Genomic DNA, 71,818 nt, shown 5'->3' on the forward strand with positions numbered 1-71,818 from the left:
TTACTGAATGTAAGCATGGAGGTGGTAAAGAAGCCAAATGATAATTTTCATAGCGAGGATTTGAGTACAGGAGCAGGGATGTCTTGCTGCAATTATAAAGAGACTTATGAGGCCACACCTGGAATATTGTGGGCAGTTTTGGTCTCCTTATCGGAGGAAGATGTTCTTGCTATAGAGGGAGTGCAGAGAAGATTTACCAGACTGATACCTGCGATAGTGAGATTGACATATGAGGAGAGATTGAGTCGGTTAGGAGTATATTTATTTGCTGGAGTTTAGAAGAATGAAGGGCAATCTCTGAAATCTATAAAATTCTAACAGGACTAGACTGGGTAGATGGAGGAAGGATGTTTCCAATGGTGGAAGTGTCCAGAACCAGGGATCATAGTCTAAGGATATGGTGTAAATCTTGTAGATGAGGAGAAATGTCTTCACCCAGAAAGTGGTAAGCCTGTGGAATTCGCTACCACAGAAAGCAGTTGATGCCAAAACATTATGTTAAGAAGTTAGAAACAGCTCTTGTGGCAAAGGGAATGAAAGGATATGTGTGGGGGGGGGGGGGGGGGGGGGGAAGGGAAGGTGGAATCAAGCTATTGAGTTCATAGAATCCCTACAGAACAAGGCCATGCGGCCCCTCGAGTCTGCACCGACTACAATCCCACCCAGGGCCTACTCCCGCAATCCCACTTAATTACCCTGCTAATCCCTGACACTAGGATCAATTTAGCATGGTCAATCAACCTAACCCGCACATCTTTGGACTGTGGGAGGAAAGCGGAGCACCCGGAGGAAACCCACGCAGACATGGGGACAATTTGCAAACTCCACACAGTGACCTTAGGCCAGAATTGAACTCGGGTCCCTAACCACTAACCACAGTGCTAACCACTGTGCCACCGTGTCGCCCACGGAGTGGGATGTTCAACCGTGATCATAATGAACGGCGGAGCAGGCCCAAAGGCAAAATGCCTCCTCAGACTGCTATTTTCCAAGTTTCTATCAGAAGAAATAAGACAAATGCAAGAGGAATTAGGCTGGTCACCACTTCACCAATGGAAGACCAAGACTCTACAGACCCTAGGCGGGAAACGATCTAAATTTTGTACATTGAAGTTTTACTCAATAGAGCATTAAGATTTGCAACCAAAATTTACTGTTGGCATCTCATCTTGTATTCTAGTGTTTTAAGAACTATAAAGGGCATGAGATAGAGAAGATACTGCCATGTGCCAGGGATGTGTAATCCGGGGGATACAGTCACTGGTCAGGTACGCATAATCCATGGGGATACAGACATATGCCTGTGATGTGTAATCCAGGAGATACGGCTGTATGCCAGCGACATGTAATCCAGGAGATATGGACACACATCAGGTACATGTAATCCAAGAGGTATAGCCATGCATCTGGTACGTGTACATTTAACAGGGATGTATAATCCATGAGATATAATCACATGTTAAGAGATGTGCAATCCAGGAAAATACAGACACATGTCCGTGATATGTAATCCAGGGGATACGGACACACATCAGGTGCGTGTAATCTAGGGCAATACGGACACACGTCGGGTGTGTAATCTAGGAGATACAGCCACGTCAGAGACATGCAATCCAGCGGGATACAGCCATATAACAGGTACATGTAATCCAGGGGATACAGTCACAAATCAGAGACGTGCAATCCGGGAGGTGGAGCCACATGTCAGGGATGTGTAATCTGGAGGGTACAGCCGCTGCTCAGGGATGTGTAACCCAGGGGAGTACAGGAATCCTCCCCACAAAGCAAAGGAGCAAGGTGACTGTAATAACAGTATTGGGAGTGATATGACAAAATGGTGGCCAGGAATCTTCAGGGAATCGGTAAGCAACTCAAAATTAACACCAGGTAGAGACTGAGCAAAGGTGAAACTGTATAGGGTCACTGGAACAAAGCTTCAACCTCTAACTAAAGGACAATTAGGCAACGTAATTCTCAACTTTATTCTGCAAACTACTGGTTAAATACTGTATTAATTCTTGTGTCAAATTAAGTCATAATTACTACCAATATGGTGTCAGCATTGAACAGATAATCCAAAAGGAGTTACACACTATTACCAAATGTCTATAAAATATGAAAATAAATAAACATATGCATGAATTGATATATATTCCTTTAGGATATTTCATCTTTTATAGTGATAAGTGACAGGACACAATGTATGGTAGATTGGAATGTATATGGAACACATTGTTTAGTAACAGACATAAACCATGGAAATAATGATAGCATCAGATATTAACAACTTTTACTCCATAAAAAAGCAGTACTACAGAACTCAAGTTGAAATTACAAGACTAAAGAATATTTACTTTCGCTTTAAATAAAAAGAGTATAGGTGGCTAACATCTCGAAACTGGATAACGTAGAAATTTCATGGACCTAATTTTCTGAGTTATAATTATCTATCATTTAAGGTAACATAAGAGAAACAAAAAAATGTAATGCTGTGAGTGGTCATTAAGACCAGTTTGGTCATTGGATTATTCTTTGCTGCTAACGAGTTTAAACACCACATATATATATGAAAAAGTTTTAAATATGACTAAACTAACTGAAGAAATAAAACAATAATAATTCATTCAAAAAGGTATAGATGAGGTATTGAGTCAGTCATCTTATGCAGTTTACTGAGTATTCAATTCAAAGCACCACTGCATTTGTAAGAGATTGCTACTTGCCACGTCATTAACACTATTAATATAGCTGTGTAACAAATCACTCCTAAACATAGTTAAGGAGGAATATCTAGACTCAATTCATTGGACATTTGAGGTAAGCTAGAGTTGGCAAATACATGGGGTGCAAGAGGAGTAACAAAGTGTTGCATGCATTACGTAGAAAATAATTAACTCAATAACTTCATTGCTTGAGATATGAGGAGAATCATGCATTTGAACATACAATATAATTCATGCCTTCTATAGGCAGCAAAAATCCTTCCACACCTCAGTATAACAGAATAAAGATCACAAAATGTATATGAAAAAATATATTTTAGGACAGGAAAGAAACAATGTTGTGGCTTAATCCTTGTTGGTGTTTCAGGAACAATAATATACAACTGTTACCAACAAGATGTAACCTTAGCACATGGGGCTGCTGAACTATCATGGGCTGGCATCACTTTTTTCAGGGTTGCAGTGAATGATTTGTGGATGGAGTTTGTTTGGCAAATAATGAGTCAATGCCCAAAGACTTATTTTATACTATACTAGGGCAGGCCCTGTCCTCAAGGTTTGATTGAGTCTTAAAGAATTTCAAGAGTGGCTAGAAATCTTGAGATCTTTAATCAGTCCCTGTGACAAGGTTAAAAATGTAATCCTATTGTAATATTTTTCATTCAAATGTACCCCTGATGATATGTTAAAACCAAATTTCTAAGATGACATTGCAATGTTAATGGGTCACTTTCTACTACATCACACCCCTTTAATTTTCTCTATAAATTTAGTCAAATCATCTTTACGTACATTAAATACAGCACGATCAAATGACAGCTACATACGATCTTAAAAAAAGATTTACAATTTGCACCTTGTATTTTCTAGATACAAGCGGCTATTAGCCTCTTTAGTGACAGTTTGCAAGTGACCACAAACTACATATATATTCCTATTAAAACTGACATCACGGTGTCAATTATATACAAGTTTGATGTGGGTTGGATATAATTGCTGCTTGGTCCATTTATAAATTCTTAAAAACTGTTTTGCTGCATTTTAAGTTTGTCTTTTCTCACTGATTAATTCCCTCATAGTTTCAATCCAAATCAAAGATAGCTTACAGAATTTATATATGACTTTCATACACTATGCCATCTGCTTTATTTATCTGTATCTTGGGCAGATTCTCTTCACTTTGTTCAAGTTGACTGCTTCCTTGGGATAGTGTGTCAATGCTCTGTTTTTCTGATTGAGAGTGTACTGAAACTTGAACGGCAATCTCTTGGCACTCCGCATGCACATACGAGTCATCCGATTCTCCTGCGGGTGAACTGCTGCGTTGTATTTCAGTATCAATAATGTAAATCTCCTCAGTGCCCCCAACTGCCTGACCATCTTTATTTTCTTCATTTGTGGCCTGCTCTGCATCCTCCATCCACACAGCCTCAATGATATCCTCCACAAAGGCTCTGCAGTTCAAGATAAGAGGTGGCAGAGGAATGCTACGAGCAAGTTCTTCAATGTACCTGGCAAACTCCATCGTCTTAAACTGAGTTACTTTTGCCAATTCAAGAGTCTTTGCAGAGGTGATGATAGGAATGCGTTTTGCAATTTCAAATGCCTTCTGTAATTTTTCTGCTCCTTCCATCTTGAAGAAGTCGTTGATTGCTTTTTCAGTTTTCCTGAGGTGACTGCTCATCATACAGAGGCGAGTGATGTTCAATATCATAACAATCGTAAAAGCAATGAGGCAAACTATCATGTAATAAACACCCATGTCGCCTGTGGTGAAGACAACACGTAGGGTGACTGTGTAATTCAAGGTGCCATGAGAGCTTCTTGCGACGCATGTGTAACGACCTCGATCAGCAAACGTAATACTGGTGATGTTTAGTTCTCCACTGTCTAAAATAAGCCATTTTCCATCTGTATAATAAAGAAGGGGAAATCAGATTTTGTAAAGGTACATCATAGAAGGTATGGGGCAAAAAACAGAAGTATTTTCATTCTACATTTTGCAGACCTGGCAACAAGATTTTGCCTTTCTATGATTTTAATTACCAAGGGTAAAAGGGTGATTATAGACAAATTTGTGAAGAAATGGGTAGGGACTTGGCTGAGGACACCAGTGAAGTTTCTGACTGATAGTGATAGGGAATTTGCCAATGATGAGTTCAAAGACATGCGTGAAAACATGGGACATTATGGTCATTAATATCACAGTTGAAAATCCTTTCAGGAACAGACATTGTGAAAGATATCATGCAGTGATTGATGAAATGCAACATAAAGTTTTCTCTAATCAACTATACTGCAAGTTGGTAACAATGAGTGGTGCATGCAAAGAATTCACTCTACATGGTCGAAGGTCCCTGTCCATGGGTGAAATTCCAGTTTGCCTTCTATTGATCCACTGGAGCAAGCTGAGAGCGGTGATTGAAAGCAGCAGTGCTGGTAAGAGGTTAATTGGATTAATTGAATTGTTTATTTATTTAATTAGTCAGCTAGTGTGTGTATTTTTTTGGCCTTTACTTTAACAGCAGTTTTTCAAGTTTAAAGTGAAAACTAGAAGTGGGCAGCAAAGGAGTCTGGGAAGGGTTTTTATTTTAACTTTAAAAGTCAGTTACCTGGGAGGTTCCCCCTCATTGATCCACTGGAGCAAGCTGAGAGGGGTGATTGAAAGCAGCAGTGCTGGTAAGAGATTAATTGGATTAATTGAATTGTTTATTTATTTAATTAGTCAGCTAGTGTGTGTATTTTTTTGGCCTTTACTTTAACAGCAGTTTTTCAAGTTTAAAGTGAAAACTAGAAGTGGGCAGCAAAGGAGTCTGGGAAGGGTTTTTTAAGCGCGTGAAGTATAAAAGGTAGGCTGCAGTATACAGCTGGCAGCGTCGGGAGCGGGCAGTGGAGTGTGTGGGAAGCAGAGTGTGAGCTATAAGACTTTGGCTCACAGGGCTTGAGTGTGTGGGAAGCAGAGTGTGAGCTATAAGACTTTGGCTCACAGGGCTTGAGTGTGTGGGAAGCAGAGTGTGAGCTATAAGACTTTGGCTCACAGGGCTTGAGTGTGTGGGAAGCAGAGTGTGAGCTATAAGACTTTGGCTCACAGGGCTTAGGCTGAAAGGGCGAGCAGGGGTGAGTTGAATTCATTTTTGCACTTTCTACCTGGTACTGGCAAGGTATCTAGAGGTGATGGGTGTGCAGGCAGTGCAATGTTCCTCTTGCACTATGTTTGAGGTGAGGGACGACGACAGTGTCCCTGCTGATTACACCTGTGGGAAGTGCACCCATCTGCAGCTCCTCCAAAACCGTGTTAGGGAACTGGAGCTGGAGTTGGATGAACTTAGGATCATCAGGGACGCAGAGATGGCCATAGACACAAGCTTTAGGAATACAGGATTGAAAACAGATGGGTGACGGTGAGAGGGGCTGGGAGGAAGCAGTCCGTGCAGGGATCCCCGGTGGTCGTTCCCCTTAGCAACAAGTATTCCGCTTTGGATACGGTTGAGGGGGATGACATACCAGTGGGGAGCCGCAGTGAGAGGATCTCCAGCACTGTGTCCGTCTCTGTGGCTCGGGAGGGAAAGGGGGAGAGCGGGAGGGCGATAGTTATTGGGGACTCGTTAGTTAGAGGGATAGATAGGAGGTTCTGTGGCAGCAAAAGAGACTCACGGATGGTATGTTGCCTACCGGATGCCAAGGTCCGTGATGTCTCAGACCGTGTTTTCCAGATTCTGAAGGGGGAGGGGAAACAGTCACAAGTCGTGGTGCACATTGGTACCAATGACATAGGTAAGAGAAGGGACGGGGATTTAAAGCAGGAATTTCTGGAGCTGGGCTGGAAGCTGAGAGCCAAGACAAAACATGTGGTCATCTCTGGTACGTTGCCGGTACCACGTGATAGCGAGTTGAGGAACAGGGAGAGAGTGCAGTTAAATATGTGGTTGCAGGGATGGTGTAGGAGGGAGGGTTTCAGATACGTGGATAATTGGAACACGTTCTGGGGAAGGTGGGACCTGTACAAACAGGACGGGGTGCACCTGAACCAGAGGGGCAAAAATATCCTCGGAGGGAAATTTGTTACGGCTCTTCAGGGGGGTTTAAACTAATTTGTCAGGGGAGTGGGAAAGGGAGTTGTAGTCCAGAAGTCAGTGAGGGTGGTGAGGTATTGGGGAAGGTATCAGGGTCAAGGGTGGGTACTGGTAGACAGGAAGGTGGGTTGAAGTGTGTCTACTTCAATGCAAGGAGCATCCGGAACAAGGTAGATGAACTTGGGGCGTGGATTGGTACTTGGGACTACGATGTTGTGGCCATTACGGAGACGTGGGTAGAACAAGGACAGGAATGGTTGTTGGACGTTCCGGGGTATAGATGTTTCACTAAGTGTAGGGAAGCTGGTAAAAGAGGTGGAGGAGTGGCATTGTTAATCAAGGATAGTTTAACGGCTGCAGAAAGGCACTTCGTGGGGGATCTGCACACTGAGGTAATATGGGCTGAAGTTAGAAATAGGAAAGGAGCGGTCACGTTGCTAGGAGTTTACTATAGGCCCCCAAATAGTAATAGAGATGTGGAGGAAGAAATTGCTAAGCAGATTATGGATATGTGTGGGGGTCACAGGGTAGTTGTCATGGGGGACTTTAACTTTCCAAATATTGATTGGAACCTTTGTAGGTCAAATAGTTTGGATGGGGCACTTTTTGTGCAGTGTGTGCGGGAGGGTTTCCTGACACAATATGTGGATGGGCCGACTAGAGGTGAGGCCACATTGGATTTGGTACTGGGAAATGAACCGGGCCAAGTGTTAGATTTGGTTGTGGGAGAGCAATTTGGAGATAGTGACCACAATTCGGTGTCTTTTGTTATTGCAATGGAGAGGGATAGGGCCGTACGGCAGGGCAAGGTTTACAATTGGGGGAGTGGTAATTATGATGCGATTAGGCAAGAATTAGGGGGCATAAGTTGGGAACAGAAACTGTCAGAGAAAGGAACTAATGAAAAGTGGAATTTTTTCAAGGAACAAATACTGGATGTCCTTGATAGGTATGTTCCTGTCAGGCAGGGAGGAAATGGCCGAGTGAGGGAACCATGGTTCACAAAAGAGGTGGAATGTCTTGTGAAAAGGAAGAGGGAAGCTTATGTAGGGATGAGGAAACAAGGTTCAGATGGCTCGATTGAGGGTTACAAGTTAGCAAGGAATGAGCTGAAAAAGGGGCTTAGGAGAGCTAGGAGGGGACATGAGAAGTCCTTGGCGGGTCGGATCAAGGAAAACCCCAAGGCTTTTTACTCTTATGTGAGGAATAAAAGAATGACCAGGGTGAGGTTAGGGCCGGTCAAGGACAGTAGTGGGAACTTGTGTATGGAGTCAGTAGAGATAGGCGAGGTGATGAATGAATACTTTTCTTCAGTGTTCACCAAGGAGAGGGGCCATGTTTTTGAGGAAGAGAAGGTGTTACAGGCTAATAGGCTGGAGGAAATAGATGTTCGGAGGGAGGATGTCTTGGCAGTTTTGAATAAACTGAAGGTCGATAAGTCCCCTGGGCCTGATGAAATGTATCCTAGGATTCTTTGGGAGGCAAGGGATGAGATTGCAGAGCCTTTGGCGTTGATCTTTGGGTCCTCGCTGTCCACGGGGATGGTGCCAGAGGACTGGAGAATGGCGAATGTTGTTCCTCTGTTTAAGAAAGGGAATAGAAATGACCCTGGTAATTATAGACCGGTTAGTCTTACTTCGGTGGTTGGTAAATTGATGGAAAGGGTCCTTAGGGATGGGATTTACGACCATTTAGAAAGATGCGGATTAATACGAGATAGTCAGCACGGATTCGTGAAGGGCAAGTCGTGCCTCACAAATTTGATAGAATTTTTTGAGGAGGTAACTAAGTGTGTTGATGAAGGTAGGGCAGTTGATGTCATATCCATGGTCGGCTTATGATGAAAGTGAGGAGGTGTGGGATAGAGGGAAAGTTGGCCGATTGGATAGGCAACTGGCTGTCTGACCGAAGACAGAGGGTGGTGGTCGATGGAAAATTTTCGGATTGGAGGCAGGTTGCTAGCGGTGTGCCGCAGGGATCAGTGCTTGGTCCTCTGCTCTTTGTGATTTTTATTAATGACTTAGAGGAGGGGGCTGAAGGGTGGATCAGTAAATTTGCTGATGACACCAAGATTGGTGGAGTAGTGGATGAGGTGGAGGGCTGTTGTAGGCTGCAAAGAGACATAGATAGGATGCAAAGCTGGGCTGAAAAATGGCAAATGGAGATAAATGTGAGGTGATTCATTTTGGTAGGACAAATTTAAATGTGGATTACAGGGTCAAAGGTAGGGTTCTGAAGACTGTGGAGGAACAGAGAGATCTTGGGGTCCATATCCACAGATCTCTAAAGGTTGCCAGTCAAGTGGATAGAGCTGTGAAGAAGGCCTATGGTGTGTTAGCTTTTATTAACAGGGGGTTGGAGTTTAAGAGCCGTGGGGTTATGCTGCAACTGTACAGGACCTTGGTGAGACCACATTTGGAATATTGTGTGCAGTTCTGGTTGCCTCACTATAGGAAGGATGTGGAAGCGCTGGAGGGAGTGCAGAGGAGATTTACCAGGATGCTGCCTGGTTTGGAGGGTAGGTCATATGAGGAAAGGTTGAGGGAGCTGGGGCTGTTCTCTCTGGAGCGGAGGAGGCTGAGGGGAGACTTAATAGAGGTGTATAAAATGGTGAAGGGGATAGATAGAGTGAACGTTCAAAGACTATTTCCTCGGGTGGATGGAGCTATTACAAGGGGGCATAACTATAGGGTTCGTGGTGGGAGATACAGGACGGATATCAGAGGTAGGTTCTTTACGCAGAGAGTGGTTGGGGTGTGGAATGGGCTGCCTGCAGTGATGGTGGAGTCAGACACTTTAGAAACATTTAAGCGGTTATTGGATAGGCACATGGAGCACACCAGGATGATAGGGAGTGGGATAGCTTGATCTTGGTTTCAGATAAAGCTCGGCACAACATCGTGGGCCGAAGGGCCTGTTCTGTGCTGTACTGTTCTATGTTCTATGTTGTGCAATAATCCCCCAGCTTTAAAATTAAGTGTCATTTCAAGCACATTTAAATGCTTTACATGGAGGGAGATAGGCTTTATCAAGGCTGAGGTCTCAGAAAATTTGGAGAGTACTGATGTATCAAACACATATGAAAGCAAAGTACTCATTTAGTACCTCTGCCATGCCCTATGCCTCCATCAGAGAGAGGATCTCCTTTCTGGTCCCTAATCGGCTTCACGTTTCCTTTGACTATCCATTTACTGTTTATAAATGGCATTATGAATTCACTTTTATGTTATCCGCTAAAAGAAAAGAAGACTTTTATTTATATTGTGCCCTTCTTAACCATTGGACACCCCAAAGCACTTCATAGCCAATAAAGCAATTCTGAAGGGTAATCACTGCTGTAATGTATGAAGCGAGGCAGCCAACCTTAGCATAGCAAGCACCCACAAACGGAAACTTCATAGTGACCAGATAACCATTCTTGCGATGCTGTTTGAGCTAAAAATATTGCCCACAATACTGGGGATAACTCCACTGCTCTTCTCTGAAATAGTGACTCCTGATAGGGTAGATAAGCCCTTGATTTAACATTTCATCTGAAGGACGGCACCTCAGCATGCAGCACTCCCTCTGTTGCTAATCTATTCTCATACTCTCTCCTTTTCCCCATTATTCCCTTGTTCATTCTTTTCCCTGAATTTTTTGATAACACACTAATGCAGGGTCTATCTGAAAATCATGGAATCCATACAGTGCAGAAGCAGGCCATTTGACCCATCGAATCTGCACCGAATCTCTGATGGAACATCTCACCTTATCCCTGTAACCCCACACATTTATCTCACGAATCCCCTTAACCTACATATCTAGGGACACCAAGGGACAATTTAGCATGGCCAATCCACCTAACCCGCACATCTTTGGACTGTGGGAGGAAACCAGAGCACCCGGAGGAAACCCACGCAGACACGGGGAGAATGTGCAAAATCCACACAGTCACCCAAGGCCGGAATTGAACCTGGGTCCCTAGCAGCAGTGCTAACCACTGTGACACACCATGCCACCCATATTCCAAGTTCTCAGGCATTTTCCAAAGATTAATCGACTAGTGTAATTCTGTAGTATTATGCAATAACTTGCCCATTTTTAAAGGATTGTGCCACTGGATGTGCTTTGCAAAATATGAAAGGATTTTTAAATTCTCCAACAGCAGAAAATGATGCTGTTGCACTATAGCTTGTGAATCATAGAATCATAGAAACCCTACAGTGCAGAAGGAGGCCATTCGGCCCATCGAGTCTGCACCGACCACAATCCCACCCAGGCCCTACCCCCACTTATTTACCCGCTAATACCTCTAACCTACGCATCTCAGGACTCTAAGGGGCAATTTTTAACCTGGCCAATCAACCTAACCCGCACATCTTTGGACTGTGGGAGGAAACCGGAGCACCCGGAGGAAACCCACGCAGACACGAGGAGAATGTGCAAACTCCACACAGACAGTGACCCGAGCCGGGAATCGAACCTGGGACCCTGGAGCTGTGAAGCAGCAGTGCTAACCACTGTGCTACCGTGCCGCCCTGTGCTGTCCATTCTACAAACTTTAGCTCAACCCAAATTTAAAACATTTCCAGAACATGCTCTACCTAAATTAGGAGGTACAATTTTACTCCACAGTAGTGCTGACTTGCAAAAGCCAATACCAGCATTGCATGCCGGCAATTGAAATATGTTGCCGTCCCCAAAACTAACAACTCTCACTTTTACATTTTTAAGTACATCTTCTAATAACATAATTCTTGATATTATTTTGTGTTTTTAAAGTAATAGATCACATATTATGCATTTGTTCAAAAAGAGTGTTCAGTAATTTGTAGTTGAATGATCTAAACTTCACTCTACCTGTTTCTCCGGTTTCTTCCAACAGATCTCCCTTTGAGTTGTACCACAGAACGTTATGCAAATAGCTGCTGTTCACATTGCATTCAATTAACACACTGGTCCCTTCCTTCACAATTAGGTCACGGTGTGCTGGTAGGCTTGACAGAGATCCTGCATTTGCCACAGAACTGACCTTTCCTGTACTGACATAACTGTGATTTGCACCATGATATAATGTGCCAACAAATGTGCAGCAGTTGAAAAACAACGCTAGTGTTAAACCTGAGTACTTCATCGGAAAAGAATGAGACAAGCAAGTCTAAGCACTTGTGTAAATCTACTGTTAATCCAATGCAATATGATACAAGTTTCATGTGGACCTATGACTTTCCAACAGTCAGTTCATAATGCTCGCCGGTTTTGTGGCATCCACATGGAGCCCAGACCAGATTCTCGCATGTTCTTCCACGCTCAATTAAAAACCTGCAACAATAAAAACAGAAATCCATGAAGACATACGTATAACAAAGCGGCTTTTCATCAGGTAATTGCATGGTAACTTACCCCAGCTCATTCACATTACATTCCTTTTCTAATTACAACAAAATGATAAAGCACGTTCACTGAAAAACTGGTTTTCCCTTACAAACGAGGCTGGATGAATAGTTCACAAAGTGAGCTAAGAGAAGTGAAATGGAAATCTAACTTTTAAAGACATTTGCTATCACGCTTGTGTTTGCTTCACGTCTTTTCCCTTATTAAAAAAATGGGAGGACCATGACATGATTCTACAGTGACAGTGTGATTTTGAACCTGCATTCATATTGAAATAAACCATGAAGAAAAAAATTTAAATTCTGTAAAGTGAGATACTTGTGGTGTTAATACTACATGTTTCAACAAAACACACAGGTTAGCATTTAACTGATAATATCATCCATACAATTTCTTACACGAGGATAGGAATGATACCAAAGGAAGATGGTTGCAGTTGTTGGAGGCTGCAGGAGTTCCTCAGAGCAATGTCCTGGGCCCAACCATCTTTAACTGCTTCCATGATCTTCCCTCCATCATTGGTTAGAACTGGGAATGTTCGCTGATGACTCAATTTCATTCACAACACCTAAGACTAAAGAGCTCTCCAGGCCTATACAACATTCAGGCTGGGCTGATAAGTGGTCCAAAACAGCTGTTAATAAATGATCTTTCCAACAAAAGAGAATCTAAAAATCTCCCCATGACCTTCAACAGCGATATTATTACTTAATCTTCCACCATCTATATTCTGGGGGGGCTATTGTTGCCAGAAATTAACTGGACCAACCTAACAATTACTGGGTATTCTATGGTGAATGATGTACCACCTCTCCTTCTCAAAGCCTTCCCACCATCTACAAGGCACAAGTCCCTGATGAATGCAGCTCCTACAATCGAAAAGTTTGACAGCTTCCAAGTCAAAGCAACCTGTTTGATAGGCATTCCACCCACAACCTGAAGCATTCACTCCCTCCATCACCAGTGCACCATGGCTCATTGTGTACCATTTAGAAGATGCAGTGCAGTAACGTGCCAAGTTTTCTTCGATAGCGGCACCCAAATCCGTGACCTTTACCATCTAGAATGACAAGGGTAGGAGCGGCACGTTTGTCTTCAAGTCAGACTTGGAATTGTGCTTCATTCATCATTGCCGGCTCAAAATTCTGGAAATTGTCTTAAGAGCAATGTGGAACTACTTTCACCACACAGAATGCAGGAGGTTCAAGAAGGTAGCTCACCACCACATTTTCAAGGATAATAAATGCTGCCCTTGCCAATGACACCCATATGAATGAATATAAAAGAGAATTTCCTTTGGAGCTGTTGAGTAATTTTCAGAGGACCGATAAAGCAGTGGTTGGGTTCACACATCAACTTTAGTGTTACAGCAAAACTTCAGGGCAATGTTAAAAGTTGGTGTACAAGCAGGGAAATAGATCAGCTGGCTAACTTCACATCCAACTACATATAGCAAACAAACTCCTTGAATTACATTATACTCCTGTTGATTAATAGCTGTTAGAAGTCTCACAACACCAGGTTAAAGTCCAACAGGTTTATTTGGTAGCAAAAGCCACTAGCTTTTGGAGCGCTGCCCCTTCGTCAGGTGAGTGGGAGTTCTGTTCACAAACAGGGCATATAAAGACACAAACTCAATTTACAAAATAATGATTGGAATGCGAGTCTTTACAGGTAATCAAGTCTTAAAGGTACAGACAATGTGATTGGAGAGAGCGTTAAGCACAGGTTAAAGAGATGTGCATTGCCTCCAGTCAGGACAGTCAGTGAGATTTTGCAAGTCCAGGCAAGTCGTGGGGGTCACAGATAGTGTGACACACTATCAAGGCATGATAGTCAGGACACACTAGTGACACACTGTCAAGGCATCTCTTTAACCTGTGCTTAATGCTCTCTCCACTCATATTGTCTGTACCTTTAAGACTTGATTGCCTGTAAAGACTCGCATTCCAACCATTATTTTGTAAATTGAGTTTGTGGCTTTATATGCCCTGTTTGTGAACAGAACTCCCATTCACCTGACGAAAGGGCAGCGCTCCGAAAGCTAGTGGCTTTTGCTACCAAATAAACCTGTTGGACTTTAACCTGGTGTTGTGAGACCTCTTACTGTGTTTACCCCAGTCCAACGCCGGCATCTCCACATCATGATTAATTAGCCGTGACAGTTTAAGTCTCAATTAATTCAGGACAACTTCAGTGTTTTTTTTAATGCATCTAGGTATGATGCAGCTGAAAAAGAAAGTTGGTACATTAAATCAGCACAGGAATTTTTCTCCACGTCTGCTGTCACCTTGTCTAATCTCACTTTCCTCAAGTCCCTTGCTAGCTAATTTTCTGCTTTTCCTAGTTACAAAGTGGCAAAGAATTTTAAAGTGCCTTTCACATTCTCAGGATATTCCAAAATGCTGCACCGTAAATAGTAGTCACTGATGTTTATAGGTAAGCATGGGAAATAACTTATACAAAGCAAGGTCAGCGATGAATGTCAGCACCCTAAAAGAATTTCCTACTCTAACGTCCATAGCTAAATGAGGCCTTGGTTTAATGTCTCATCTTAACGATGTTCTACATTTTTCTTCAAACTTCCCCTTTTGTTTAGCATTGCCTTAGCTGTGTGCATTTTCATTATGTGGAGATGCCGGCATTGGACTGGGGTAAACACAGTAAAGAGTTTTAACAACACCAGGTTAAAGTCCAACAGGTTTATTTGGTAGCAAATACCATTAGCTTTCAGAGCGCTGCTCCTTAGTCAGATGGAGTGGAAATCTGCAGATTTCCACTCCATCTGACAAAGGAGCAGCGCTCCGAAAGCTAATGGTATTTGCTACCAAATAAACCTGTTGGACTTTAACCTGGTGTTGTTAAAACTCTTACTGCATTTTCATTACCAGTGGAAATGGTTATCACCATTTATCTCCTCACAATCTTAAAGATCTCTATCAGATCATCCTCAAACTCTGTTTCGGAAAAAACACCAACTCAACTCCTTCTTTCCAACAATCCCCATTCCTGTACTGGCAACATTATAATGAATTGATGTGACACCATGACTATTTATTTCACATCCTTCCCAATTCTGTCCACAATGTGCAAACCACTGCCTAAGGTTTTGAACAAGTTAAAGATTAACTTCTTAGTTTTGTATTCATATCTTTAGGTACAAAAGCAAGAATGACATTTCTATTTTTTGGTGCTGTCCCTGTGTTGCCACCAGAAGTCATGCTCTGTGAATCTGCACTTTGAAGTACTTCTGCCCTTCTCATCTATTTTGAGTATTTCTATGTATTTCCTTCCAATCTTTCTTCACATTTTCTACATTGGTCACTTATCTGCCTACCCTCAATAGGAACTGCAATGAGATAATTGTTACTCTGTTGGTTTTATTTCAAACATGGTTCAGTTTGTAGAACTCTTGCCCGAGTAAGAAGGTCCATAGTTCAATTTCCACTCCAGAAACTTAGGCACATAATCCAGTCCTACTCTTCTGAGTACTACTACTCAAACTGAGGGACCATTGCGTTGTTGAAGATGTTGGGTGGGATTTTCCAGCCCTTCCCGCTGATAGGATTTTTCGGTCCCATCGAAGGCAACCCGCAGCAGGTTCCCCGGTTGTGGGACAGACGAGCCATGCAAGACACCGTAGACAGCGGCAGGACTGGAAGATCCTGCTGGCGGCCAATGGTGAGCCACCTCTGATGTCAGAAAACACACCACAGAGGGACCAGAAAAATTCCATCTGTTATTTTTGAGAGATTAAAGCAAGGATTACTTCTGCCCGTCAGGTGGGCATAATGACACTAATCTGAACAGGAGCTGGGGAATTCTCACCAATGTCCTGGTCAATATTTATTCCCCAACTGCTATCACTAAAACAGGTTACCTCCTAGCTGGTAGGACCATGTTGTGCATAAACTAGCTGCCACATTTCCTAGATTGCAACAGTTTAAATAGCTGTAGAGCACTTTGTGGCGCCCTGAGACTGTGAAAGACATTAACTAAAATTATGTCTTCTTCTCTCACCCTCCTGTGCGAATACATGGTTTTAAAACAGTAATTTGGTTAAACTTTATTACTTGGTTTATCATCCCTTTTTTAACCTTGATGATATTGTCCTATGGTTTCTGGATACACAAAAGTAACAATATTGATTTCTTAAATGAATGATAGACAGAAAGACACACAATACAGATTTATAGTGTCTTCCACACCCTCAATCACTTTTTAGAAGTCAGTTTTTCTATCTGCCAATATTATTTTTGAAAACATATCTTTGCACATTTCTATTCCCATTCTATTAGCACAGATTAGCTTGTGTGCGATGACTAACACTTGAAAATCATTGTCTAGCTCTTAGGGTAAGGAATTTGTTAACAATTCTAATTAGGTGTATGGTATGTCAAAAACATACCCTTGTTTCCGTCAATATGAACACAAAAATCATGGAGACACCCACCTGCCACATCAATTGGCAGATTTTTATTTGTGGTCCAGTTGTTTTAACTCCCTGGGCTAATAAGCATTATCCCTAAAAATAAATATTTGGAAACTCGGAATCAATCTGATCTCCAAACCGCCATTTTAATGCGAAATAGGAAAGACTTAAAAAGAAAATGTCAAAAAGCTGTGATAATTATCGCTGCAGCTTTACAAACCTTTGAAGTAATAAACGTCCCTTGTAAAGGAAACTTAACATCCATTCCATCAAATTTACTTAGCTGCAAATGACAAACCAGCTGAACCTAAATTATTGGATCTGGAAACCCTAATTAAATAAGAACAGTTTAATGAGTCCATCGACAATTTCCTACGTTGCTCTGAGAACGGCAGTGAAACTAATAGAGGAAGAGCAATTGTACAGCTCCGGCTGTAGACCACATTTACTCTACCTCACCTCACCGCGATAAATTACATTACTATATATCCAAACAACCCAAAATAACTCGAATCCGTCATTCAGCACAGCTCCCAACCAACTCACCTCCAATTCCATTGTTTTTCTCTTCACTGGAGCCAACAGCTGGCACATGCGCACTGAGCCGTGTTTACGGTCCGCCCCGACACAGAGGGCGCTGTGCGCGGAGGATACTGTTGAGCATGCGCACTGAGCCATGTTTACCGTCCGCCCCGACACAGAGGGCGCTGTGCGGGGAGGATACTGTGGAGCATGCGCACTGAGCCGTGTTTACGGTCCGCCCCGCCATAAAGGGCGCTGTGCGGGGAGGATACTGTGGAGCATGCGCACTGAGCCGTGTTTACCGTCCGCCCCGCCAGAGGACTCTGTGCGGGGAGGATACTGTAGAGCATGCGCACTGAGCCGCGTTTACGATCCGCCCCGCCATAAAGGGCGCTGTGCGGGGAGAATACTGTGGAGCATGCGCACTGAGCCGTGTTTACAGTCCGCCCATACAGGGGGAGGTACCGTAGAGCATGCGCACTGAACACCGATTACCCTCCTATGTCTTTGCCCCTCCATAGGAGGCACTAAAACAACATTCTACCCTTTAACGATAAAAACATAGCTATCGCCTTAAAATGTGAACGGGGACATATTTGTTGTATATGCCTACTGTCAGTCCTATGACCTCAAAATCTACATGTTGAATTTATTATCCCCTCGATTGAACATTTAACATGACAGATGTGAAGGTGTGTTCCCGTACGTCGGCCAAGACCACACTCAGAGCTGTCAACTGAGCCCCGCCTCGGCGCAGGCGCAGTCGGCTGAAGACCACCTACAACTTCCTGGGTCAAAGGTGAGTGACGTGGCCGCGGAGTTTGATGTTGGGAAGTTGCAGGTGAGAGGGGGCCGGCAGTGGCGCTGGTTCTGTGAGGCACTGGGTGTGCAGCTGGTTGAAGTGCGGCTAATGGTCCGTCTGACTGTTGGTCATTATTGACTGTCAGAGGGACTTGGGGTGGCACAGTGGTTAGCACTGCTGCCTCACAGCGCCAGGGACCCGGGTTCAATTCCCGGCTTGGATCATTGTCTGTGTGGAGTCTGCACATCCTCCCCGTGTCTCTGGTTGTGCTGGTTGGGTGCATTGATCATGCTAAATTCTCCCTCCCGTGTACCCGAACAGGCGCTGGAGTGTGGCGACTAGGGGATTTTCACAGTGACTTCATTGCAGTGTTCACAGAAATCACAGATTCCCTACAGTGCAGAAAGAGGCCATTTGGCCCATCGTGCCTGCACCGACCACAATCCCACCCAGGTCATACCCCCATATCCCTACATATTTACCCACTAATCCCTCTAACCTACACATCTCAGGACACTAAGGGGCAATTTTAGCATAGCCAATCAACCTAACCCTCACATCTTTGGAGTGTGGGAGGAAACCGGAGCACCCGGAGGAAACCCACACAGACACGAGGAGAATGTGCAAAGTCCACACAGACAGTGACCCAAGCCGGGAATCGAACCCAGGTCCCTGGAGCTGTGAAGCAGCAGTGCTATCGTGCTGCCCTGTAAGCAAGCCTACTTGTGACACTAGTAAATAAACTTTAAACTCTGGGTCCATTCTGACAGTGTGCATCCCATTATTGGGCCAATGTTATATTTCAATGTGCAACTTATCTGCTTTATCTTGGTTGTTGGTTTAATTTGATCACGTGCTCTGTGAAATGACTTCATTAAGTTGGGTGACGTGGCTTTGCGCTTTATTGCATCTTTTTTAATGTGTGGACTTTGCCTAATGAATGCACTGCACTACTGAAGTTCCTCCCTTCCTCCAGAGTAAACCTACTTGCTTTGGTAATTATCCAGTTCCAGCTAGAGGAATTGTAAAATAAAGACTGGCCTTTCATGACCTCAGAATGTCCCAAAGCACTTTTCAAAAGGCTTTTATTTGGCTGCAGTGCTGACACTGTGGTAATATAGGAAATGCAACAGCCAATTTGCACAACTAAGTCCAATAAAATGCATTGTTATAATGACTGGATAAATGTGTTTCAGTGATGTTGAAAGATAAAAATAGGCCAGTTGTCAGAGCCAATATTCCCTCTTAAAAATGTGCATGTGTGATCACGTAGCAATCTGAAATGTGCTGTATTAAAACAATTTTCAGTCTGAAAGGAATCTTTAGCATAATCTAAGTCATGACTTTTAAAAAGCAAACTGCCCATGGACAAATAGTAGTACTCAGAACTATGGGGTAGCACGGTGCTGTCTCACGGCTCCAAGGACCTGGGTTCGATTCCCGGCTTGGGTCACTGTCTGTGTGGAGTTTGCACTTTCTCCCCGTGTCTGTGTAGGTTTCCTCCGGGTGCCCCAGTTTCCTCCCACAGTCCAAAGATGTGTGGGTTAGGCTGATTGGCCATGCTAAATTGCCCCTTACTGTCCCAGGATGCATAGGTTAGTGGGATTAGCAGGGTAAATATGTGGGGTTACAGGAATAGTGCCTGGGTGGGATTGTTGTCGGTGCAGGCTCGATAGGCTAAATGGTGGCCTCCTGCACTGGAGGGATTCCATGAGGTTTGTAGCCTGCCCAGTAACATAGAAAATTTAGAGGAAGTGTTGACTAGGACCATAGAAATAACTCTCCTGCTCTTACAGATACTTTCATAATAACTAGGAGCAGGCAATTAATTCCCTCAAGTCTGCTCTGTCATTCAGTACACGGGGCATGGTAGCACAGTGGTTAGCACTGCTGCTTCACAGCTCCAGGGACCTGGGTTTGATTCCTGGCTTGAGTCACTGACTGTGTGGAGTTTGCACGTTCTTCCTGTGTCTGCGAGGGTTTCCTCCGGGTGCTCCGGTTTCCTCCCACAGTCCAAAGATGTGCGGATAGGTTAATCGGCCATGCTAAATTGCCCCTCTGTCCCAGGATGTGTAGGTTAGAGGGATTAGCGGGTAAATATGTGGGGATATGGGGATAGGGCCTGGGTGGGTTTGTGGTCGATGCAGACTCAATGGGCCGAATGGACTCTTTCTGCACTGTAGGGTTTTTATGATTCTATGAATCATGGTTGATCTTGTCTTGTCCTCAACTCCACTTTCCTGCCCATTCTCCATAACCCTTCAATCATTACTAATTAAAACCCGTGGGCTCCTCAAATTTATTCAATATCTTGGCATCCACCACATCCTGGGATAGTGAATTCCACACATTCTCAATCCTTGGAATGAAATAGTTTCTCCTCATGTCTCTTTTGTCCTAAAACTATGACCTTTTGTTCTAGATTTCCCCACAGGATGGAGCATTCACTCTGTCTACTTTGCCAATACCATTTATCATCTTATATACCTTAATTAGATCTCCCCTCATTCTTCTAAACGCCAAAGAGTATAGACCTAAACTGCTCAATCTTTCTTCCCTCATCTCTGGAATCAATCTAGTGAACCTCCTCCAAACTGCCTCTAATACCACTACATCCTTCCTCAAATAAGGGCACCAAAACTGTACACAATACCCCAGGTGTGGTTTCACCAAGGCTTGAATAATTGCAGCAACACTTCCTTACTTTTATACTCTATTTCTTTAGCTATAAATGCTAAAATTCCATTTGCTTTCCTTGTTACCTGCTGTATCTCCATACCGGTTTTCTGCAACTTTTGCACCAGGACACCCAGATGCCTCTGCACCAAAGCACCCTGAAGTCTTTCTCCATTTAGATAATAAGTTGCCGTTCCATTTTTTTTACCAAGATGGATAACCTCACACTTATCCATATTAAATTTCATCTCCGAAGACTGCCCTTTCTGTGGCCTTGTGGCAACCGTGGACCATGTCTATGTTTTGTGTCTTAGGCTGCACTCCCTTTTTGTTTTCCTAAAGAACCTTTTATTGATGTTTTGTTTGCACTTCAGTCCCACGCTCCTGATCTACGGACACCTGGTGCGGAGAGGGGAGGGTCGGGATGGCGACCTCCTCGTGAACCTGCTCCTGGGTCTGACGAAACGCGCCGTTTATAGGTCCAGGCAGCGGGCGATCGACGGGGCCGTCCATCCTGACTGCCCCTCTACCGCGGCTACGTTCGCGGCCAGGTGTCCCTGGAGAGGAAGCATGCGGTGTCCACGGGCACGGTTGACGCCTTCCGTGCCCGTTGGGCACCGCAGGGGTTGGGGTGCATTATCGACCCTAATAATATTTTAATTTGATGTTTTCAAGTTTCCTTTGTACTTTGATTTTTGTTCGGGCTGTTCCCCCTCCTTTTGGGGAGCTGCCCCTTTTACTTTGTCCTGACTTAATTTGAGTTTGTTTATTTGGTTTGACCTTAAAAGAGGCCAAGTCATTAATATAGATTGTAAATATTGGGGCCCAAGGACTGAACCCGGTGGCTTCCCACTAGTTACTTTTTGCCAACCAGAAAAAAGGCCCTTTTATACCAACTCTCTGCCTTCTGTCAGTTAGCCAGTCTTATATCCAAACGAATACATTACCCCTAACCCTTGTGATCTTACCTTGTGTATTAACCTTCTGTGCAGCATCTCCTCAAACATCTCCCTGAAGTTCAGATATTCCACATCTACAGGATTCCCATTTGTTACATCTTCGAAGAACTCTAGCAAATTAGTCAAACATGATTTACCCTTCATAAAACCATGCTGACTCTGATGATTGCGTTTTGACTTTCCAAATATCCTGTATTACTTTCTTAATAATGGATTCTAACAATTTCCCTACACCAGATGTTAAACTAACTGATCATTAGTTTCCTACTTTTTGCCTCCCTCCCTTTTTGAATAAGGGTGTTACATTAGCATTTTTCCAATCCACTGGAACCTTTCCTTCATCCAGGGAATTTTGTGGTAGTAAAACCAATAGATCCACTATCTCCGCTGCCACTTTCTTTAATGCCATCAGGCCCTGGGAACTTGTCTACCTTCAATCCCAATAGTTTGTTGAGTACTATTTCCCTATCTATTGGTTGAAATTAATTATTTCTGTCCATGTAAGAGGGCTGATGTGCCTTGGTTTAATTTCTCATCCTGAAAGATGGCGCCTTCAACATTGCAGCACTTCTTTGGTACATTGGTAGCATAGCCTAGGTTTGGGGTCATGTTTTGGTGTTGAACTTGAACCCACAACTTTCTGATTCTGAGACAAGAGTGCTACCTACTGAGCCATGTCTGATGCCTCAGTAGAACCATTATGTAAGTACCTTAAGAGACCTAAGTAAGTAGGGAAGCCCAAGTGGACTGTGGAAAGCCCTATCAAGTAGCACACTGAGACTTCCACAAGCTTTTGAAGTTGAAACAAAAGGCTACTATTTAATATTAGTGTTATTGGGATTCAGGTTAAGTTTTGGGCATGGGTAACAAATTCTCCAAAAGTAAATGAGTACTTGTTGTAGAAATGAACTTTAATGCTCAACGTGTCAAACCATGCGGCAATCAGCAAATTCTATTAGAATGTTGAACGACAGACTTTCACCCTGAACTTTTTCATGTGAAAAATTGCCATGGTTATGCAACCCACAGAATTAAAATGTTTTTGGAAGTCCTTGAATGCGGTGTTGCTTCCGAAATCCATTCCCATCTTTCCCAGAACTCCAGATGAGATTCTGTAGCCTCCCCTCAGTGTTTTTCTTGGCGGTGGAAGGCAGGGCACTGTTCGCTGGTGCTGTCAATGGGAATTCCCATTTGAAGCCACTCCATGCTGCCAGGAAACCCATGGCAGGGGGGTGCGCTGCCAGCTGGACCAAAGAATCCCACCAGCATGAGCAGCTTGAAAATTCTAGCCTCCATGTTTGAATCTCTCCAATCAGGTTTCTGTTCCTGCCACAGTGCTGAAATGGCTCTTACCAAATTCATAAATTGCATCCTAAATGACGGTGACAAAGCTAAACTTTCTCTTCCCGTCCTTGAACTGTCTGCAGCCTTTGAAACTTGACCACGTTATCCTTCTCCAACTCCTGTTTACTGTAAAGACGGAAGCCATTGTTTTCAGTGCTTACTACAAACTCCTTTTCCTAGCTACTGACTCCATCCCTCTCCGTGGCAACAGCCCGAGATTGAGCCAGTTTGTTCGCAACCTTGGTGCGAGGAGGAGAAACTTCTTCCCTCGAGAGGGTTGTGAATCTTGAATTTTCTACATCGGGAGTTGTAGATGCTTAGTTGATGAATATATTCAAAATCGAGAGTGATAGATTTTTAGATACTCTGGGAATCTAGAGATATCTGATGGATGGGGGCAGAGGAAAGTGAGTTGAGGTAGAAGTTCAGCCATGATCCTGTTTAATAGTGGAGCTGGCTTGCTGGGCCAAATAAACTATTTCTGTTCTTGTGCGTGCCCTTATGAGTGATTATTCATTTATTTATAGGTATTTCAAAAGTGGAGGATACAGGAATGACTGAGGTGGATGACCGACCTGTGGCTCCGGAAGGAAGTTCTATTAATGTTACAGCAGTTGGGGAAAAAGAGTGCAAAGAAGGTGTTGAATTAGAACAGCATTCTGAGACCGAAATTGGCAAGCACGCTACAGACAATACCCAAAATGAGGGCTGTGGGCCCGCTGATGGCATTCATGAAAGCAGTACAAGTAAAGGGAGGGAGCCAGTCAGCATGACAAGAAAGAGACCAGAGTCAAAAGGCTCCAGCCAGCCTGGTTTGACTGAACAACAACCCTTGGGAGTTGCTGACAAGGTAAGCAATGTTAAAGGTTGAATGTTCATGATGATTTTCAGGAACTATTAATTTACCTTACAAATCTTGATGATTCTTGTGTTCGATGGTGTTTCAGTATTCAAGCTCTACTTGAATGTGAACACTTAGCCATATGCATCAGTGACTAAAACTTAAAAATATAGTTCACCATGTAATTCCCACAATAACCTTTACTGATACTTTTGCAGACACAAGAGCTCTCTAGCCAAGAGACAGGAAGTTGGGGCTACTGGGGAAATTGGGGAAAGTCACTGCTTACTACTGCAACAGCCACAGTTGCATCTGTTGGTGAGTTTACTGCTGCTCTTAAACATATTAGTGAATAGTTTATTGCTGAATAGTTTATCTTACGAAGCAGGTTTGATAAATGAAATGAAGCAGTTGCATCAGGATACTGAGTGTAAAATGTCAGCCTGGTAAGAGACTATTAGAAATTTGTTGTTCATGCGATGCAGAGCTAAGGCAGGTAACTCGAGTTGAGGTACAGATCAACCTTAATCTGTTTGCAGGAAGCAGGAGACTGGGTTGGATAGACGACTCCTGCTCTTATGTTCCAAGTTATAACTATTAGAATATTATAATACATGATATGTGTGATTCATTGCATAAACCTGCAATTATTGTGAAATATGTGTTATAGCTTGTATTCTTGTCAATTACACATTGGCTGGATGATTTTTCCTCCTGCAGAAAGAAGAAAAGAAATCTACAACCTATAACAAAACATTGCTGTATTTATTCCTAAACCTTTCAGAGCTTCCAAACTTTTGTCAAAATAAGGGCGGACCAAAAATTAGAGTGCTGGGATTTTCTAAAATGAGAACAGATGAATGTTTTTCTTTCTGACTGGTTTGTATTTTCATTGCCTTAATTTTGGAACTATTTTGCTTCAAAATCAACAGCATACATGGCGGCACAGGGGCACAATGGTTAAAACTGCTGTCTCATAGCACCGGGGACCCAGGTTCGATTCCGGCCTTGGATGACTGTGTGGAGTTTACACAATTTCCTCATGTCTGTGTGGGTTTCCTCTGGGTGCTGCAGGTTCCTTCCACAGTCCAAAAGATGTGCAGGTTAGGTGGATTGGCCATGTTCAAATTGCCCCTTAGGATCCAAATATGTGTAAATTAGGTGGATCAGCCATGGTAAATGCGCAGGGTTCCAGGGATGGGGCAGGGGGGGTGAGCCTGGGTATGATGCTCTTTCAGAGTCAATGCAGACTTGATGAGCTGCTTGGCTTCCTGCACTGTAGGGATTCTATGGCTCTAATATGCGGAAGCTAGTTTTCATTCACAATGGTCTATCATAGACACTTCACAATTTTAGGCATTAGGTGACTGTGTCATGTTCCTACTAGACATGTATGGCATACCCAGCTATAGTTATATATAATTTATATATAAGCAAATTTCTGTCTACACTCTGTCTGAACCACCTTTGTTCTCACCAGTGTGACATGTTCCACTGCTCGTACCCTGTGGTCTCCAAGCAAGAGTTCTAAATCTTACTAAATTACCTCATGCCTACAGGTACTGGTTAAGACTGCCCTCGCATTTTTCCACACACAACCCTCGCAACAGCAGGTAGATGTTTGATCCTATCAGTGTGAGTTGGATTCAAATATTGAGTCACACACGTGGCAGGCCAGTGCATTAACCAATCCTCAACACCTCCTTTTAAAAAGTTAGTATTTGATTTATTAAGTTTAGTCGAGAAATAGTGTCTTGCATCTTTCGCAAATAATTTGAAATTGATCAAAAATGCTTAGACTGTCAGGGAAATTATGAAGCACTTTGGAATTGCTTTTCTGTGTGTAATAATAAATACAAATTGTTGTACAGTCAGTTAGAAGACAGTGGTGCGGAGGTCGAGATGCATTGACAACAGGCTGGCCTTATTTATGCTGTTGTCGAACAGAATAGAACAAAACTGGGCTGGTTGTTTACCCTCAATTTCATTTGAAAAATTATATACAAACAATTTTGAACACTGTTCTTGGCTCTGAATGCAATCCATTTGAATGACTGGGTATTTTGAAAAAGCTATTGAATATGCAGGTTCCTAAATAATCCACGTTCGTGCCTTCTATTTCTACCTCCCATTATAACCTCATTAATTCAACCGATGGACCAGGGTGCCATCCAGAATATGAAATGATATTATAGAAGACATTTCAATGATAAAGTTAATCACTCGTGAAGGCACTGTATTTTCAATCTGTTTATAGCATAAAAGATGCATTTTTTTTAACCTATCATGTGCCTGGAAATCAGTGCAATATTGAGCAGGGCCTGGGGTAAATTATTGTCTAGTGTTATGTTTGTGGAAAGCTCTTTTGATGAAGAAGATTTTTAGTGTATATTTTCTCGGCCTTAAACTATCTGAAATTATGGAAATGGTGAATGAAACTTTTTCTACACGTCTAACAACAAACTTTGCAAAAGTGAGATAGAAGAATAGGTTGAAGCTGACAAGTAAGCTTTAGTGATAGAGAAATTATGGTGAGTTTAGTGGTCCTGAAGAGCCGAAGGAGACTGAAAAAGGCTCTAAAGAGGAGAAAATAACTGAAGCTAATGCTGCTTCAGCTTTTGATACATCGATTTACGTTTGCTGAAAGGCAGGCTTGTTACGCTGCACAAGAGGTTATGCAAATGCACGTTCAGCACCAGAAGAGAAAATGCTGGAAAAACTCAGGTCTGGCAGCATCTGTAAGGAGAGAACAGAGCTGATGTTTCGAGTCCAGATGACCCTTTGTCAAAGCTGGAAGTAAGGGTACAAAGCTGAGTCCTTTGCTGAGAACAGCATGCTCAGCTTCTGAGAAGGGAAGGTCTGAGGGGCTATGGTGAAGACACGGCAAGGGCTGGGGCTCGAAGAGATGGAGTTCGAGGGATTGGGACTGGTGGAGGGCCTGGGATAGGCAGTGGTGTTAAGTTGTTGAAGCTTGCATTCCTTTACATCTGCAAGAAACAGGAAAAGTTTTTTTGTTGAGACATCAAATGATGCAGAGGGTGAAATGAAACTGGGGACAGGGACAGCTTTGAGAGAGAGTAAGACGGTGTTGCTGGAGAGAGATGTCGAGTGTCTTCACGTGGCGGCGCATGGCACTGAGTGTGGCTTTCAGGATGCGGCGAGAACAGCAGTTCAAAGAATGTTGCATGTCCTGGAGGTACCTGTAATCCTAGAGGTTACATGCGGGGTGGAATTTAAGTTGAAATCCACGTGGGGGAATCGGAGACGAAGACAGTCACTGAGGAAGGAAATGTGGCTGTGGAAGCGAGTAAATACCTTGTTCAACACTGAGAGAAATGGAAAGCAGTGAAGGTGGATGGGGCGGGGGGGGGGGGGGGGGGGGGGGAGACATACGAAAATCCTGTCAGAGCAGTACTTCTTCAGGGTAGGCATTCCTGGAAATGAAATGGCAGTGAGTTAAACACTGACTAAAAGCAAATTACTGCAGATGCTGGAATCTGAAACCAAAAGAGAGAATGCTGGAATGCTGGAAAATCTCAGCAGGTCTGGCAGCATCTGTAAGGAGAGAAAAGAGCTGATGTTTTGAGTCCAGATGACCCTTTGTCAAAGCTGGACAAATAGTGCACATGGTCACATTCTGCACTCTGCTTTTTTGCAGAAAAGGCAGAAGGCAAATAGGCAAGTTGATATTCAATAAAGGCTTGTACTAGGGCCCTAATCTCCTAAACCATCTACAGTTTCGGAGACAATTGTAAGAGATGCTGAGGATTAGTTCTCTTGACTATCTGTATACTGTATTATATTATACTTTAATTTATGTTTCTGTACTGTCGAAGATTAGAAGTAAAAGGAATACTGCTCTTTGAGTACTTGCATATCATAAAATTCATGCTAAAAATGTGGTGCTATAATCCATTGGCATAAAATCCCTACAGTGAAGAAGGAGGCCATTCGACCCATCAAGTCTGCACTGGCAACAATCCCACCTAGGTCCTGTCCCCATAACCCCATGTATTTACTCTGCCAGTCCCCCTGACACTAAGGGATAATTTACCATCACCAATCAATCTAACCTTCACATCTTCACATCTTTGGACTGTGGGAGGAAACTGGAGCACCCTGAGGAAACCCACACAGGAACAGGGAGAATGTGCAAACTCCACATAAGCAGTGACCCAAGGCCAGAATTGAACCCGGCGCTGTGAGGCAGTACTGCTAACCATTGTGCCATCATGCTGCTGCTAAAGGAAAAAGGAACTCTCTGTTAACTGGCATTTTTGATTATCCCAATCCCCCCACATGTCAGATAATAAAGATTTTGCCGTATGTGCTTATGAAAATTCTTCTGACTTAAAGATTTCTTCATTTTGGAGTTCGTGTTTCAGGCTATGAGCTTGTACTTTCTCCCAGCTGTAATCTTAAAATTGTTTTGGTCTTCTCAGAATCCGGTAATCCAGTTTGTTGCACAGTCAACTGGTTGCATTGGGTTTGATGATCTGTTTCACATTGGCACCATTTTAATGTGGCAAATAGAAAACAAATGGAAGAGTGATTCATTGCAGAAAGAAGATACATTGATGGCAGCTTTTGATTCATAACCCAAATTCTACAGTAGAACATCCTAATGTCCTAGTATTCAGCTTGTCCAAAATAAACTAAAACCCAGAGAAATTGGAATGTTTATAGTTCCAAAGCAGAATAGATTCCCCCCACCCACTCTGCATCCCTGATAACTTGGTTATTAATACGATACTTACCTCATAATTTGGTGACAGTGAATGGCTTGCTTTGTTAACTTATTCTTCTCATGGCTTCCTGTCTTTTACTTTTATTGCTACAGGTCATGGGATTTCCCACGTGATTGAAAAAGCTGAGTCCTCTCTTGGGATTCCCAGCCCCATAGAAGTTTCAGCAGAAGTGGACGTGTCTAATGGAGGCAAAGGTGATGATAAAAGTTAGCCTCTATCAATGATTACACTTATTTTAGGGTTAAAGATGAAGATGCTTTAAAGAACATTGAGATGCAATCTGCAAATATAGTAAATCTTGAAGGTTTGTCACCTTGATCAGAATGATTTTGCACTCTTCCTTACTTATGGTATGCTCTGATTTTGCAGTACGTCGATAGCAAGCTTTTATGTCTTCCCTCTTGTAGTATAAAATATATTGATTTCTTGTTGCATTGTGGCTCCACGGGCTCCGGTATTTTGCCTAAGCGGCCATTGTTCATGGCTTGAAGTTTGCAATCCCAGTACCAGCGAGCATTGAGACGTTCTATAAAATTTAAGCTCGAAGGGGATTAAGTTAATAAGTGATTTTAGAATAATTTGTTAAGAAGCAATTTGAATATGATCCATGAGCTGTGTAGAGGAAAAGCAGGTGAGGGCTGTTTACCAATTCCAGAGGGCAAATGGATAGACAAAGCCGATTTCTGCAACTGGGGATGGCAGTCTCTTGTCTGTGCTATTCAAAGCCACCTTCTCTTCTGTTCTCTTCCTTCTCAAGCTAATCAAGGTGCTGGGAAGCTCTCTCTCCCAGTCTTCATGCATGTGAAGGAGACTGGGCAGTCAGATCACTTCAAAAGCCTTTTCATGATTTACGTATGGGTCATGAGGTTCAATCTCATCAGGAATGCCTGTAGTAGAAACATGTCCTTTGCAGAGGTAACAGGCCAGTCCTCGCTGTTTAGACAGCAAACTGCAATTGAAACTTTAAGATTCTATAATATTCAATCACTCAAGATTTTAAGAGGTTATGATACAAAATTTTCTTTCCGATTTCACCACCATGAGAGTGTAGGGGTAATGCCACTTGAATCTGATCACTTTTGTGACTCTTGAGGCCAAAAATAATGTGTGCACAAAATTAATATAAAAATGTACTGTTTGGTAACAAACTGACAGGAAAGCTTATTAGAATTATATTTAAATGTATTTGTCTGACTTAGTTCCTGTGAAATACTCTGGGATGTTTCACTACATCAAAAGCAACAATAAGGACAACTTGCATTTATATAGTACCTTTAACATGGTAAAACAGCTCATTCACTGGAGCATTTTCAGAATTGGATGCTTAGCCACAAAAAGAGATATTACAAATAAAAACAGAAAATGCTGGAAGCCCTCCACAGGTCAGGTCGTGTCTGATGAAGAACATTCAATCTTAAATGAGATGCTCCCAGACTTGATATTTGTGGGATTTTACATAACTTACAGCATCTAGACTCTTTTGCTTTTGTTTAAGAAGATTTTAAGACCGATGACTGAAAGTTTGACCAAAGAGGACGGTTTTAAGAAACCTCTTAAAGGAGGAAAGTGAGATTTTTTTTTTTAAAAAGGCAGAAACCTCTCTGTAGAATTGAGTTCTTTACACATCACGTAATGGCATTCATGCAGTTTTTTTGATTTGAATAAATAATTCTAAGATTTGCAGACTTGTTTCTTCTTTGGAAACAGCAGAATTAAAGAACTGTGAAGACAGCCCGAAAGCTGAGAGCGTAACGTCTTCTCCAACCGGTGGAGCATTTGGGATGTTTTCTACCATTACTAGTGCAGTACAGAGCACTGTGAGTATATCTTTTATTCAACTGACGGATGATGCCCTTTATGTGAAAGTCAATGTTTAATATTCAGATGTTAACTTGCTTAGAGAAAACTGTCATACTTAAATCAGTAAAGCATTATCCATTTTTGTCCACGCCACACCATGTGACTAATCTTTTCTCAGAACTCTGGTTTAACTAAACTGCTCCCAAAAAGTACATTGTTGCACAATTATACAAACAAGGAGCAAGAGTAGGCCATTCAGCCCTTTGAGCCTGCTTCACAATTTAATAAGATTGCAACTGCTCCGATAGTAACCTCAGATTTGCATCCTGCCTACTCCTGATAACCTATCACCCCCTTGCTAACCAAGAATCTATCTACCTCAGCCTAAAAAATGAAGACTCAGCGGGCGCCTGATGACTTCTTGCAAGCTGTGCCCAGCATACCCTCTAATTCCATCTTTTACTCTCGTTCTATGCTTCTGAAACTTTATTCTGACTCTTTATCTTTCTCTACACTCTTGCTATGACTGTAACACTAAAATCTGCACTCTCTCCTTTCCTTCTCTATGTACGGTATGCTTTGTCTGTATAGCATGCAAAAAACAATACTTTTCACTGCATACTAATACATGTGACAATAATAAATAATATTGAATGTGCAGCAGATGGACTGCTCATCTGTGATCATCCTGCCCTTCCAACTGTATCGTCAGTTTATCTGTTTGTAATTGTCCAAGTAACAAAACAAAATTTGCCTAAAATGCAACATAAAAAGAGCTGCGTTTTGGATTTTTAAAATATAGTTTTACAATCATTTAACACTGGAACTTTGCACTGGAATAATTATCAAGGATATGTGTTGAAATTTCAGAGTACCATCTTATGTAATTGACTAGATAGGTAAATGAACTTCATATTTAGCAGTATAAAGCTTCCAAAGTTAAAAGCATACTGATGCTTTATGTTCATTGTGTGGTCTATGAAATATTTTATACAGACACTTCAACCAGTTTATTACATTTAGCTCAAATACCTTTACTTTGAGATGGACAAAGAACTGGTTCAAACTTAGTTTTATTAAAATCCTTCATGGATTAAAGAAACAATTCTTACACAATGTCTTAAGTTAACTTTCTCCAACTAGGCTAATTGCCTGAGAAACAGATATTACCCAGTCTGTGAAATCGATTGGGCTGTTGGATTCAATTCACTGAGCTCACAGCGATAGATGAACTCAGGGTCTTCTTAGCACGAAGGTGGATCTCGCACACCTTGCGTCGTCCCAGGTCACAGTAGGTTTGGTGGAGTCTTCGCTGGAGTTTGTCTTGAAATTCTCCTTCCTTTGAATGTTCGCTGGTTTTCAGCCAATGGGGTGATGGGTGCGGGGTCACAACACGCAATGAGGTTAGGCCAGGTCATCCTAGTTGTACATATCTCTTTAGCAAGGAGTCTGGCTGAATACACAGTCATAATGTCTTCTGGCTAATCACCTCTTGATGGGTTTCAGGATATAACGGCTATTCATTGTTAAGTTTGAGCCTCTCTATTCAATACGTAAAAAGGCTGGATTCTGTTTTCAGCTCATGATGACTTCCCTGTTCAATATTTATCCCTGTTGGCTTTTGACCTGTGGTAACCTCATGGAAGCAGTTTTAGCTGTATTAATTTAAAGTGTCCAATTTTATGTTGGGCCTCGTTTCTCAGGCCTTGTCCATTTGACCACTAGTGTTTAATCAGGCTTTTTCTGTATATGTTCTTCAGATATGATATAAATATACATCATTTTATTTCCAGGGGAAAACTGTACTAAGTGGTGGTTTGGATGCGCTTGAGTTTATCGGGAAAAAGACCATGGATGTTATTGCAGAAGGCGATCCTGGGTTCAAAAAGACAAGAGGATTGATGTACAGGACAACTACGTTGTCTCAGGTATTCTCTAAACTTTTGGACGGATGATCTTGAAATATATTTTTGCATTTCTTCCTGATTGGCAGGCAGACTGGTTAGATTACAAAATTCTGAGTTTTGAGTTAAATTGGTTATTGAAGTACTACATTTTTTAAATTCATTCACGGGATGTGGGTGTCACTGGCTGGGCTGGCATTTATTGCCTTTGAACTGAAGGGCATTTAAGAGTCAACCACATTGCTGTGGATCTGGAATCACACGTAGGCCAGACCATGTAAGGGTGGCAGATTTACTTCCCTGAAAGACATTAATGAACCAGATGGGTTTTCACAACAGTCCAAATTCCAAACTTCTACTGAGTACAAATTTCACCATCCGCTGGGGTGGGATTTGAACCCAGGTCTCCAGAGCATTACTTTGGGCCTCTGGATTACTAGTCTGTGACAATGCCATTATGCCACCACCTTCCCTAAACAGGTTTAAAATGGATTTTTACGCCTGTGAGGAACTGGTTAGGAATACCATCAAATTATCATATTTAAAGGTTCCTTGAGTAAATTCCTCTCGTTTGTCTCTTGATCAAAATTAGAACAGGGGTAAGATGGAGAAAATTACAGCTAAACCCTTAAACCACTCTACGACCCACTTTTTACGTCTTGAAGTTGATTATACTTTATTTTTCTCTGTGTAGGTTCTGCGAGAGGCCAAAGAAAGAGAACAGCAACAAACAGCTGATGAGATTTCTGTGGATACAGAAAAGAAGGCTCATTATGGAATGTTATTCGACGAATATCAAGGTCTATCTCATCTGGAAGCTCTGGAGATTTTGTCAAATGAGAGTGAAGTAAAGGTAAATAAGGAACAAGAAAATTCAACTGATACTTTTTGCATGTATCATCAGTGTTATTGCCTGGAATTTGCTTTAATCCTGCATCCAGGTCCCTAATTTAGAGAATTGTATTTTATTAGAAATCTGGATCACCCAGCTTGCAATAATGGTATATACTTTACTCTGTACTTAATAAATACATCTTAGCCTGGTCTGTGCCTTCAATGTCTTTACATTATATACATGGATGTTAATTTTCTAAAATTGACATGAAAATATGGAAATTGGTTTTGGTTATCCAGTGCTGACTTGAATTCTTTGGCAGCAGCCCCATGCACGAGTGACTGTCCATTATATCCTGCAGGTTAAATCGGTACTGAGTGCCCTGTCTGGAGAAGATTTGGAAAAATTGAAGGAAGAGTTGGCAGCCATTAAAGAAGCCTTTTGTTTGGCTGAATTTGATGATGAGGATGAAGAAGAGAACAAAGGTGAAAAGAAAAATAATTTCTATATCAAAAGCAAAATGCTGTAGGGATGCTGGAAATCTGAAATAAAATCGGAAAATGTGGGAATACTCGGTGGGGAGAGGCAGGGTTAAGTTTCAGGTTGATGACCTTTTGTTTCTGCCTGATCTGCTGGGTATTTCCTCCATTTTCTGTTTTTGTTATTATTAATGATTTCTACCTTTTTATTTGGTTGCTGACCATACGTTCCTGATCAACTCCTTTGTAACTTTTTAACATTAGGTTAGAATAACCTCATTAAGAGAATAGAATGGGACGGTTTTCTGTGTTTGTTCTGAGTAACCTTTCACTCTTAAATGTGAGCAGTCATTTTAAGTTTACATTTTGTTGTAAATAAATTGCTTATTACTGGGCTTTAACTTTCTTTTGAAAGTAAATTATAAAAGTATAACCCCCCCCCCCTCCCCCCCTCACACAAATAAACCAATAATAGAGGAATTATAGAAGAAACTGCTTAAATAATTGCAAAAACTGCAGCATGGGAGCCAGTCTTATAGTACAGAAAGTCCATTTATGCCTGATCTGTGAAAGAGCTGCCCAATTTAGGCCCATTCCCCAGCTTTTTACCCCTGAAAATTGGTCCTCTTCAAGTACGTGCTCCTTTTGAAAGTTGCTGCGTAATCTGCTTTCATCACCCTTTCAGGTAATTGTATTTCACATCTCTTCTTTTCATAAAGGGTTGTTTTCCTCCTTCCCTCTAGCATTCTTTTTGAATTATTTTAAACCCATGACTTCTAGTCACTGACCTACTTGTCAGAGATACTTGTCCTATTAAAATCTTTCAATTTTGAATACCTCTATCAAATTCCATAAGACCATAAGACCATAAGACATAGGAGCGGAAGTAAGGCCATTCGGCCCATCGAGTCCACTCCACCATTCAATCATGGTTGATTTCAACTCCATTTACCCGCTCTCTCCCCATAGCCCTTAATTCCTCGAGAAATCAAGAATTTATCAATTTCTGTCTTGAAGACGCTCAACGTCTCGGCCTCCACAGCCCTCTGTGGCAATGAATTCCACAGACCCACCACTCTCTGGCTGAAGAAATTTCTCCTCATCTCTGTTCTAAAGTGACTCCCTTTTATTCTAAGGCTGTGCCCCCGCGTCCTAGTCTCCCCTGTTAATGGAAACAACTTCCCTACGTCCATCCTATCTAAGCCGTTCATTATCTTGTAAGTTTCTATCAGATCTCCCCTCAACCTCCTAAACTCCAATGAATATAATCCCACGATCCTCAGACGTTCATCGTATGTCAGGCCTACCATTCCTGGGATCATCCGTGTGAATCTCCGCTGGACCCGCTCCAGTGCCAGTATGTCCTTCCTGAGGTGTGGGGCCCAAAATTGCTCACAGTACTCCAAATGGGGCCTAACCAGTGCTTTATAAAGCCTCAGAAGTACATCCCTGCTTTTGTATTCCAAGCCTCTTGAGATAAATGACAACATTACATTTGCTTTCTTAATTACGGACTCAACCTGCAAGTTTACCTTTAGAGAATCCTGGACTAGGACTCCCAAGTCCCTTTGCACTTTAGCATTATGAATTTTGTCACCGTTTAGAAAATAGTCCATGCCCCTATTCTTTTTTCCAAAGTGTACGACCTCGCACTTGCCCACGTTGAATTTCATCAGCCACTTCTTGGACCACTCTCCTAAACTGTCTAAATCTTTCTGCAGCCTCCCCACCTCCTCAATACTACCTGCCCCTCCACCTATCTTTGTATCATCGGCAAACTTGGCCAGAATGCTCCCAGTCCCGTCATCTAGATCGTTAATATATAAAGAGAACAGCTGTGGCCCCAACACTGAACCCTGCGGGACACCACTTGTCACCGGTTGCCAATTCCTCCTCCACTTTCTTTTCTCTGAGGGAGACAATCGCAGCTTCACCAATCTTTTCACGTAATTGACATCTCTCGTCCCTAGAATCACACTATTACATCTCCTCTGTACCTTTTCCTAAGGTTTTGACATCTTTGCAAGAGTGTGATGACTGCAGTGCTCCAGTTGCAGCCTAACCAGGGATTTGTAAAAGTTTAGCATAATATTCCTGTGCTTTTCATATTCACTGCTCCTGTACGTTCATCAACTTTCACAGTAACTTCATTGCAGTATTAATGTAAGTCTACTTGTGACAATAAATAAACTTAAACGTTCATTGTTACTTCATCAAATAACTCAAATCAAGTTAGTCAGACACAATTTGCATTTAGCAAATCTGTGCTGGCCGTCATTCATTAACCTATACTTTTCCAAGTGAGAATTAATTTTCTCCTTGACTGTGGTCACTAGTGGTTTTCCTGTTACTGACATTAGACTGGCAACCTGCAGTTACTAGGTTTACTCTTCCCTCCTATTTTGGAAAGGGTGTAATTTCTGTAATTCTCCAGTCCTCTGGTACCACTCCATACCCAAGGAGAAGATTCTGGTCCAAGTTTCTTTTTTTGTCATCTTTGTTGCCCTCAGCAGCCTAGGATGTATTCCATTTGGACCCGGTGGCTTGTTAACGTTGAGTTTTGCTGCATGCAGCCTTAGCAGGCAAATGCCTGGTTTTACAGTGCTTGTGAGTTTATATCGTACCATGGAAACTTGTGAAACTGAATTAATTAAATCAAGTAGTTGTGGGTCAGCAGCAGCAAAAAATGACCTTGAAGATCACTGAAATATTATAAAAACCCAACTAGTTGATTGTCTTTCAAGAAAGGACTTACTGCCCCCATTTGGTCTGGCTAACGTGTGATTTGAGACCTGGTATACACATGTCAGGAAAACTGAGGCAGTTTTAAGTGATCTATATTCGTATTGTTATGTTAGAAATAAGGTATAGTGGGTTTAATTTAATGTTGCTGTGTAAGGAAGGTAAACCTATACTTAGATTCATACTAGACAACGATATTTGTACGAATGGGGCTTTTGATTTTAGTTCAAACTGTGCTTCTACTGTGCTTAGTATTTTGACATGAAAAGAAAATGGGCTGGGAGAAGCATAAAGTAATTGCTTAGCAACCGGGGCACCTTTAGGGTTGGAAGGCTTTTGTGATTGTGTTTTTAACTGAATTTATAGCGGTTGATTTTAGAAAGCTAGAGAGCTTTGTGAGAAGAAAAGCCATACCATGGAATAATGATTAACAAAACAAGTGCAGGAAACTTACTGAACAGCCAGTAAGGAAACTAGAGAAATGAAGAGAAGTTTACAAGAAGTCTGAAGTTAAAGGAACAGAGGGAACTACCTTTGGGAACAAGATACTGTTTATGAAAGTTAAAGTCAGACCTGGGAAAAGAAGAGCTGATGAGGTTGGTTACAAACAAGCCACATATCTGAAGCAGTTGTAAGGTTTGGTATCCATATTTCCAGTGTTTGAAGCAATAATATTCTGTTGGGAACTGAGTATCTGAGTTTGTGTAGAATTTTGTAAAATCAGGAGAGGTGGAAAACTTGGTGCTGGATTCCTTGTTAAAAGTGGAGTGGAGGTTTGTTTGAAAGGATAGTTGGAAAACCTGAAGTGGATTTTTAATGCAAACAGCTAATAGAAAGCATTGTTTGAAATAATATTTTAAAGCATGCTTCTTTTTTGAGTGGAGTTTGGAAATACTTGCGACAATCATCTGGGGGGATTATGAGAAGAAATCCCACAGAAGATCGGTTAAGTGGCATTGGCCATTTGGTTTCAGAGTGGGGTGTTCTCTTTGCAAACTGTGTGCATTTGTGAACCTAAAGGAGTATTCTATCATCAAACTTTTCATGTTTAATAATTTTCTTCTTGTTGTTGAAACTAATTAGCGGTTGTCTGACTCTGTTCCTCCATATTTTCTAAGAAAGTTACAATCTTTTGAACCAGGGTTCCATTCTGGGATCTTCCTGCGCAATAGTGACACCAACTGGGATCATGACAATGTGAGCGGAGTCCCTCAATCTTAGTGCCATTTAATGCATTGATTCTTAATGCCCTTGGAGCAAATAGGAATGCACATTCAACACTGCCTTTCCTGTGTGGCCCTAAAATATTTCTTTTTTTAAAGATAGATTTACCACTTGCAACAATTTCTTTGATTGGCCTTGCAGGGAATGATGGGTCTGGATTTGTGAAAGAACTGACTGAGTTATTATCGGAGCTAAATATCACTGCAACATCTGACAAACTGGGCAAAGTAAGTGTATATTGATATGAGTGCATCATCAAAACCATTTAACTTAATCTGTACTTTTTTATAAGATGTAGTTCTTCAAATACTATGGAGTGATGATTCAACAATGACAATATTGCCAGTGTACACAATGGGGTTTTCAGTTTTTGAGATGGTTCAGTGCAGGTTCTTACACTGTGCTTTGGAGAACAAATGTGCCTTTCTTGCCTCTATTACAGAATTTGTTCATTGCGTGTAACTATTTATGGGATGTACTATTATGTTAGAGCACTTTTTGAAAGCCAGAAGAAATCCTGGGTATGGAAAACTCAAATTTCAACGTGTTCGAAACTAATTATGTTGCCAAGATTAAAATCTGATGGTATAACCAAAACTATAAAGTATTTTGATACGCTAAATATGGGAGAATATTGACGTTGGCTGGGGAGTCAATAAGAATCCCTACAGTGCAGAAGGAGGCCATTCAGCCCATCGAGTCTGCATCAACCACAATCCCACCCAGGCCCTATTCCCGTAACCCCACGTATTTACCCTGCCATTCCCCCTAACACTAGGGTCAATTTAACCTGGCCAATCAACCTAACCCGCACATCTTTGGACTGTGGGAGGAAACCAGAGCACCCGGAGGAAACCCACGCAGACACGGGGAGAATGTACAAACACCACACAGACTGTGACCCAAGGCCAGAATTGAACCCGGGTCCCTGGCGCTGTGAGGCAGCAGTGCTAACCACTGTGCCACCGTGCCGCCATACTGTAACTAGTAGGTATAAATTTATTATCACAAGAATGACAAGAGGTTAGGAACTTTGGATCGTCTATCAAAAACTGTTGGAAGGGAATGGGCAAAATTTGAAAATAAAAGTTTAAAGGGTTGGGTGGAAAGACCTGACACCACACCCAGTGAGATAATTGGCCTATTTCCATATTGCTAAATTCTATGAATATTCTGTGTTTAAACAATATATTTTAAATTGCTAAGAAGATGTTAGTATCTTAAATAGAAACTAAAAGTTACAGAAATAAAACAGAGTAGACTGGAAGCATTCAACAGACCCTTCACCAGAATCAGCTTTGCAATGTCAGATCTGTTTTTGTTTTGAGATGTGTACCTTTAAACATTGAGAAAATAAGCATTTAAAGTGGAGTTATTTTTCTTTAAAAGTCAAGAAACCCTTTTAGCATGTCTTAGTCATTGTTTTATTCCGCCATAGAGATTGTGAAACAAGAAAATACACTGACCCATTGAATGATCCAAGGAATAATCAACACAGTTTTGGTTATATTGGTTTTAGAGGAGGAGAATACTTCCCCATTTTAGGTACCAAGCATTCTTGGGTCAGCTGTAACATAGGTACATTAGACCCCTCTACCCTGTCTCAATGTGTTGCTTCACCTTCAGACTCAAGAATAGTTATTTTCTACTTTTTTTAGTTGTGCTGAATAATTAAGGGCTTGTATCTATTTCAGGCCAGACAGAATGCACATGATCGTTTAACTGAAGTAAACTCTATCTCACCTGTGGAAACAGTAGAGATGTCAGAAGACCCAGAGAAGAAAGAGCAGAATGAGGGATCTGTGCCTGAAGACGCGAGCAAAGATCACAAATTTTCAATTGAGGTAATGAAAGCTGCTTTAAATTCTTTGAGAACTGTGGCGACCAGGGGAATTTCACAGTAACTTCATTGCAGTGTTAATGTAAGCCTTACTTGTGACCAATAAATAAACTTTACTTTTACTTTACTTAACTAGATTTCTGTAAGAAGTTAGTGAGCTTCGAAGTTGCTTCCATAATATTGCAGGAAAATGTTTAACTGGTGAATTCGGTGTGGCTACACCCGCAATTTAAGCTCTGGCCATAGCCTATTTCTTTTAAATAAGTTAAGATCTCGGTTAAAATAGGAGCCAAAGACATGTTTTGCAAATACCGAAACCTACTAGCTATTACTAGACATAATGTGTTATTTGGGTCAATAGCTGGGGCAGCAGGTCACTTGACTCCCAGTTAGAAGACCATGTGGCCGCCTGTTCCAACTCCATCATCTCAGCAAGCAACATTTCTTAAATCTTAGCCAACTGTAACTCCACTTCAAAGGTGATATGGCTTTGAAGCCAAAGGAAGGAAACTTGGAGAAAGCATTCATAACAGAATTGGGATTGCTTCTCTCGGATCATACCACTTGTTGGCATATTGTAGCATGTTACTGATAACGACCACACTAAGACTCCAGCCTAGACTGCCTTAGGGGAATGCAGTAAAAAAAAATAGCCTTTAACAAATTGGCACATAATTTCACAGTAGAATTTTGTTAAAGCATCACATTGTAATGTTTTTACATAAGGAAACAGTTGATGAACAGGGTTCCAAGGAGCTCAATTCTACCTGTCACAGCTTGCTATATGAAGCCAAGTATATTGACTGAGTATTCCTGTTTAAGTAATGGACTGTAGTGATGCTGCATAATCACCTGCAAAATTATTCTTCCTATGAGGTCCATAGTGTCATTAGCTGTACGACCTGTCCAGGTCCCCCATGCCAACACTATAGTTAAGAAAGCCCAACAATGCCTCTACTTTCTCAGAAGACTAAGGAAATTTGGCATGTCCACTACAACTCTCTCCAACTTTTACAGATGCACCATAGAAAGCATTCATTCTGGTTGTATCACAGATTGGTAAGAACATAAGAAATAGGAGCAGGAATAGGCCATCTAGCCCCTCAAGCCTGCTCCGCCATTCAGTAAGATCATGGCTGATCTGATAGTGGGTTCAGTTCCACTTACCCGCCCGCTCCCCATAACCCTTAATTCCCTTAATGGTTAAAAATCTATCTATCTGTGATTTAAACACATTTAACGAGGTAGCCTCTACTGCTTCATTGGGCAGAGAATTCCAAAGATTCACTACCCTCTGAGAGAAGAAGTTCCTCCTCAACTCAGTTCTAAATTGACTCCCCCGTATTTTGAGGCTATGGCTCCTGCTCTGCCCAAGACTGCAAGGAACTACAAAAGGTCGTGAATGTAGCCCAATCCATCACGCAAACCAGCCTCCCATCCATTGACTCTGTCTACACTTCCCGCTGCCTCGGCAAAGCAGCCAGCATAATTAAGGACCCCACGCACCCCGGACATTCTCTCTTCCGTCAGGAAAAAGATACAGAAGTCTGAGGTCATGTACCAACCGACTCAAGAACCGATTCTTCCCTGCTGCTGTCAGACTTTTGAATGGACCTACCTTGCATTAAGTTGATCTTTCTCTACACCCTAGCTATGACTGTAACACTACATTCTGCACTCTCTCATTTCCTTCTCTGTGAATGGTATGTTTTGTTTGTAAAGCGCGCAAGAAACAATACTTTTCACTGTATACTAATACACGTGACAATAATAAATCAAATCAAATGTAATTGACACATCGCAGGAAGTACATATCCATACCAATTGAAAGTTTAAGTTCAAACAATTGGCTACTTAAAGATTGTAATCAAATATTTAACTAAGTGAAGTGGTTAAAATCATGTTTTTTTTTAAAAAGATTTATTTATTTATTGAGTTCAAGATTTTGGCCCAGAACCCGGTTTTTGCACAAGAACAGTCAGTGTTACTAAGGTCTGTTGAATTACGTTTTTTTTTAAAACTTGTGCAGGAGCAATGCCAGAGGATATTAGCTAGTTAACAAATTCTGGCTCATTTTGTACTGTCAAAATAACAGCAAGGGTAAAAGAAATAAATATTCTATCCTTTTAATGAAATAAGCATTAATGTCAGACAGTCAACCTCTCTGGCATTGAAAATTAACTGTTACAAGTGTGATGTCTTTTTCATTTCTTCAGGTTTTGAATTTTTTGAGGAAATTTTTAAAAATATAATTTTAATTTTCTTTTGTTTCCTTTCTGTCTTTTATTTTCCTGTTTTTTAACTTAATCATTGTTTCCCTTTCTTCATTTCTCACTCTGTATCTGCGTTGAGATTGAATTTGCCTCCTTCCAGTTCTTTCCTGTGTTTATTTCTCAGTCCTGAAATTCCCTTGGTTAAGGGGAGGCTGCCCTGCACACTCCGATCCACGATGGTCTGTTTTTCTCACTGTCACTTCGTCAGCTTGGAATTTTCTGCAGCTTTGTGGGGGAAAACACTTTTGAACTGGAGTCTAAGTCCAGCTGATAACAAATTCTGGCTCGATGTAATTGCTGGCTTAGACAGGCTTACTGAATAAATTGGGAGTCAGCAGTTTATTTATGCAGTGGTATTTGAATATCGTAACTTGAAAATGGCTCTGCTAGGTGACTCATTGCTGATGATGTCCACAATGAAGTAAGTCTGTGCATATGTATTGTTTTGATCACACAAGTGCTTAGAAATACATTCAGTAAACATATGCAATATGCATTGCTTATTAAGTAAGCATGGAACCATAGAATCCCTACAGTGCAGAAGGAGGCCATTTGGCCCATTGAGTCTACACCGACCACAATTCCACCCATAACCTCACTTCTTTACCCTGCTAACCCCCTGACACTAAGGGACAATCAACTTAACCCACACATCTTTGGAGTATGGGAGGAAACCAGAGCACCCGGAGGAAACCCATGCAGACACGGGGAGAATGTGCAAACTCCACACAGACAGTGACCCGAGGCTGGAATTAAACCCGGGACCCTGGCGCTGTGAGGCAGCAGTGCTAACCACTGTGCCACCATTTGCTGGACAGAACATGCAGAACAGTTCTTTAATTGTCCACGCAGTCTTGCAACTCATGCACACCAACACATAGTATCCTTGTATTGCAAATAAACAAATTATGCATCTTGAAAACATCCATTGTATTTACATATGTGATTCGGTACTTTTCCCATTTCCTGCTGCATGGTATTCAACAGGGAAAACAATTATTTGTAATCAGAATCTGTGTCAGTAAATCTTGTTACCTAATAAGCAAGCCATATTTTGGTTTAACTACAATTCTTGGTTTTAAATATGTGAATTGATTGCGGGGCAAAAGTCAGGACAGTGCTTGTTCTAACCTCAAAATTTATCATTTGTTTGTGCGATTCACAGAATATCCATACGTATGCTGTCAGAAGCCTGGCGGAACTCACTGCTCAATCCATTGAACAGTTCCATAAAGTGGCAGTACTCATTCTTCATAGTCAGGATAAAGATGTGGGTGCACTGGACTCTGCCAAAACTCTGTCTAAGTATGAGATTTTAACTTTTACAAAAGTAAAATGCTGCAGAAATCTGAAATGTCAACCAAAGATGCAGATCCGGCATCAGCTGTGGAGACGGAGAAGCAGACTTAATATTTCAGTTGGGATTCTCCGACCTCACCCACAGCTGGTATTGGCATTGGTGCAGAGATTTCAATGTAAAGTTGTTGAAATCAATGCTGAGTCCAAAAGACTATAAAGTACTTATCTGAAAAATGAAATGTTGTTATTCAAACTTGCATTGAGTTTCATTGGAATGCTGCAGGAGGCCCAGGACAGCGAAGTCTGTGTGAGAGCAAGGCGGAGAATGAAAATGAAAGACCACTGAAAGCTCGGGGTCAAGAATGCACATTGACCATTAAAGCAGGCACCCAAAGTAGTCTCCACTATGTAGAGCAGACTGCATTGCGAGCAGTGAATGCAGTGTACTAAATTGAACAAAGTATACACAAATCATTGTTTCACCTGGAAGGAGTATTTGGGGCCTTGGACAGTGAGGAGTGAAAAAGTAAAATGAAGTGAAATGCACTTGCGTGGAAAGGTGCGGCTGGGAAGGATTGAGGAGGAAACAGTGCCTTCAAAATGCTGGAAAGGGAGGGAAGGGGAAGATGCGTTAGTGGTAGCATCATGCTGAAGGTGCTGGAAAATGGCAGAGAATGATCTGTTGAATATGGAGCCTGGTGAGGAAGAAAGTGAGGACATGGTTCTGGGAGGGAAGAGAAAGGGTGAGTGCAGAACTGCTGGAAATGGGATGGACACAGTCATGTTGTCAACCATGATGGGGTGGGGGTGATTCCTTAGTTGAGAATATAAAAGGCATATACAGAGTTCTGGTATAGATAATTGTATCGTAGAAAAGGTGTGACAGAGATGGATAAGCTGAAAGAATCGAATAATCCTTACAGGAAGTAAGGTGGGAGGCAGTGTAGTCAAGGAATTGAGTCAGTTGGCCTGTAGTGAATATTGATTGATAACATAACTCCAAAAATCACGACAGAAAAGTCGAGGAAGGAAAGAGAAGTGCTCATAGGTGGACAATGTGGAGGCAAGAAATGTGTCGAAATTAGAAGCATATTAGTTGAAATTTGCCAATTGAAGGCAAGAGCTGGAAATGGCACCAATACTGTCATCGATGTACTGGGAACAGAGGTGAGAGAAGGGGTTCCGAGTAGGACTGGAACGAGGAATGTTCCAGGTATCCTATAAAAAGGATGATTTAACTAGGGGATTCCACATCCTCGCAGCTCACTTCCTATAATGACCCCATTTCAGTCCAGTTCCTTTATCTCCGTCGCATCTTTTCTTGTGCTTCTGATATGTCTTCTGTTTTTGTTCAATCTAGGATTCTCTCCACCATTGTTGATGGGACCCTCAACCATGTCATGCATTTCCCAATTGCCTCTTCCCACCCCTCCCAGAACCATGTCCCCACCAGCCTCCACGTTGAACAGGTCATCCTCCACCGTTTCTGCGACAACAAAACACATCTTTCCCCCTCTTCTCCTTTAAGTGTTCTGAAGAGTCCATGTCCTCCACGAAACTCTGGTCCAGCCCTCAATCACTCTAAACTCTCTGTCCCTTCCCATGTCTCCTTTCCATGCAAGAGCAATGGATGCATCACCTGTCTTATCTACTCTCTCACCACTGATCAAGGCTCCAAACTGTCCTTCCAGGTGGAACTGTGATTTATATGTACTTCTGTCAATTTAGTGTATTGTGTTCATTACTTAAAATGCAGTTGGACTTTACTTTAGGGAGACCACACACAGATTGGGTGACAGTTTTGCAGAACACCCCACTTCAGTTCACAAACATGACCCTGAATTTATGCTCTCATGCCGACCTCTGTCCTCGATCTCCCACAATGTTCAACATATAAGATTGATCATTCAAACTCGATACAAACTTGAGAACTAGCAGCACATCTTTCAATTAGACACTTTACAGCCATCCAGACTCAACATTGAGTTCAACAATTTCAATCTCTGCCCCAATTTGTTTCCTTTTGCTTTGTAGCATTTGGTTTTCATCTCAGTTTTCTCTTGTTTTTGTTTTCGGACAGCAGTTTTTATCATTCTGCCTTTCACGCTTCTTCTAGATACACTTTTTGTTTCTTTACTTGTTCCATTACCACCTCCTTTAGCTTCCGTCACACAACTAGAATCATAGAAACCCTACAGTGCAGAAAGAGGCCATTTGGCCCATCGAGTCTGCACCGACCACAATCCCACCCGGCTCTACCCCCATATCCCTACATATTTTACCCACTAATCCCTCTAATCTATGCATCTCAGGACACTAAGGGGCAATTTTAGCATGGCCAATCAACCTAACCCACACATCTTTGGACTGTGGGAGGAAACCGGAGCACCCGGAGGAAACCCACGCAGACACGAGGAGAATGTGCAAACTCCACACAGACAGTGACCCAAGCCGGGAATCGAACCCAGGTCCCTGGAGCTATGAAGCAGCAGTGCTAACCACTGTGCCATGGTGCCGCCCCTTTCTTTCATTTAACCTCTCCTGTTTTTCACCATATCAGAGATCTTCCCTGTTTTTTTCAGCCTACCCCGCTTCCAGTTTCTTCGAACCTATTACATTTCTAATTATTTCCAATTTTAATAAAAGGTAATTGACCTGAAATGTTGACTCTGTTTCTCTCCCCACAAATACTGCCTGACTGAGTATTTCTAGAATTTTCTGTTATATGAAAGTTGTGATAGAATAGAAGACATGCTTGTATTTTTAAGTTAAAGTGCATGTATTTCAAAGTGGAATATTGTGAGCTTCATTCCCAGATATGTCGCTAGATGCTGTAGTGAATGTAGAGGAACAGAATGAGCTGAGGAAACAAACACATAATTGGTGAAGTTGGCTAGCACAAAACAGTGAATAGTTATTAGTTGACAGCCCATTTTATACTTTGCCTTTAATAGAAAATTTCAGGCTAAGTATGAAATGTGATGTTGATTTGCTGTTGTCTGTTTTGCACTGCTGGTGCAGGGGGCAGGAATTTAGATTTTTGGATCATTGGAATCTTTTGAACAGGTCAGCCCTTCCCCAGAAGAGAGGTGGGTTACACCTGAACTGGAGGGGGACTAACATCCTGGCGGGGAGATTTGCTAGAGCCACTCGGGAAGGTTTAAACTAGTTTGGCAGGGGGGGTGGGATCCAAAGCAGTAGGGAGACAGAAGAGAAGTTTGAGGACAGAACAGAAGGTAAAGAGGGCACATTAAGTAGTAAAGGCAGTGTCAGTAATCCTAGTACCAGACAGATCAGGCAAAAGTAAGACAGAGAGCAAGGGAAGTCCAGATTAAATGGCATTTATTTCAATGCAAGAGACCTGACAGGCAAGGCAGATGAACTCCGGGCATGGATGGGTACGTGGGACTGGGATATTGTAGCAATTACTGAAACAAGGCTAAGGGAGGGACGGGATTGGCAGCTCAATGTTCCAGGGTACAGATGCTATAGGAAAGTAAGAACAGGAGGTAAGAGAGGAAGGGGAGTTGCACTTTTGGTTAGGGAAAACATCTCGGCTGTACTGAGAGGAGATATATCCGAGGGTTCTGCCACTGAGTCTATATGGGTAGAACTGAGAAATAAGAAGGGGAAAATCACTTTGATAGGGTTGTACTATAGGCCCCCAAATAGTCAGCGGGAAATTGAGGAGCAATTATGTAAGGAGATTACAGATAGCTCCAAGAAAAATAGGGTGGTAATAGTCGGAGATTTTAACTTTCCCACCATTGACTGGCACAGCCATAGTTTTAGAGGGTTGGATGGAGAGAAATTTGTTGAGTGTATTCAGGAGAAATTTCTCATTCAGTATGTGGATGGCCCGACCAGAGAGGGGGCAAAACTTGACCTCCTCTTGGGAAATAAGGAAGGGCAGGTGACAGAAGTGTTAGTGAGAGATCACTTTGGGACAAGTGATTATAATTCTATTAGTTTTAAGATAGCTATGGGGAATGATAGGTCTGGCCCAAAAGTTAAAATTCTAAATCGGGCCAAGGCCAATTTTGATGGTATCAGGCAGGAACTTTCAAAAGTTAATTGGGGGAGTCTGTGGGAAGGCAAAGGAACATCTAGTAAGTGGTAGGCTTTCAAAAATGTGTTAACCAGGGTTCAGGGTAAACACATTCCTCTTAGAATGAAGGGCAAGGCTGACAGAAGTAGGGAACCCTGGATGACTCGGGATATTGAGGTCCTGGTCAAGAAGAAGAAAGAGGCACATGACATGCATAGGCAGCTGGGGTCAAGTGAATCCCTTGAAGAGTATAGGGGGTGTAGGAGTAGAATAAAGAGAGAAATCAAGAGGGCAAAAAGGGGTCACGAGATTGTTTTGGCAGATAAGGCAAAGGAGAATCCAAAGAGCTTCTACAAATACATAAAGGGCAAAAGAGTAACAAGGGAGAGAGTAGGGCCTCTTAAGGATCAACAAGGTCATCTGTATGCGGATCCACAAGAGATGGGTGAGATCCTAAATGAATATTTCTCATCAGTATTTACTATTGAAAAAAGCATGGATGTTAGGGAACTTGGGGAAATAAATAGTGATGTCTTGGGGAATGTACATATTACAGAGAAGGAGGTGCTGGAAGTCTTAAAGCATATCAAGGTAGATAAATCCCCGGGACTTGATGAAGCGTATCCCAGGACATTGTGGGAGGCTAGGGAGGAAATTGCGGGTCCCCTTGTCGAGATATTTGAATCATCGATAGTCACGGGTGAGGTGCCTGAAGATTGGCAAATGTTGTGCATTGGTTTAAAAAGGGCTGCAGGGAAAAACCTGTGAACTACAGGCCAGTGAACCTCACATCTATGGTGGGTAAATTGTTGGAAGTTATTTTGAGACAGGATTGCAGGCATTTAGAGATGCAAGGACTGATTAGGGACAGTCAGCATGGCTTTGTGAGTGGAAAATCATGTCTCACAAATTTGATTGAGTTTTTTGAAGGGGTAGCCAAGAAGAAAGATGAGGGCAGTGCAGTTGATGTTGTCTACATGGGCTTTAGCAAGGCCTTTGACAAGGTACTGCATGGTAGGTTGATGCATAAGGTTAAATCTCACAGGATCCAGGGTGAGGTATCTAAATGGATACAAAATTGGCTTCTTGACAGAAGCCAGAGGGTGGTTGTAGAGGGTTGTTTTTCAAACTAGAGGCCTGTGACCAGCGGTGTGCCTCGGGGATCAGTGCTGGGTCCACTGTTATTTGTCATTTATATTAATTATATTAGATTTTATAAAAAGCATAGAAAGTAAAGAAACAATGGAACACTTTTACAAAAGGATGGTTAAGCCGCTTAGTGTTGCGTGCAAGTTTGGACAATCTATTATAGAAAGGGCACTAAAATCAGAAATGGCTTAACACTTGGGGCAGGATTTTCTGACCACACTCGCCCCCAAGTGCGGGATTTTTCCCAAGAAAATCCCACCCGAGGTCAACGGACCTTTTGCATGGTCCATGTCCCACCCACTGCAATTCCCCTGGTGGGCACGACACTAAAATTCCACCCTTAACCTTTAAAAATGTTGTTATTTTGGCATAGTTTTCCATCTCGTGAATGACCAAATGCTTTCTGAGACAATCTGGGACACTAATGTGTCGACCGCATCACGATTTCTGGAATATGCCACAATAGCATTCCATCTTACAATTGGAAGCAAACTGATAATGTCCATCTTTTTTCTTCTAACGCTTCTCATTTATTACCCCATGTTGGATTATCCCTCACTCGCAAAATTTTTAGGGTCAGGAGGAAGAGAGAATGACCTGGGAAAATTTGAAGGGCAGATCTTTTAATATATTTTTTTGAATTGTTGAACATTTTTTTTCTAATTCCATTTTCTGTTCACAGAGTGACTGTCGTCTTGTGTAAGGAAGTGGCTGTTCTTTCCAAACAATTTACCTCCTGCTTGACAAGAATGGGGGTAAGGAATTGAGTTTCTTCCTCTGATGCAGAGCTTAAAATAGAGTTATAAAATCTGTTGGAGTGGTTGGAGATGTGGTACAGAAATGACAACATTGATGTCCCAAGCAGATGGCTGTGGGTTACATCCAGTGAGATTCGGTCAGCTTGTCATATTTTGGGATGTTTTGTTAAGTGAGCTTCATTATTGGAATTTTGTAACTTGGAAAAGGGAGAACAAAATTAAATGTCAATCTGATTCTGCAGCAAGTGCTCATTCACTCCTCAGCAGTGATGATGAAGCCTGTGGTCAGGATTACACTCTCCATTTGGTGAGACGAGTTATATATATATATGTGTCCTGTTTCTTGGTTATGACTTAGTTTTCTTAATACGTTATGACTGTCCTTCCAGTAATTATCTTTGAAGGTTTTCTGTGCAAGTGTACACACACAAAACATCTTGCTCTGTTTTCTTTACAGGCTAAAGAGAAGGTAGAGGTTCTTAATCCATTAATTACTGGAGTATTTTTGGAGGTAAATTTTATCTAAATCAATTTATGCACTGTAACTAGTTAAACTCATCATACGTAAACTAAAGTTTCACTACATATGCATCAGATTGACTGGCAGCAGTCTTGTCTCTGAATCAGAAGATTGTGGATTCGAGCCCAACTCCAGGACCTGAGCACAGAGTGGAGAGTGACATGTCTCTGACATGGGCGGCACGGTAGCACAGTGGTTAGCACTGCTGCTTCACAGCTCCAGGGACCTGGGTTCAATTCCCGGCTTGGGTCACTGTCTGTGTGGAGTTTGCACATTCTCCTTGTGTCTGCGTGGGTTTCCTCCGGGTGCTCCGGTTTCCTCCCACAGTCCAAAGATGTGCGGGTTAGGTTGAATGGCCATGCTAAAATTGCCCCTTAGTGTCCTGAGATGCGTAGGTTAAAGGGATTAGTGGGTAAAGTATGTAGGGATATGGGGGTAGGGCCTGGGTGGGATTGTGGTCGGTGCAGACCCGATGGGCCGAATGGCCTCTTTCTGTACTGTAGGGTTTCTATGATTTCTATGTCAGTGCAGTACCGAAGGGGTGATACATTAGTGGAGGTGCTGCCTCTCAGAAACAACGTTAAATTAAGACCCCACCTACTACTACTGAGGTGGAGATAAAATATTCCAAAGCAGTACTTGAAGCACAGGAGTAGGTGGTATACAGATTTGCGGTTACTATCAGATTAGGGACTGAATGGCCTACTCTTACTCCTCAATCCTATGTTTCTAGGATTAAAATTTATTTATCAGTCACAAGTAGGCTGACATTAACACTGCAATGAAGTTACTGTGAAAATCCCCTAGTCGCCACACTCTGGTGCCTGTTCGGGTCAATGCACCTAACCAGCACGTCTTTCAGACTGTGGGAGAAAAGCGGAGCATCCGGAGGAAACCCACGCAGACACGGGGAGAACGTGCAGGCTCCACATAGACAGCGACCCAAGTTGGGAATGGAACCTGGGTCCCTGGCACTGAGGCAGCAGTGCTAGCCACTGTGCCACCGTGCCGCCCGCAAGTGTTTTTGAACATCCTAAGAATGTGATAACGTACATAAATCAAAGTTCTTTTTTTAAGTTACCATTACAGAAAAATATTGCAGATGCACTCTGTAGAAGTCTGTAAATATATTTGTCTACAGCAAGGCTCATATATACAGCAGGTGCAAATAGAATTCTATAAAGGACAGTGGAAATTTAAGCAGTTTGCCAAAGCAGAGAATTTACTTTTGAAATATGGCACGAAATATGCAGGTTAATCCAAAATTATTATCTATTATCTGCCAGCGGTCCATTGCCCTTCCATCTTCATTAGTTGCAATGTGCATCTTCCATTTTTGTCATTCTTTGAGAGCTCCATAAAAGCAGACTGCTAATTTAAACAACTGCTTTGTGTAAACCAGTCAATAGGAGAAAAGATCAAATTATTTGTGGAACCAAATGTGGAAAGTAGCTGCAGGCTGTGAGAAATGCTGACCTTGGAATGTAAAACTCTTGTCAGCTCTTGACTTCCTCAATGTTTGCCATCTGTCACAACCTTGAGGTTTTTAAAATCCTTGGCTTGATCACAACTTCCTAATTTATCTGGTCTTCTCTCAACTGCAGCTTCTCTGCTGCCTGATCACCAGTGTTGATCCTTCACTCTGGTTTGGCTGTGAAATAAAGCTAAGGAGAAAGCAAAGCAAGCCTCATAGCATTCAATAAAAGCTCAGATCTCATTATGCTAGTAAAATTCATCCAGTAACTCAAATGCAGAAGCAGGATTTTATAACTCACCTGTTCGTCACCCTGCTGTCATGCTTGTGAATATCTGGAAGTAATTTTTTTGGCCAAAAGCAAATCTCTCCTGCAGCATTTCGTATTATGTTTAAACTTCTCTTCCAGGCTTCCAACAGTGCAACCTACATTCAGGACGCATTCCAGCTCCTGCTTCCAGTTCTTCAGATAGCTCAAATCCAGATTCGCTTGGACACCACTGCACACTGACTGGTCTAATCTACTTGTCTGCTATGAAATCTCTGTGTGAATCTTATGCCAAAAAATATCTATCACTGTGGATTATTTTAGGATGCATTTTGCAACAATCGGGGCTGTTTTAGACACAGATTCTGAGGGGAGCTGAAGTTCAGTAGAGAGAAGAAAAAATTTCCTGCTCCGGGTAAACGTGAAGAATACATTGTTTTTAAATGTTTATCTTTCTTCAATCCCATTTCTGCAGGAATGTACCACAGTATTCAGATAGTAAAGTCCAGCATGCTGCTAGATTTTCTTAAAATCAGAACTTTAGTTTTTGAGTGATTGAAACCTTCATGCTCTTTGTAATTAATTGCTTCCATTTATTTTTTAGTACCTGGTATAAAGTAATAGCAATACATAAATATTTTCATTATTATCTTACAGTCTGAAATATTGATTTGCGATTACAATGTGAATTATGAAGTGCTGTATATACATACGTCAAAGTCAAATTTTTGAGGCCAACATTTTAGGCCAAAAGTCATGGGGTAGATTTTTACATGGCTATTACTTTCGAGGGATTGACATGTGCTTGATTTGGATAAAAGAGATTCAAAAAAGACCATTATTATGGAATAAAATTTTTAAAAAGCATTCATATTAATTAACTAACATCTTATTTATTTTAGAACATTACAAACAATGAATAAAAACAAATTTAAACATTTAAATGTTATAAGCATTTATTTACCAGTGCATATTTTCATTAATATTTATACATTAACAATGAAATCAAATCACTGACATCTTCAAGATTATACTTTGGTTCTGAAATTTTTGGGCTTTGTTCCCTGAAAAACCTGGGGTCAACAGGAGATCAACTTTTATATAACTATAAACAGTAATGGAGAATGCATGAAAGGAACTAAACTGTAATGGAATACTGTGCCACCAGTTCTTTTTTTGCTGTACCAGGCTGATTATTTAACTAAATCCACTTTTAGGTTTGTCTATATTTTCTTAATGTGTACCTCAAATATTTCAAAAAAATGTAATTAATTACTGTGACTTGCACTGAGAATTGACATGTAGTTAAACACAAAATCCACGCTGTGAGAAGTCCAGCAGAGTATTGTCCTTTTCTTATTTAGGTGAGCTGTATTACCAAGGTATAGGAGGCGATTCTCCAGCCCAATACGCGCAGGCACAAATCGCATTATGGCCGGCGACTCCCGCGAGTGGGGCCAAACGTGATTCGTGCCACGGACAACTACTTTTGAGATTCTCCCTGGTCAGCGTGTAATCTGGTTAATGCCCAGTGAGGGTGTGAACCAGATTGGCATATTTAAATCATTAACATGTCTAGGTTCAGCTTTAAGCCAAATTCACTAGGCCCCTTCAATTCTCCCACCTGCTATCGCAACATGAAGCCAGGGGAATCATTACTGGTCTCCACAAATGCAGACCAGATGTGATGACCATGCTGGGGGGACTGGGAGGCTATTAAAGCCCTGGGCGGTCAGGGACATGGCTGGAATTTCTTTCAAAGAAGGCACCCTGATCTCTGAGGAGCCGGCCGTGCCAACCTCTTTAGGTCCTGCACATCTCTTTCCCAGTGGAAATCACCCCAGGCTCCAAGTAAAAGGTCTAAGTGTGGGTGGATTGCGATCTGGATCGCAGCGACCCACCCAGCAGAAATCGCACTGCTTTTACCACCAGGGATGACACTTAGACTCTGGGCGCAGTTCTCCCCAAAATTTCTAATTCTATAGTTCAAGCTATTGTGGCACTATTAAAACAGCAGAAGGGAACCATATCAATTCCTTGGCTGACATTCTTCTTTCAACAAATACTTTTAAAAATAGATAAGTTAGACCCTCACCTTCTGTGTCACAGCAACTGCAGTTCATCATGCTTGAAATGCAATTGTGTATCAACCGGCTTTTGACTGAAATGTGCGTGTTGTGGTAACTATGTCTCTATGTAAGACAACTCACAACCCCAGGTTAAAGTTCAACATTTTTATTTGGAATCTCAAGCTTTCGGAGCGCTGCTCTTCCATCAGGACCTACCTGATGAAGGAGCAGTGCTCCGAAAGCTCGTGATTCCAAATAACCCTGTAGGAGTTTAACCTGGTTTTGTGAGACTTCCTACTGTATCTCCACCTTGTATGTAAAACAAGATAAGGTGCTTCTATGAATGCAAGGGTTTTTTTTTGCATAACCTGTATTGATATCAATCCATAATTGGGATGAGGTATTTTTGGAGCAGCAACATTAAATTGCTATTTGCCCTTTTTCCATATAGGAAAAAAAGGTTTTTGAGTTATGAAACCTGTTCTTTTGCTGCTCTGTTATCTAGTTGTGCAACCCATTTATATTGTCTTATCTTAAATTGAGATTAATTCTTTAACAACTCCAGCAGCATTGTTGTATATGCACCCAGCTGTTGGATGATGCTTCATTGTCAGTTATTTGAGTTCCTATTCATGAGCTGTTGCAAATTAAAGTGGCTGCTTCCCTTAACTGGGTCCATTCTTGCCTGGAGAAAATCATATTTACTTTACTTTAAATTTCAGGAAGTTGATGGTCACTAAGGAATGCAGGAAAATAATAAAAACCTATCTCTTTTACTATAAATATTCTGCATTTTCATTTAACATCTGCCATAGCTAGTGATAATGTATCTTTCCATGGCCTCATTTGTTAAAATAATACACTACGAGAACGTTATGATTCCTTGTGTTTTTCAAGACTTTCAAAAATCTATCTGTTCTTCATGATTAAAGGAAATCACTGCTTGAAAATACTTTTGTCATATTTATGTTCAACTTGTAAAATGGAATCTTATGTAAACTTCCTTTCTGTAAAGCTTTTTCTATTACTGAATAATATATTTCTTGGTGTTTGTTTAGTTTATTAGCCATTACCCAGTATTGTGCAAAATATGTTAAGCGATAAGTCACTGAATATAGAATTTATCCCATGATTGAGTGTCATTGAATAAATCAGTTGTGTACTAGTTATGAATGGAGTAAATTCTGCAGTTAATGTCTGCCGTCAACCTATGCTTATACATACCAACTACATTCCAATGGTATTGCACACATGCAAAGACAAAACCGAGTGCCACCTTCAGTTGGAGGAGAAGTTGCAGCCAGGGAATAATTGTATGAAACCGCATAATTGTAGTTCGCAGTCCATTTGAAATTACTATATTGTGTTCTTATTTTTATGTCCAATACAAATTGTGATAATTATAATAGAAATTATTTCTGTAAAGAAAGAATTTGCATTTGTAAAATATCCCTCACAACCCCCCACAGCCCAAAGCACACTATGTCCAATTAAGTATTTTTGAAGTGTAGTCCCGTTTGTTCTCTCGGTGAATATGACATGCAATGTGCACACCACAAGATACCACAATCTCCAAAATTGCCAAATAATCTGTTTCCGTGATGTTTGAGCTCTTCCGGTGGCACGTGTTCTTTTTATGTCCACCATGAGAAGCAGACATAGTTTAACATCACTAAAGATGGGGCTGCTGAAAGTACCACTCTTCTTTAGTGTTACATCGTAGTGTCGACCTGGATTCAATGCTCCTCTCCAAAGTGGAGTTTGAACCCACAAACCTTTAACTTAGACAAAAGTGAAACCTCAATCGAAAATCGTCAACTAACAACATTTCACATTCAATATGGTGTGACTGACCAGTCAATATTTGTTGTACAAGCAGAAACTGAAAAACTATTCATCTCACCATTTTATTGATCATTATTGGGTCAGTAATGTGTGACTCCTACCCTGAATAATTACGTGGTTAGTGATATTGACAGGTCACCTTGTGCATTAATCTTCCGCACCATGCCCTATCTTGGTATGGTCTTTAGAAAGAAAAAGCATATCGATAAACTTGAACGGCAGTGAATGAGTTAAGTGTTAAATCAAGAGGTTCGGTTAGCAGTAAATTGGTAAATTCATAAGTGTTATACTCACTAACTTGTTACTGACAATTTAAAATTAAAAGCAAAACGAAAATGAGCTAAAATTCCCTTTAATGAGAAAGTAGCTCTAAGTAATTGATAGCTGCTATTTCTGTTATAGATTTTTGTTTAAATTGCTTTGCATTCAACAAGGCAGTGTGTACTATCTACAAGATGCACTGCAGCAATTCACCAAAGATCCATAAACAGCATCTTCCAAACCCACGACCACTTCCATCTAGAAGGACAAGGGCAGCAGATACATGGGAACACCAGCACCTACAAGTTTCCCTCTAAGCTATTCCCCATCCTGACTTGAAAATATATCGCCATTCCTTCACAGTCGCTGGGTCAAAATCCTGCAATTCCCTCAATAGCATTGTGGGTCAACCCACAGCACGTGGACTGCAGCGATTCAAGAAGGCAGCTCACCACCACCTTCTCAAGGGCAACTAGGGATGGGCAATAAATGCTGGCCAGCCAGCAACACCCATGTCCCATTAATGAATAATAAAACAAGACTGAAATATGTATATGCTAAATGGTTCTCATAAAATTCCATTGCATCAATGGCAAGTGGAATGGGGCATTTTTTTGTGTGTTTGGTCTCGAGTGCATATTGTATTACAGGAAATTTTCTGCTCTGAACTTCTGATGCTCTAGTTAAGCATTTCCAAATTTTTTACAGAGAGAGAAATGTTTACTGCTTCAGTCACAGCTGGATCTCAATCCAGGTCTCAAAGTAAAAGGACAAAGTGCCACTTATTCTATTTAATAATTCCATTCTCACGTTGAATAAGTTGTAGAAGCTCAGAATTCTGCATGATCAGAGTAGTAATTGAAGCAATTAAGAATTTAAGCTTCAATCCTGGCACACATAGATTCATAGAGGTTTACAGCATGGAAACAGGCCCTTCGGCCCAACTTGTCCATGCCACCCTTTTTCTTAAACCCCTACTCTAGACACAATTGCCCGCATTTGGCCCATATCCCTAAACGCTTTTTAAAAGACAAAATTGTACATGCTTCTACTACTACCTCTGGCAGCTTGTTCCAGACACTCGCCACCCTCTGTGTGAAACAATTGTCCCTCTGGACACTTTTGTATCTCTCCCCTCTCACCTTAAACCTATGCCCTCTAGTTTTAGACTCCCCTACCTTTGGAAAAGATATTGACTTTCTAGCTGATCTATGCCCCTCATTATTTTATAGACCTCTATAATATCGTCCCTCAGCCTTCTACACTCCAGAGAAAAAAAGTCCCAATCTATCCAGCCATTCCTTATAACTCAAACCATCAAGTACCGGTAGCATCCTAGTAAATCTTTCCTGCACTCTTTCTAGTTTAATAATATCCTTTCTATAATAGGGTGACCAGAATTGCACACAGTATTCCAAGTGTGGCCTTACCAATGTCTTGTACAACTTCAACAAGACGTCCCAACTCCTGTATTCAATGTTCTGACCAATGAAATCAAGCATGCTGAATGCCGCCTTCACCACTCTGTCCACTTGTGACTCCATTTTCAAGGAGCTATGAACTTGTACCCTAGATCTCTTTCTTGTGCAACTCTCCCCAACGCCCTACCATTAACTGAGTAAGTCCTGCCCTGGTTCAATCTACCAAAATGCATCACCTCGCATTTATCTAAATTAAACTCCATCTGCCATTCGTCAGCCCATTGGCCCAATTGATCAAGTTCCCATTGCAATCGGAGATAACTTTCTCCACTATCCACTGTGCCACCAATCTTGGTGTCATCTGCAAACTTACTAACCATGCCTCCTATATTCTCATCCAAATCACTAATATAAATGACAAATAACAGTAGACCCAGCACTGATCCTTGAGACGCACTGCTGGTCACAGCTCTCCAGTTTGAAAAACAACCCTCTCCAGCCACCCTCTGGCTTCTGTCATCAATAAGAGTTTTAACAACACCAGGTTAAAGTCCAACAGGTTTATTTGGTAGCAAATGCCATTAGCTTTCGGAGCGCTGCTCCTTCGTCAGATGGAGTGAGAAACCTACTCCATCTGACGAAGGAGCAGCGCTCCGAAAGCTAATGGCATTTGCTACCAAATAAACCTGTTGGACTTTAACCTGGTGTTGTTAAAACTCTTACTGTGTTTACCTCAGTCCAACGCCAATATCTCCACATCATGACTACCTTCTGTCATCAAGCCAATTTTGTATCCATTTAGCTACCTCGCCCTGAATCCCATGAGATTTAGCCTTATGCAACAACCTACCATGCGGTACCTTATCAAAGGCCTTGCTAAAGTCCATGTAGACAACAACAACTGCACTGCCCTCATCTACCTTCTTGGTTACCCCTTCAAAAAATTCAATCAAATGTGAGACATGATTTTCCACTCACAAAGCCATGCTTGACTGTCACTAATCAGTCTTTGCAAGTCTAAATGCCTGTAGATCTCAAAATACCTTCCAACAACTTACCCACCACAGATGTGAGGCTCGCTTGCCTGTAGTTCCCAGGCTTTTCCCTGCAGCCATTTTTAAACAAAGGCACAACATTTGCCACCCTCCAATCTTCAGGCCCCTCACCTGTGACTAACATTGATTCAAATATCTCTGCTCGGGGACCCGCAATTTCCTCCCTAGCCTCCCACAATGTCCTGGGATGCGCTTCATCAGGTCATGGGGATTTATCTACCTTGATGTACTTTAGGACTTCCAGCACAACCTCCTCTGTAATATGTACACTCCTCAAGACATCACTATTTATTTCCCCAAGTTCCCTAACATCCATGCTTTTCTGAACAGTAAATACTGATGAGAAATGTTCATTTAGGATCTCACCCATCTCTTGTGGATCCGCACATAGATGACCTTGTTGACCCTTAAGAGGCCCTACTCTCTCCCTAGTTACTCTTTTGCCCTTTATGTATTTGTGGAAAGCTCTTTGGATTCTCCTTTGTCTTATCTGCCAAAACAATTCCGTGTCCCCTTTTTGCCCTCCTGATTTCCCTCTTAACTCTACTCCTGCACCACCTATACTCTTCAAGGGATTCACTTGATCCCAGCTGCCTATGCATGTCATGTGCCTCCTTCTTCTTGACAAGGGCCTCACTTCTGTAGTTTCCTACTTCTACCAACCTTGCCCTTCACTCTAAGAGGAATGTTAACACACTTTTGAAAGCCTCCCACTTACCTAACGTCCCTTAGCTTTACCACAAACTCCCCCAATTAACCTTTGAAAGTTCCTACCTGATACCATCAAAATTGACCTTGCCCCAATTTAGAATTTTAACTTTTGGGCCAGACCTATCATTCTCCGTAGCTATCTTAAAACTAATAGAATTAAGGTCACTGGTCCCAAAATGCTCCCTCACTAACACCTCTGTCACCTGCCCTTCCTTATTTCCCAAGAGGAGGTCAAGTTTTGCCTCCTCTCTGGTCGGGCCATCCATATACTGAATTTTACAGTAATCTTACAGTAATTTTTTAATTAAATGTTAATTTGTCCCTCTACATTTAACCAATAAAACAATATTGGAACTAGGACTGAATATTGGTCAATTCATTTTAAATCTGTGGTGGACTTGAGCTAAAGGTTATGGAACAATTTTCACTTCATAGCAGAAATAGTGTAGCTACAGGCACTGTACAGCTCAGACAACGTGTCATGTTTTTCATGGTTTGTCGATGGTTTTTCTGTGCTAGGATTTACAATGAGGGACATTTCTCCGCACCACTCATCGACAAAACAGAAAGGTGCTTAGATTTGTTTCCCTCTTTACAATCAGTGCTGTTTTCCAGCCTCTCATCTTTGGTGTGATCAAATTTTCTATTAATAACCCCACGTCCATAGTGACCTTAGTGATTGTCCTTTTTGCCAATATGGTTACTCTTTGACAGTAACGTTCTTACTTTGGGGTTGAGTACAGATTCCAATTCCTACAGAAGTTGAAAACTCTCATCTGGTGCTGTTGTGGGCTTCCTCAAGTACAACACGACAATCATTGTTTCTTTGATTGGCTCATCCCTACCTTCAGTAGTCCTCAGCTATTTCCCATTGTAGAAATGTGCCCAATTGTCTCTGGAAACCAGCTGCACTGCCTGTTTTAAATTATTTTACTGGCCCACTTCCCTTTAGGAGGTTAAGGTCTGCTGAATGAGGTTGCTATTACTTCAGAACCAGGCACATCGGAGGAAATTGTTGTCTATGTCACAATCATTGACATTAGCTTTTTACTTGTGTACCAAGCCCCATCTCTGCAGCTAAATGGATATAAAATATTACATAATTTGTATCAATAGCAGTGTAGCACGATACTAATTTTTGTTATTTGGTGTCTGCGGTACTTGTGGCTTATGGACTTTTCTAATCATGAAATAAATGCAGTATTTATAAATCATTGTAATATGCACATTTCTGATACAATACCTGCACATATTTGAAGATGTTTTTAATCATGTTAATGTGTTTCTGAGCCTATGGTGGCATATTTTCTCCCCTTGGTAATAGTTTACAATTTTAATCCTTAATAAATCAATACTGTTAAAGCAACTGCATTTTATTACAAACAGGAAATATAAATGCACATTCAATTCCAGCTGTGATTTTTAAATCATAGATGCAGAAGATTTCAACAGTTACAATGAACAGGAATGTGTGCAAACATTAAAAGTTCAGGATATGCTAAATTTTTATCCTGTGTCATTAATTAATTGCCCAGTACATAAAGCATTTTGAAACCGGGTTTACTCAGAGGTGGGAAACAAACTCAGCATGGTTCCTTAATTATGAATCATACCATTTATTATGGATTCTTATGGGCATCCTGAGACTCTCTCTAAGGAAATCACATTTACCCTGTAGCAGATACTGCAGAAAGGAAAGTTGGAGGAACATTGTGAACATTTATGAACATTTAGAAGTGTATTAAAAGACTGCTTAGAGAGGAAAATAATCTTGAAATTAGCATAGTTGTTAGGTACTGGACACACAAGAATTTTACAGTGTAGTGAGAGTAAGCACTTTTAGTAACAATGTATAAATTTAAGTTTATATTTGTGTATTAAGAAAGGTGGAACATTATTTTACTTTCATTTTGAGTTATTTTTGTGACCTTATTAAAATAGTTCCTGTTTTTAAACAAATGACTGTGTGATTATATGTTATACTGGAGGTGAAGCCAAAGTTAAATTCCACCTTTGCGTGGATAATAAAATTCTATATTCGATTCTATTCACCACTGAACCTGTTTCCAGCATCCTTCCCTGATCATAAGTGTTGCTATCTTGTGAAATTATATTGTTATAAAATTTTTAAATTACATCGTTAAGGTTAAGAGAAGCAGCTAATGTGTATTAATTGTCTTTGAGGAAGTGTAGATAGAGGATTTACTGATCATTTGTTTTTGTTTATTGTTCTTTGATAAGAAAGTATAGATAGGGGATTGTTTTAGCATCCAGGTGGAGACTTTCCATCTCCAGACACAGCAACTATACCTTGACGTTGAGCTCCTTCGTAGATGGTGTGCTCTGGCGATGTTGGCCTCCAGCTGTGACCTGTAGCTCCTGTTTTTAGATCTGGGAGGTCTCCATGCCTTCTTTGCAGGAATTGCCTGTCTTTTGTAGCGAACTGATCAAGGCCTGGAACATGTTTGCCTCATGCCGGAGCTCTCTCAGGAGTAACAACTATTGTTAGAGAGCTGCTGCTCAGGAACACATACCTCCATCAATATTGATGCACCATCAATCAAGCAAAGACTAGTTTGTATGCAAGAACAAATAGGCTTTTATTAGCAAAAGACTTGGAGCACACCCATGCCGATGAACTGGTCCAGAGACTGAGGCAGGGGGTGGGGAGCAGTCACCTTTGTACCTGGACCAGGGGGGGAGGAGTCCCGGGCAGGGCCAGCAGGGACGTGTCCAGGCATGTCACACACACACAGGCAATAAGCTAACAGTGGTTTACCACAAGTATGGAGCATGCTGGCTTGCGGCAGAGGGCTCAGGCTGCCGGGGTGACCAGTGTCTGGGGCGTGCTGGATGGGGGAGCAGTGGGACTTGCCATTTGTGTGTCCGTTAATATCCTGCTCACAGCCAAAACCTTCCACAGCCTTGAAACAGTGGTGCCTGGACACGACGCCACTTGTGGTGTCAAGGTGGCTCAGACATGTGGTGGCTCTCCATCCAAACTGACCCCCACTAGGACGGAATTTCACACTGGTCCTGCATCCCTGACACCTCCCTTGGGTGTTGCAAGCCCACAATTTGAGCTGTCTCATGGAAATTCTCTCTGTGCCATTCCATTCAGCACACAGGGTGTCGTAATGTGGTTGCTGTTTGCTGCCACCATGTGTTGTATTATGGGTTCTTCAGATGTCTCAATGAGGAGACATTAAGACACATATGTTTAAACATGAACCCTTTATTGGCAGTCTTTAACTATTTACAGTTCCCAAGTTAATATCATGCATGGTGCTGTTCACCATGCAGGCTTGTTGCTCACTACAGGGTTCTGTTTCAGACTGTTCTCTGAGAGTCTATTACCATGTGACTCTGTGCATGAGAAGCATGGGTGGTGCTATTCTCCAGTCCCATGTTAATCCTTGCTCTACTGAGCACCTTTACATTACAATGACACGCAGGCAGTATCACAACACATGGCACAGTGGCACAGTCGTTAGCACTGCTGCCTCACAGCGCCAGGGACCCAAGTTCAATTCCGACCTCGGATGACTGTGTGGAGATTGCACATTCTCCCTGTGTCTGCATGGATTTCCTCCGAATGCTCCGGTTTCCTCCCACAGTCCAAAGATGTGCGGGTTAGGTTGATTGGCCATGCTAAATTGACCCTCGTGTCTGGAGATTAGCAGAGCAAATATGTGGAGTTACGGGGATAGAGTCTGGGTGAGATTGTGGTCAGTGCAGACTCGATGGGCCGAATGGCCTCCTTCTGCACTGTAGAGATTCTAAGATACCCCTATCTTCTGTAAAGAAAACTTACCTTCCTTCTAATGGGTATTACAATACAATTTTTACTTGCTGTCCCTGCTCCTCATCTCAAGTCTCTGACTTTATAAATTCAGACGGTCTTGAGGCTTGACAGTTCTTCCTCATCTCGATCTGTCACATTTGGAGAAATAGTAGCTGTAACTCTGTTTCTGGTACTTCGATATCTCCATTTGACTGTGGGTCCTTCACATTCCTGTTAAGGGGAATGTGCACTCCGTTCATCCCTGGAGTGTGCTTGAATTTTCTTTCTCCGTGGTTTCCGCAATGTTCTTGCTGGATGTATCATTTTGCAAATGGAACCTTCACGTTCACTTGTTTCACAATCTCAGCCAAACATTTGTTTGCGAAGCTTATGAATCCGTTCGTCCAGTTCAGCTTTTTGTTCTAATTCCTTGTGCTGCAGTGTCGGGTTTACATTTTCTGATCATATTTCTGTCTGTTCGTTATCCCTGCCCTTCATTTTGATTTCACTGTTGATCGAGTCCATCTCTGGCAAAGTCTTAATTGTTTCAGTTCTGTAATTGTGCTATTATGGCTGCATTATCCACAGCTTGGAAAGTTCTACATCTTCTCCTTTTTTAAAGTAAAGTTTAAAGTTTACTTATTAGTGTCACAAGTAGGCTTACATTAACACTGCAATGAAGTTACTGTGAAAATCCCCTAGTCGCCACACTCTGGAGCCTGTTCGGGTACACTGAGGGAGAATTTATTATGGCCAATGCGCCTAACCAGCATGTCTTTTGAACTATGGGAGGAAACCAGAGGACCCGGAGGAAACCCCCGCAGACACGGCGAGAACGTGCAAACTCCACACAGACAGTGACCCACGCTGGGAATCGAACCCGAGTCCCTGGCGCTGTGAGGCAGCAGTGCTAACCACTGTGCCACTGTGTCACTCCATGGTGCCTCCTCTACCATTCAACTTCTTTTTCAGCTTTTCAGTTTCATGTAGCTTTCATTTTCCTCCAGGAATATGGAACATTGTTGAGTGTTCTCTGCCAACTGGTTCTGCAGCACGTTCAGAGTGACATTGAAGTCGTTTTGCTTCTCTTTGTAACCTCCCAGAGGAATAAACTTTGATCTAAGGAATTCTTGTAGCATTGGAGGGACTTTCAACAGGTTTTTTTATTGTTCATGAAGCTCGCGCACTTCATCTTCAGCTTTCCTGTAATTCAGTAGAGTCACCTCGAGTGTCTTCTGCTGTGCTTCCATTCTGCTGTTTAAGACAATCTTCATTTCCTCATGTTGCTAAATGGTCAAGCCTTCCTTTTGCATTTGACCCTGAAAGTTAATCAACTGTTTATTTTCTTGCTGCCCTTGCTCTTGGGTCTACTGTTGCCTTCAATGGAACTTCCCTCTCGCTGTGGTCTCCTGTTGCCCTCAATGATGTTGCCCCTCTCTTTGGAGTCCCTTGTTATCCTCAGTGGAGTTACCCTCTCTCTGGGTCTCTTGTTGCCTTTGGCAGAGATGCCCACTCTCTGGGGTCCCTTCTAATTTGTTGTCCATGGCTTTTTTTTTCTTGTATTTACTGTTTAAATGTTGTTACCTCTTTAAGACTGAGTGCAATGGCCATTTTCTTCACACAGGTTGTAGTTGCCAGGTTACAGTTGGCTTCCCTCTTTTTTTAGGTCCTGTTGCTGGGCAGATCTTTGTAAAAGCTTTGCAGGTGTTGTATATTGCCATCAATGCATCAATAAAGATACAGGGTGTCTCAGTCCTTTGCACTGCACTGGGCTTGGAATTTTTATGCCTCTGCCTTAGTTTGGGACAAAATGTGCTTTCCTTGTTTTAAATGAGAGATTTTGAAGCTTCAGTTTAGAGTGCTTTCAAAAACTAAGATTTCAGCACCTCCAAAATGTTTGGAAGGTATTCAGAGTGTGTTGTAGTTCTGGAGAAACATTTCCCTCATTTTTAACAGTGCTTTGCCGATTCCCACATTTAACTCTGCCAGCCTTTTTTTCTGTTGATTTTCCTCTGCTCTACCTGCCTTGTTTTTATAAGTTTATTTTTATTGCAGCTGTCTTTCAGCTTCTACCTACTATTGCTGTGCCCATGGGACTGCAACCTATTCTACAATGTAAGTACAGCTCTTTTAAAAAAATAGTTTCTTGTTCATTGTCTCGTGAATTGTGTCACTCGGGCTCTTGCCATTTTCTTCAACTTTTTCTTCATGTTTTCCTCTTATGTGCACGTCTCTCTAATTCGGTTTCAGTTTTTCATACTTCGGGATACCATTCTGGGTTCATGCATTCATGCCACTTTTCATATCATTGCGGGCCACCATGTCAGGTTATGGTACTATCTCTGATATGATATCTTTCAGGAGCTCCCATCCCTGCCAGCCACATTCTAATACGGTGCATGATGATACCTCAATGATGAGATCTTGAGACTTGTATGTTTAAACATGAACCGTTCATTGGTAGTCTTTAGCTATTTGCAGTTCCCAAGTTATTATCATGCAGTGCTGTTCACCATGGCTGCTTCCTTACAGAGCTGATTCAAACTGTTCCCTCAGGTTCATTACCATGTGACTCGCTACATCATACCATGAGTGTGCTTTTCTCCAGTCCATGTTAACCCTTGTTCTGCTGAGCACCTTTACATTACATTGACATGCAGGCAATATCACAACAACTTGCTGCTGCACACCCTTCATTTCCTTGCCTTCCTCCACCACCAGGACATGCCATGCTTTCTGTCCTACTGTCTTGTGGTGGGGGTTGTCCCCAGTGGAGGACGCTGTATGCAGGAGTCCTCCCTTTTCCGGCTGGGGATCTGGCGGGAAGGGTGTTGTGTGCAGCAGTGCCATGCAATCATAGGTTAAGGTAGTTCTCTGACTCCCAGGAGTATATATTAAATATATATATATACATATATTTACTATGGCCAAGGGGAATCTGTGTTCCACATGTACTTAGATTGCCAGAGGTTGCAGCCCCTTTTTTCATTATATGAAGTGGCTGCTCCTCAATTTCTGGTTGCACTGAACTTTGTTTGGTGTGGGGGGGGGGGGGGGGCGGGTGGGGGGGGGGGGGGGGGGGGGGGGATGTGCAGGGAATGAGGAGATCCTCCTCGTAAACCTGCTCCTGGGCCAGGCCAGGGTGGCCATCACCAGGTCCAAGCAGCAGGAGGTCAAGGGGGTCATCTGACCCTAATGGCTGCTCCTCTACCATGGCTGCGTTCGCGGTTGGGTAGCCCTGGAGAGGGAACATGCGGTGTCCGATGGTACACTCAAGGCCTCTTCTGACCAGTGGGTGTAAACCCACCGAGATATCTACACTTCTCTAATTTAGGCCTCCTGAGCATCCTTGATTTTAAGTGCACCACCATCGTTAGTGACCATGCCTTCAGTGCCATGGTCCTAAGGTCTTAAATTCCTTCTTGAAACCTCTCTGCCTTTCTTTCATTTTTTAAAACGCTCCTTGAAACTTACTTCTTCAACCAAGCTGTTACTAATTTCACTACTATCTCCCTATCTGGCTCAGTGTCAACTTTTGCTTTATATCATTCCTGTGAAGCACCTTGGCATATATTCAGGGTGCCATATAAGTACATGTTGTTGTTTGTTTTGTTGTTGTTTCTCTTGCTGCACCCAGTGGTGCACAAGGCAGACTTTGATCTGTTCCAACTGAGAGGTTTGACTGGAAACATGTCTCTAGCCTATCGCCAGAGGCTGATAGCTTGAGGGGCGCCACGCCACACCAAGCATGGCTGATCAGGAGTCTCTCCCTTTCTTACCACTTGCCATTGGTGTGTTGGAAGTATTTTGCCAGGCTTAAACTTTTGGCCGTGTTATGACACATCTTCTTTGGCCATCAAGTTCTGGGGTTGGACTCGAGCCTGCAGTTTCTCGCTCAGAGATAGGGATGCTACCCATTGCGCCACAGGACCTCCTACATGTTGTTGGTTAGGAGAATAATATTAATTATTTACTATTAATTACTATTTTTAGTGAGTTCTATTAGTTACAGATGGAGTCAAACTTCTGCTCACCAATGATTTCTCACGTGCTAATCCCCCCCCCCCCCCCCCCACCCCCCACCCCCCACCCCCCACTTCTTTTTCATCCTTTGTTTCCCTTTTTCTCCTGCTCACAGGAATGCTCCTGGCTCTTGGTATTTCTCCCACAAACACTGCTGCCGTGAAACCTCAAGCAAAGATGCTCAACTACAGAAGACTCAACCATTCATTATAAGGTAAATGCAGACTTTACATGATCAGACATGAAGCGATTGAACCTCCAGGTATGCCTTTAACTAGAATGAGCATTTCTAGGAGGAGCCTTGGAAGGAGGATTTCCAGAAGTGATAGCAGGAACAGGAACCATTGCCAGAGATTGTCTATGGGCAGACAGATTACATGTGGAACCAAGCAGTGCATGAGGGCAGTACCATCCAGCTAGATCATGGTAGAGAGAAGACAGCTCACGTATATCACAACAGCCTCTTCAGCATAAACCAATTCAACACAATCAGGGCTGATCATCTATATGAGCTCCACCTTATCCCTTGGTGTCCAAAAATCGATCTATCTCTGTCTTCATAGAATCCCTACTGTGCAAAAGAGGCTATTCGTCCATCATGTATGCACTGACTCTAACAGAGTGTCTTACCCAGGCTCCCTCCCCTGCCTTATTCCTGTGACCCCACCCACTTACCATGGCCAATCTACCTAACCATCTTGGGACTAAGGGGCAACTTATCATGGTCAATCCACCTAACCTGCACATCTTTGCAGTGTGGGGGGAAACCCACGCAGACATGGGGAGAAGGTGCAGACTCCACAGTCAGTCACCCAAGACTGGAATTGAACCCAGGTCCCTGGTGCTGCGAGGCAGCAGTGCTAACCACTGTGCGAAGTTGCTTTAATTGGAATTGATTCTAATTAAAAGCTGCGTTTTAGGATTAGAGCCCATTCACCCTCTGGTGTGGTCATATCTGGTTAGGTGCAATGGCCAGGCTAAATTCTCCCTCAGTGTACCCGAACAGGGGTGCCGGAGTGTGGCGATTAGGGGATTTTCACAGTAACTTCATTGCAGTGTTAATGTAAGTCTACTTGTGACACTAATAAACTTTAAACTTAAAAAAAGACTTATCCAGCACTGGGGCTTGCCTCTGCTGACCATTTGTGTTGTGGAGATGCAGTGTTGGATTGGGGTAAGCACAGTAAGAAGTCTCACAATACCAGGTTAAAGTCCAACAGGTTTATTTGGTAGCACAAGCTTTCAGAGTGTCGCTCCTTCTTCAGGTGAGTGAGGAGTTGTGTTCACAAACAGGGCATATATAGACACAGACTCAATTTACAAGATAATGGTTGGAATGCGAGTCTTTATAAATAATCAAGTGAGTGGAGAGAGGGTTAAGCACAAGTTAAAGAGCTGTGTATTGTCTCCAGCCAGGACAGTTAGTGAGATTTTGCAAGCCCAGGCAAGTCGTGGAGGTGACAGATAGTGTGACATGAACCCAAGATCCCGGTTGAGGCCGTCCTCATGTGTGCAGAACCTGGCTATCAGTTTCTGCTCAGCCATTCTGCGTTGTCGTGCGTCATGAAGGGCCGACTTGGAGAATGCAACGCAGAACACAAGACAGCGCAGAATGGCTGAGCAGAAACTGATAGCCAAGTTCCGCACACGAGGACGGCCTCAAACGGGATGCTGGGTTCATGTCACACTATCTGTAACCCCCACGACTTGCCTGGGCTTGCAAAATCTCACTAACTTGGCTGGGGGCTTGCAAACTCTCACTAACTGTCCCGGCTGGAGACGATACACATCTCTTTAACCTGTGCTTAACCCTCTCTCCACTCACATTGTCTGTACCTTTAAGACTTGATTACCTGTAAAGACTCACATTCCAACCATTATCTTGCAAATTGAGTCTGTGTCTATATATGCCGTGTTTGTGAACACAACTCCTCACTCACCTGAAGAAGGAGCGACACTCTGAAAGCTTGTGCTACCAAATAAACCTGTTGGACTTTAACCTGGTGTTGTGAGACTTCTCACTGTGGGAAATGATTGACAGGTTCCTCCTGAGGCTGGCCCCGCCCCCCTCCCAGCACGCAGTGCGCATGTCGGGCTGCCGCCGCCTTTGTCCTTTCACAATTCGCTCCGGGCGGCTGCCGGAATCTCGGAGCCAATTCAAATTAATTTTTTTTTTAAAGTGGGGGGGGGCGGATCTGTTAGTGGGGGCTCTCCGGCAGTGCGGGAGGTTTGGTTTAAACTTGGCGACAAGGTAAGCGGCGGGTTTGGGTTGCAGTGCCGGGTTGTCGGCGGCGCCGGAGGAGGGGGGGAGGGGCTGAGGCGGAGGAGAAGCGGCAGCGTCCCCCCTCCCCTCCCCGGGCTCGCCGCTCAAATCCTTCCCGCCGCCACCCCGGGCGCCGCACAGACGGTCCGGCCGCCTCCACAACACACGCAGCCTCTTGGCCCGTTTCCGGAGCTGCTCACCAACGACACGTCTGCTGACTGAGTCCGGCGTGCAGCGTCTGTTGAATATTGTTTGCAGCAACCCTGCTATCAATCTGCTTTCAATGCATCATGTCGCACCAGGGAATTCATTTGGCGTAAAAAAATAAACGAGTGAACCGACCAGTCAACTGGCAGATGGGCCACAGTCTCCTCAATACTGAAAAAACCCCCACCAAATCTGCGCAAAGTTCTGAATTCTTCCATTACTAATTGCTCGGTGTAGGATTGAAGATGATGGAACATCTTTTGGATCACCTGTACTCTAAATTGAAACAGACAAGGCTTGTACATGAACAGTTGCTTCTTAATACAATAACAATGGTGTGGCCTTTAGTGTTCATAGTTTACTCCTTCCTGCTTGAGCAGCAATGCCCCTCTTGTCAGATCAAGGGGCAAACTCTTAAAGATCAACAGATTTTGATATCCTAAGTCAGAGGGTGGTGGGATTTTTTGCCCCAGCCCCCAGTGTATTTGCAAGCAGTGGGTAGGCCCATAAAACAGAATGGGTGGCTACCTTGGTAGTTTATTGCAACCTTTTTTTTAAAGAAAGTCGCCAGGAAGTTTTTTGCCAGCTGAGGTGATCTGCTCTGCAAGGATGTTGAGTGGGTTCGCCTCTATAATAACAACTATTATAGAGTTGTTCCCCTATAATATGGTGGGCAAGCAGGAGATCATGCGAACCACCCACCCTTGGGCTTGTTCAGAGCCTTAACTGGCCAAGTAAGGGCATGTTTCTGCCTTGGCCACCTTGAACAGGGTAACGCAGAATGAAGGTGGCCAACCCATCCTTTCTTGACATTGGCCAAATAGGTGGGATGGAATGGGGTGCCCTGTGGCACCCCACGGCTACCGTGCCGCCCTATGAATTCAGGGCGGCACGGTAGCACAGTGGTTAGCACAGTGGTTAGCACTGCTGCTTCACAGCTCCAGGGTTCTGGGTTCGATTCTCGGCTCGGGTCACTGTCTGTGTGGAGTTTGCACATTCTCCTCGTGTCTGCGTGGGTTTCCTCCGGGTGCCCCGGTTTCCTCCCACAGTCCAAAGATGTGCGGGTTAGGTTGATTGGCCAGGTTAAAAATTGCCCCTTAGAATCCTAAGATGCGTAGGTTAGAGGGATTAGCGGGTAAATATGTGGGGGTAGGGCCTGGGTGGGATTGTGGTCGGTGCAGACTCGATGGGCCGAATGGCCTCCTCCTGCATTGTAGGGTTTCTATGATTTCTGTGCCCGTATTTGGTACCTTCCTTTCAGCCAACCCTTTCACCAGCCTCCTGAACCCATCAACCCACACCTCCCTTGCTCACCCCTACTTTGCGCCCACTCCTGGCTTCTTGATTCCTACCCTGCTCCTGACCAAAAGCCCCAGACTTACTGTAAGATCAGCACCTGTGTCTTCCTTCTCTGGACTCCTTGTAGTCTCAGCAGAGCATAAACCAATATAGAAAAGAACTGAAAAGAGGGATACATTATGATCAAAAAGGGGACGTGTAACCCTTGCCAAACACCCCTCAAAGAAACCAATAACATCCTTTGCCCTCTTGGAAAAAGTGTCATAGTAATATGTAAATATAGATGGTACTTAATAAATTTAAATACTCTGCAAGGAAATAGTAACAAATCCCTGGGTTTTGTGAAAAAACAAGTCACCAAAACTGGAAAGCTGGCTGAATACAAAATGAATTAGTTGATTCAAAGAACTTCTCTTGGAAGTCTAATTAAATATTAGATACAACTTACTATAAACAATCTTGGAAATGTTCACACCATGAGTCTTAGGAACTTTTCACCAGCCTTCCACTGTAAAATATAAGCAATTCAAAAAAAATGCATGAAAGCTTAGTGAAGTTTTGCAACGTTTAAAACCCAAGCAAACCTGATCACTAGCACAACGGTTCTCAATTTTTGTTTGAAGGACCCTTTTTTAAATGAATTCGTAATCATGAAACTTTCATGTAAATTATACTATATAATATTTATATGTAACTGCTCTATGTAAGCAGTGTTTTAAAATGCTTTTAAGTAAACCGTATTTAAGTATTGCTGAAAAAAAGAGACATGCTGTTGAAGTGTTTTATTTTGCACTTCTAAGGACTGTGCAAGATAAAGCAACAGTAATGCAACAACAATTTATACTGCATGGCAAGAGTGCTGATTGGTTGGCAAGTGGGTTCTGACTGGTGGAGGCATTGCCATGGAGAATGCAGCAGAGGACTATTAACTGCCAAGCTTTCATTCAAATTCAAACCAGGTAGGTCAACTCTGATTGGCCAAGGTATTGTCATGGAGAATAAACCAGGGAATGGTTGTTCACTTTTGTTGAAAAAGGCACAATGCATGGGCAAGCTCCTTCTGTCTGTAAAGGACACAAGGCCTTCTTTGTGAACATAAGTGGCTTCTAGCATGTGTAAGTGAGCCACACTGCAAGCCCAATTTATAAACTTAAATTGGTTTCAGTGCAAATCTTAGCACAAGTAGGATTGTGAACAAAACGTTGGGGGATTACCATTCCCTGGCTCACTCTCCATGGCAATTCCTTGAATTGGCATCTCCACATCATGAATTCCTTGACCAATCAGAGTTGACCTGCCTGGTTTGAATTTGAACAAAAGCTTGCCAGTTAACAGTTCCCTGCTACATTCTCCATGGCAATTTCTCTACCAATTGGCACTCTTATGCAGTAGAAATTGTTGTACCTTTTGCTGTTAGCTTATCCTGAGAGTTGTCCTGATGAGTGCAAGGTGAAAGGTTTCGATAGCATGTCTCTTTTCTTTTCAGCAACACTCAAGTTCTGTGCTACCTAACGAAAATAATATTTATGTCGGACTCATGGGATTGGGGGGGGCAATAGCATTGGCTGGGGATTGACAGAAAATCAGTTCACAATAAACATAACTTTTTTCGGTTGCCAGATTAACAGGCACAAGGATCAGCACTTGGCCCTCGGCAATTTACAATCAGTAGTGGTGACTTTGAGGGCACTGAATGTAATGATCCAAGTTTCTTGATGATGCAAAGTTAGGTGGAAAAGTAAGCAATAAGGAGGATACAAAAAAGGTTGCA

The 71,818-nt window shown here is 42.3% G+C and overlaps 3 protein-coding genes across 16 annotated transcripts in view; 2 read left to right on the plus strand and 1 right to left on the minus strand.

Annotated features, from left to right (window-relative positions):
• Positions 1 to 2,270: 2,270 nt before the first annotated feature.
• Positions 2,271 to 17,205, minus strand: LOC144505097 (microfibrillar-associated protein 3-like). The gene is made up of 3 exons (XM_078230910.1): positions 17,151 to 17,205; positions 11,639 to 12,100; positions 2,271 to 4,634 (listed from the first exon to the last, which is right to left on the minus strand). Exons 2-3 carry the CDS (start codon positions 11,910 to 11,912, stop codon positions 3,835 to 3,837), a joined length of 1,074 nt encoding a protein of 357 aa, XP_078087036.1. The 5' UTR covers positions 11,913 to 12,100; positions 17,151 to 17,205; the 3' UTR covers positions 2,271 to 3,834.
• A 370-nt stretch (positions 17,206 to 17,575) lies between these two features.
• Positions 17,576 to 54,632, plus strand: LOC144505100 (protein FAM114A2-like). 11 transcript variants are annotated; one of them, XR_013499765.1, is made up of 15 exons: positions 17,576 to 17,925; positions 23,435 to 23,757; positions 23,967 to 24,066; positions 28,589 to 28,690; positions 30,204 to 30,313; positions 32,090 to 32,224; positions 32,895 to 33,053; positions 33,397 to 33,520; positions 37,583 to 37,707; positions 39,175 to 39,324; positions 42,759 to 42,898; positions 48,772 to 48,844; positions 49,305 to 49,358; positions 51,251 to 52,075; positions 53,410 to 54,349. XR_013499765.1 is itself a non-coding variant. In XM_078230922.1 (14 exons), exons 2-14 carry the CDS (start codon positions 23,461 to 23,463, stop codon positions 51,350 to 51,352), a joined length of 1,629 nt encoding a protein of 542 aa, XP_078087048.1. In that variant the 5' UTR covers positions 17,604 to 17,925; positions 23,435 to 23,460; the 3' UTR covers positions 51,353 to 54,632. The 11 variants fall into 11 exon arrangements, 7 of the variants coding, with proteins under 7 accessions (XP_078087048.1, XP_078087042.1, XP_078087041.1 ...); XR_013499767.1 differs by having other exon boundaries at positions 17,595 to 17,925; positions 37,622 to 37,707; XR_013499766.1 differs by having other exon boundaries at positions 17,917 to 17,967; positions 37,622 to 37,707.
• Positions 54,633 to 68,357: 13,725 nt separating this feature from the next.
• The window catches only part of cnot8 (CCR4-NOT transcription complex, subunit 8), a 17,072-nt gene continuing 13,611 nt past the window's right edge, over positions 68,358 to 71,818 (plus strand). Inside the window, exon 1 of one of the 4 annotated variants that reach the window (XM_078230926.1) lies at positions 68,358 to 68,529. Coding sequence is in view for 2 of the 4 variants with exons in the window: in XM_078230924.1 (XP_078087050.1) it covers positions 68,994 to 69,083 (90 nt within the window). In the remaining 2 variants the exon portion in view is untranslated. Of the gene's footprint in view, positions 68,530 to 68,586; positions 69,084 to 71,818 lie in introns of those variants that run through there. The other 3 variants (XM_078230925.1, XM_078230924.1, XM_078230927.1) reach the window with 3 other exon arrangements.

This window comes from Mustelus asterias, chromosome 16 (genome assembly GCF_964213995.1).
Source record: "Mustelus asterias chromosome 16, sMusAst1.hap1.1, whole genome shotgun sequence".
Lineage (NCBI taxonomy): Eukaryota > Metazoa > Chordata > Chondrichthyes > Carcharhiniformes > Triakidae > Mustelus > Mustelus asterias.

Bases quoted from the DNA above. Each gene is read 5' to 3' on its own strand.
- LOC144505100 (XM_078230916.1), top strand. From the start codon at position 23,461: ATGACTGAGGTGGATGACCGACCTGTGGCTCCGGAAGGAAGTTCTATT. The intron at 23,758-23,966 runs GTAAGCAATGTT...ATACTTTTGCAG, and splicing joins CCTTGGGAGTTGCTGACAAG to ACACAAGAGCTCTCTAGCCA. The intron at 37,708-39,174 runs GTAAGTGTATAT...TATCTATTTCAG, and splicing joins CATCTGACAAACTGGGCAAA to GCCAGACAGAATGCACATGA.
- LOC144505097 (XM_078230910.1), bottom strand. From the start codon at position 11,912: ATGAAGTACTCAGGTTTAACACTAGCGTTGTTTTTCAACTGCTGCACA. The intron at 4,635-11,638 runs GTAGAGTGAAGT...TTTATTATACAG, and splicing joins GGAAGAAACCGGAGAAACAG to ATGGAAAATGGCTTATTTTA.